Below are 72089 nucleotides of genomic sequence, written 5' to 3' on the forward strand. Positions count from 1 at the left end.
CCTGTGCACACAAGTTCTTTATAGTCTAAACCTGACTTTGACCAAAAATGGGTTATCTGCAACAATCAGTTACCTGTTCGGCACATATGGCTCTGAATGCCTTTCTGCCTTTTCAAAAACAAATTCTTTGTTCCCATTCTCAGCCTTCCTCAAAGAATGATGACCTGCCACTACTAAAGATGTATTTTAAATGTTTTGCAGGTTTTTAAGGACATTTCAAAGGAAGAGGTCCAAAGACTTTTTAAGTAATATCAGCAGCACTGAAATAAGTGAATAATTTCTAATGGTAAGTACTCTTATGGGAGAGAATTAATTTTGGTACTTAATTTTAGTGTTTGTTAAAAAAAATGAGTAAAAAAAATCAGTCAAATTAAATTTTTGTTATGCTTTATACATGATACACACTATGCATGCATATGTATATATATATAATCTTAGAATCTCTTGCGTATTTTTAAAAGAAGAGTTAGGACTGAAAGACAGCAGCAGCAGAAAAGCTAGTGTGTAAAATGCCATGGGAGGGCATACCTGCTGAGAAAATATAAATGTAAAAGACATCTGACAGACTTCCTTCATAATTTTTTTTTTAAAGATTTTATTTATTTATTTGACAGAGAGCGATCACAAGCAGGCAGAGAGGCAGGCGGAGAGAGAGGAGGAAGCAGGCTCCCTGCTGAGCAGAGAGCCCGATGCGGGACTCGATCCCAGGACTCTGAGATCATGACCTGAGCTGAAGGCAGCAGCTTAACCCACTGAGCCACCCAGGCGCCCCAACTTCCTTCATAATTTTATCCAGAAAGCAGTAATAGGAATAAAAAAGCTGTAAAAGAAAAAGCAATAGCACTTCAATATTTTGAACATATTTAAAGGCTCTGGCTCCATAGTCAACCTGTCAGGATTAAAAATCTTTAAGAATCCCTCATTTTTTCAATAATCAATTTCAATATGCATTTATTCTATGATTTGCTAGATTGTTTTAATTACTGAAGTGTTTGGGATAAGTTTTACCTTCATCTACTTTAAATTTTTATGTCTTACTGATATACTTGTAAAGACTGCATTTTCATTTTATCTAGGTGTTCCATTTGTTAGGTACTGCTGAAAATTCGGTCATCATAAATGCAAAACATTTTACTCCTATAGCACACACACAGGGTCTTTTTAATAATTCAAAGAGCTTCCTACACTGATGAAGTCATACTAATGAACTCAATAGGAAAATTCTAATACTATTAAGTATAACTTAAACAATTCACTGTAGAAGCCAGGCATAAGAGAGTAAGAAAAATAAATTATAAGTGCTCAAAATATTTTGCTTTTTCTTATGCCAAGGCATATTTCTTAAATGATAGTGACAATTTTTCCTCTCTTTTGTTGGAGTACATGACAGCTACTCAGATACTGGAGCAGGTGCCAGAGATAAATGCTTCCCTATTAAAGTCAAGAATGTCAGCATCTGTGGGCAGTGATGGGCAGCCCTCTATCATTTTTGCATAAGACATCTCCTGGGAAACCTATCACCAGACCTTATTACTACCCTATCAACTTACTCTCAACTCAAATTGTTATTCTTCCAAGACAGCCAGCTGTTTTGCACTTTACTTTTTTAGATTCCCTGATAGGTGATGAAAGAAAAAAGTCAAACAGAGCACAAGAGAACAAGGTCATTCATAATTTAACACCAAGCAAATCCAAAATCACTAATTCTTTAAATATAGTATTTTGTGATATGTTGATAATTATTCAACCTGATTATATAAAATAAGTGAGTAAGGAAAAAGCAGAAAAAAGTCAGTAAGTAATCTTTTAAAATACAGAATTATAGTAGATTTTAGAATGAATTATTAGGGCCATTAATGAAATTGAAAATTCTACTATAATTACAATAAAATAAATAAAACATGGCTTAATATTTTTTATTTCCTTTGGTGTTTATTTGTAGAAGTCTTTTTTCAGGTGGTTATAAATCAAGAGCCATACTCAAGTTGTGTGATTGAAGGATGATTTTTTTTTTCATAATTTATCAGTGGTGACATGACACACTACAGAAAACAATAGTCCATACTGAATTGTTTTGAACTGAGAAATGAAACCGAAATTTATTATGGTAAAAGGAGAAAAAGATGAAACTCCTCCAAAGACATCAATTAATGAGATTTTGTAGTTTTTAGAAACAGCAATATGTAGAGAATTAACACAAAATGGATATATTTTTAACATTCTGAAAGTTAGTATGCTTTTGGAGATATGAATCTTTCTAATTAAAAAGATATATTTAAACCTGGCAAATGGTAATCTTACAAACAGGAAAACAAGTACTCCTGTTATTCTTCAAAATTTTTCTACACCTTTACCTAGAATTATGAGAATAAAGCTTCAGTCTGTAACAAGTTTAATAAAACTTGAACTTCCTGGGCCCCATCTGTCTGCTCACTATCTTAGAACCAGCACTGTGTTTACAACCAAGGAATGAGGCTGATCAAAACATTACTGAATTTTAATGAGGAAACTACCTGGTATTGAAAGAAGCCCGGCAACATTTTGCTCTAAAAATCCTCTAGTATTTTTCTTAAATTGTTAAGAGTCTTCACCTCTTTATTTTAAAGTATCTATAGTGTTAAAAATGTGTTTTGGTTAAACCACCCAAAGTGTCATCAGCACAGATACTAATGATATCCATCATTATCTCAGATTTGCTATTCTAGGGAAGATTTTAAATAGGGAGGCAGGGTTTTTTTTTTTTTTGGTCACAATAAATTTGAACGAAATTAGAATTCGAGTGTTACTGACTGGTAACACTGATAAGAAAACAACGTCATACATAATCTTGAGTGTAGCCTTCAATCCCTATGCCATATTTAAATTTACATGTTGGATGCTTGAACATTCTATATTTATACCACATTATGTTCCAAAAGAAAGAACATTAATATTGTAAAACTAGCTAGGAAGGAGATTATTCAGAAGTTTTTAAAAAGTTTTTAAATTAACCATAAAATCTTGTCTCAAGAGCTTTTTCAACCCTTATGATCTCAAATTACTGAGCAAGTCATAATGTAAAAGTAATGAAATACTCTACAAAAATGTTCAGTAGAATTTAAAATTTTAACTTAAGGGAATTTGAAAGTTCAATCATTTTCAAAGAGGCTGTAAGGATGATTAAAATCCTGAAGGAAGCCTGGAAGAAAAAGGACACAGTCATTACTGAAAATGTAATACAATGTTAACTCTCAGGTTTCATGTTTAGACTAGAAAGCTTAAATTCAAGGCCTTTGCATCAATTTCTACAGAAATGCAATGTTTTCCAACTCATGGTCCATCCACATCCACTAAAAAGCTGTACATGGTTAATAATGACTATCAACTTGAGTTAGTCACACACACGGGGGTAAATTGGAAATGAAAAGCTTCTTCAATTACCAAAACTAACATAAATGATTTATTTCTTTCTGCTGACATGAAAGGAAAGAGTTGAATGTTGGTGAGGGATAGCATTTATGCACCCTGCCCAAAGGTCAGAGAGCTCACTCAGCATAAATAGCCCCAGAAAAGGTTCAACTTCTCAGAAAAGAAACCATCTATTCCAAAAGGTCACCACGTCAGCTTGACTTTTTGTCTGCTATGAGAAAATCCCGTTTGAGCTGGTTACTGTAAGGCACCCGCTGTGCTATTGCATGACACCCTCCTAAAGTCTTTCGTCTGCACCAGTGCGGCTCCTCCATTTCACACTGTTTCTTGCCTTCCTGGACACCACTCTTAGACACAATCCCATGGCTATGCTCTTCCATCTCAAATCCCTACTCCCCTACATTTAACATAGGTTTATTAAGCCCAGCTGAAAATCACACCCTCTCTGTCAAGTCTAGTGCGACCCAAACTCCTAAAGGCCTACAAATGCCCACATTATCTGATCCTTGCCTCTGCCTCCAGCTCAACCTTGCTCACTCCAGCCACACCGAACTTCAGTTTCTCCAAAGCACCACACTCTAAGCTCTGTCTCATCCCAGTCTCCACCTGGTAATGTCCCTTGCCCCTACCTTGTTCCTGGCTAACTCCCTATCATATTTTAGTCTTTGCTTATTCCCAACTCCCTCAAGGAGGCCCTTCTTCTTTATCTAAAGCAGGTTCCCCACCTTCCCCCACCGTCCAATTTCAGTCTCATTTTTTCTTCCCATCAATATAATGATATTCTTTGGTCCTCACTTTTTTTGGTATCTATGCTGGGATCATTGTCTTTCTTCCTCCCCTCCTTTTTTTTCCAGCTTTACTGAGATACAATTGACATATAACATTGTGTAAATTTAAGGTGTGCAATGTGTTGATTCGATACTTACATATTGCAAAATGATTACCACCAGAGCCTTAGCTAACATCTCCATTAGCTCACGTAATTACCATTTCTTTTTTGTGTGAGAACATTTTTGTTCTACTCTCTTAGCAACTTTCAAGTATATAACACAGTATTATTAGCTATAATCACCATGCCATATATTAGATCCTCAGAACTTTTCATTTCTTTTTTTTTAAGATATTATTTATTTATTTGAGAGAGTGAGAGTGTATGTGAGTGGTGTGGGGGTGGGGCAGAGGGAAAGGGATTCAAAGGGGAAAATCTGGTTGAAGATGACATTAAGGTGAGATTTGAAAAAAAGAGGTTTGACAAATGAATACCAGGAGTCGGTGCAAGAGGCCCTTATCAGAAAGAAAACGGAACAAAGATACAGGGACAAGAGATACTAAGTATGCAGGGAAAATAGAGGTAGTAGAGTTTTTACGTGTTGTCCCATCTCAAAGATAAGTCTTTGCTTATCACTGAGAATGGCTCTCATCAAAAAAGGATGAAAATATAATTAAGATTTTAAGATAATAATTACTTTGGGCCTATTCTCTAAGTTTTTGGTAATCTCCCCAGTTCATTATCTATTTCTGGTGGCTATTCTCTCAGCAACTGGATTTGAAGTTTTTTAAGGGTGGGTACCATGTTTTACACTTTTGTCGGAGGGGTTGAAAATATCAGGGGACATGAGGAAAAGTCAGAGAAGACTAGAGAGCGGTTAGGCACCACACACAAGTGATATCAATGGTTTGGTGATAAAATAGAGCCCTTGCCTTCAAGTGGTCGATATTTTGACACAGAGATGAAATGATTGGTATAAAGTCTTACAACACAGTAAATATGTTAGAAGAAATACAGAAGTATAGAGCTCTAGAATTCTGCAAAGCAGATCATTTAAAAATTAATTCTAGTAGGTATTTAAATTACAATGGCATTTTCCAAGGGTGTTTATGTGCAACCTTTTCAAGACTGAGAACAGTGAATTTTAGGGATGAAAGGCACAGCATAGGGAATAGTCAGTGGTACTATAATAGCTTTGTATGATGACAGATGGAGGCTACCCTTGTGGTGAGCACAGCACAATGAATGAAGTCATCAAATCACTGTGTGGTACGCCTAAAACTAATGTCACATTGCCTGTCAACTATATTTCAATAAAAAATGTTTTAGGGGCACCTGGGTGGCTCTGTTGGTTGGGTGGCTGTCTTCGGTTCAGGTCATGATCTGAGATAGAGCCCTGTACCTGCTCAGCGGGGAGTTTGCTTCTCCCTCTCCCTCGGCTGCTCCCCCTGCTTGTGCTCTCTCACTTGTGTTCTCTCTCTCAAATAAATAAATAAATAAATAAAATCTTTAAAAATTTTAAAAAATGTTTTAATTAAGAAAAAATAAAATGAATCAATCTATTCTGTATTGGGGCTATTAAAAAATAAATACAGTTATCCTAGTGAGTCATTAAAAGACAGCAAATTTCTTCGGTAAGAGAGTACTTATAAAATAGAAGTTTCTCTGCATCAGTTACTTACATAGAACAGTGGAGAGTCTCATCTAAAACTTTATTAATGTGGTTACCATAAATACCCCTCAGCGAATAATTCAACTCCGCATTCGCTCCTTATGTTCCCCGCCTGTGGCTTTCTATAATCAATGTTCTTGACTGGAAAAATTTAAATAACATTTTCTCCTCTTGCAGTAAAAAGCAATCAATTTCAATTCCCTTTACATAGTCCCACTGTCCTCCCATTAGAGCACTTATCTAAAGTCCCGAACAACTGAATACACACAGAGACACACACACATACACTTCACATTTTCACTAGGTAGTTAAAAGCTGAGTTGGAGGGATGCAGTCATTCTCCTTTATATATTAGGTGCTGAATGCATGTAATTTTTTTTTTCTTCATTTCATTTATTCACCCTAGAAAGCCCAAAATCCACCTTCATTTTACACTGGAAAACTGGGCTGCAAAATCATGAAGAGTCATTTGCCTTTTTTTTTTTTTTTAGTTGATGTGTATGATAAATGGGGTTCTGAAAACCATAGATATTCAGTTTTCACAATACCTTAGACAGCATTTAGTCAAGGGAAAACCAACTCAGACACAGTATTCCCTACCTCTTCCAGTGGAGATATTGCTAATAGATCCCAGTGTTCTTTCCCACTGAGCCAGAGCATTCCTCAGATTCCTTCCCTACATGGTGCTCCAGGCAACCTCTATCCTGTCAGATAAACCATTTATTATACTCGACCCTTCCCATAGGATAGAAAATGTATCCTGCAGATGAAGGCACTTTAGAAAGTACTTTAGAAAGCTATAATCTATTTTCCGCTACCATAGTGCCTAGTACTAAGCAAAGTGCTCTTTAGTATCCTGAAACATCTCAATAGTATAAAAACATGACTGCAGTTTATAAAATCGACTATATGTATGGAAAGCTCTTGCTTATGGCATGTGTGTGGGGCTCCTGACCACCCTTTTTCCTTCACCTCAGCATCACTACCTCCTGGTTCACTCACTATGTGAGTTGCTCCTCCATTTTTTTGCCACATCCTAGATAAATGGCCATCCTGGAGGAGCCATCCTTGCCCTTCTGTTCTTCTCTTGACATACTCCACAGTCATTTTCACCCACATCCGTGACCTCATATAGACTATTTCCTCATTTAGGTCTCTAGCTCAAATTTCCCCCATGTCACACCCATGCTCCCAAATCTTTTTTTTTTTTTTTAAGTTTTATTTAAGTAATCTCTACACCCAATGTGGGGCTCGAACTCATGACCCCGAGAGATCAAGAGTCGTGCACTCCTCCGACTGAGCCAGCCAGGCGCTCCCCCTATCCCTGATCATGCTCTCAACTCTGGAGTTTCAACGTGCATGTCTTGCTATTACCACAAATTCAACATAAAAAACGTCATCCTTGTCACCAAAACTTACATATAATCTGTGCTTTTTCACTTTCATGACCTTCATTGCATATTCTGCTTCCTCTTGCAAAAATTCTCTCCTCTAACAGCTCCAATCTCTGCCTATAGATCTGCTGTCCACCCTCAAGCTCAGCTGAGAAGCAGCCATGGCCACCATGTAGCACTACTTGATCCTGCAAACACAGTTTCTCTAAACTTTAACTCAACTCTCAGGCACCTGTGGACCCCTATTATGGAAACCACTATATTCTATACTATGGAAACTTTTACTTATCTCAAGGTCTTACCTTCCTTAAAAGATCTTAAAGTATCTTAAGTTGCCCTCTAAGTTTCCTTTATATGTTCCCAAGTGCCTACAGAACTATAGTGACATTATAGGCTTATAATATACAATAATAGAACCATTTATTGAGTACTTACTATGTGCCAGGTACTATTAAAAAAGTGCTTTACATACAGTATTTAAGTTACTTTTCACACAACTTTTATAGCGTTATTATTTCCCTTTTAGATAGGAAGACTTAGTATTTAAATAATTTGTTTAGTATTAACTAGCTACAGGTAATGGGCAGAGAGTAGAACCCAGGAACTTGCTGGTTTGGGGACTGGACTTTTTTTTTTAAGATTTTATTTATTTATTTGACAGAGAGACAGAGACAGGGAGGGAGGGAATACAAGCAGAAGGAGTGGGAGAGGGAGAAGCAGGCTTCCCACAAAGCAGGGAGACCCATGTGGGGCTCTATCTCAGGACCCTGGGATCATGACCTGAGCCCAAGGCAGATGCTTAACCACTGAGTCACCCAGGTGCCCCAGGGAACTGGACTCTTTCACTTGATGGGGGTATCTTGTCTGGCTCTCTCCCCTGCTCAAGAGCTACCATTTGTTGATTATATTATATTTCAGGAGCTTTTCCCACATTATTCCTAAGCTTCCTCCAAAATGATTATTATTATTCCTATATGCATGAAGAAATCAAAGCTCAAAGATGTTAAGCTATTTACCTTACATCTCACAGCTAATAAATTCCAGATGCAACTTTTAAACCTGACCGCCTAACTCCCCTGCTCCCCCCACCAAAAAAATCACTTGTCATATTTTAGTGTCCCTCAAGAAAAAAAAAATACTACTCCCTTTATAATTATAATAGTAATTATTATTACTTTATTAGTCACAGGGTGTCATTTATGTGGTTCTATTTCATTTAGATATCCTTTTGATAGAACCATCACTGTATACATTTATAGAAAAAAGTGTTACTCCTGCGTTATATTTTGTCAACTTTTTTCTTTACAAATTGACCACACAATCCTACATAATCCTATAAATAACTTGGCTTAAAAAAAAAAAGAAGCTTGTTTTTCCAAGAATTTGATGGAGTTTAACATTAAAATGATCTTTATATCAGAAAGATAAAAGTTATTGATATAAAATGATTGCTTATATAAATATAACTAGGTCAGGAATATGCTGAGGGGTCTATATTTAGTACTTGTCTTTATTCATTTCACCAGATCATTATGTTTTGCCTGATACTTCTATTTTTTTTTAATATTTTATTTATTTATTTGACAGAAATTACAAGTAGGCAGAGAGGCAGGCACAGAGAGACGGGGAGGCAGGCTCCCTGCCGAGCAGAGAGCCCGATGGGATGTGGGGTTCCATCCCAGGACCCTGGGATCATGACCCTTCCAGGCGTCCCACCTGATACTTCTATTGCATTCAGCTTGGAAGGTCAAGATACAATCCTGTACCTAAAGAAATAAGTAGGTACTGATATAAATGCCAAAATGAATCTGAACTAAATGCCATGCACAGAGAGAAACAGGGAAAAGGAAAGATGCAGGATCAGAATTAACATTAGATTTTAAAGGAATACAAGAGTATAATTTTGAAAAGGAAAAGTTAGGGGTTGGTGATTTTACTAGAAATTGCCTGACTTATATATGAGAAAACAATACTCAATACGGAATTGACATGCAGTAACTACCGAGATAATTAAAAAACACTTAAAATACAGATATTATTTAAAGTCACATGACTTGAATGTCATTATTCAATTTTGCCATGCTCACTATTTGGGAAAATCCTATTGGTTTTGATGGGGGAAAATGCAGGTGAATGTTGAAAATTTATAAAAAAAATATATTCCCAAGCAAAGAAATAACTCCAAAAGAGTATCCCTCCATTATAAATAAGTACTAGTTTCTAGAGCTCCTGGAGGATTGTGAGTAAAACTAGACACACTTGCAATGCATTATAAATGTGTAATTACCATTTAAATGGAGGGAGAAAAACTGGTGAGTGAAAGGAGAAAAAGGCATTTTCTTATAGCCAACCAGACGCTGGCATTTCAGGCAAGGATCGTCTAATCTACAGAGTCAGGTTAACAAAGCTATTGTCATTCTGCCACTCACTCTCAGCCTTGTAAATGTTGCTCTCTGCCACCAGAAGGAAACACAGGTTAAATCTTTCTCCTCGATTACCAGTCACAGTTTGCTCATTAGGCTCTGCTATGCCTAATATGTAATTCAACAGTGCATGTTTCCCGAAAGACAGCTAAGAGATATAAAGACTTCTCCTGAGTCTCCCTTTTTAATTACTTGGGCACCCAAATTATAAAAGGGAATGAAATTCTGAAGCAAATTTCTAATGACTATACAATTGTGATTGTTACTCTCTTCTCTCCTACCGTCCAACAAAGGCTTTCCTTAGACACATCCCTGTCTGTGGGTTTGGCTGGGTGGCAAATTGTGAAAAATACTGCCTTATTCCCAAAAGGCACTGAACATCCTTTTCAAATGAGTTTAAAATGTGTCACATAGATTTTAAAACTCTGGAAAAGAACCAAATGTGTTTTTATCAGGTAGCTGTAAAATAAAGTATAGGAGGGTAAAAGATTTGTCAAAAACCACACAAATTATGTAGAAAGATCCCTTCTCTGTCACATGTGTATTCCAGAAGTCTAATCTATTCCTTTGGGTTGCTGCTACATTTCTTATCATGAGATTAGCTACTTCTTAGGATGTGTTTGTTGAAACCCATTTGGATTTATCAGAGCAGCACATGTTGGTTGGATTAATCATTGCTTCTATCTCAAAAAACTGATTATTTCCAAAGTAAGCATATAAATGTGAAGCATGAAGAACTTAGGAAATCATGAAGTGAAAGGCTGTGCATAATCAACCATGTGACAGAAGTGATAGGATTATGAGGTACAAGTGCCTACTTTATTCTAGCTTTTTCTTTGTATCTTCCTCTGGCTATTTTACTTGGTATCTTTAAAAAAATTGTCACAGTGGTGCCTGGGTGCTTCAGTCGGTTAAGAATCTGACTCTTGATTTTGGCTCAGGTCATAATCTCATATCAGGGTAGTGAAATAGAGCCCCCTATTGGGCTCTACATTAAGCATGGAGCCTGCTAAGATTCTCTCTCTCTCCTCCCTCCCCTGCTAGTGCACACACTCTCTCTATCCAAAAAAAAAAAAAAAAAAAAAAAAAAATCACAAATCAGTGTAACAAGTTAGTCAAGCACAGCCATTTAGTGGTCTTTCCTGTCATCTAAACCAGGGGTCCACAAAAAATAACTCAGACCAAGTCTGGCCCTCTGCATATTTTTGTAAATAAAATTTTATTGGGACACAGTGGATGTATATGTGTTCATGTATTGTCTATGGCTAATTTTGCACAATGACAGCAAAGCTGAGTAGAAGATAAGACCCCCAAAGCCTAAAATATTTACTATCCAGCCCTTTATAGAAAATGTTTGCTATTCTGTCTTTTAAACTGTTGTATCTCTCAGTGTTCTAGAAGGAAATTATACTCTCTGGCCACAGTCTACTCGCCCAGTTTCTGTCCTTTTAGATCTGCTTGTTTCTACTTCCTCAAGACATCCTATTTTTCAATTACCTTCTTTTTCGAGTAAACCTATTATCATCAGTTTATATATCTTTCTCTTCCCAGTCACTATCACAACTAATTCCATTCCAAAATTTATTTAATCTGAAAATAAAACTGATCTCATTGACCCAGTCTCTGCACTGGGTCAAATCATTATCATCATCATCAATTCAATGATGATGGAAAGATAGAATTAAAAGAAATGTCAATATTTACTTAGGTTGTATAGAAAGCATTAAAGTGGTAAAGGAGGACTGTGCCCTTAATAAGCAGTAGAAAATGTCAAAATCCTGGCTTCTCAGCATCACTATTCTTAGTATTCCCGCAAATCAGTAACAGCTGCTATGGTAGATGCTCCAGGGCCCTGCCCAGACCACCCCTTCGGGATCATGGCACTCATTCTTCCAGCTGCCACACTCTTTTTAGCAATTGCCTTCAGAGGGAGTCGCCTCACTCAACATTAAGCCTTCTTTTAGAAAGTGTCCCACATCTAAGACGGTTGTTTTGGAGTTGGGGCTCCTATACCTCAATTAGGGAGGCCATTCAGGTTCCAGAGCTCACCATAAGATTGTTCCAGGCCTCAATGGTGACCATATGACAATTCAACTGTTCCGTCTGCCCAAGTCTGTTTCTCTCTCTCACAACTGTTTTTCCTACAAGCATTCCCCAAGGAAGTCCTGCAGGCCAGTCTCTGCCTTGGAGCCTATTTAGCGGGGAACCCAGTTTAATAAGACAGCTGCTTTCTTCAAATGCTTTCTCAACCCCTTCTCATCACCCAAACGAAAACTTCCCCAGTCCCAGTCTTACTCTTTATGTCTCTCTCCTCACAGTCTTATGTCCTAACAAGCCTGGCCAATTCCTTTTCTCTTAGTAGAATTCACTATCTTTTCTTTAAGTTTAGTAATTAGATATGAAAAAGAATCTAAGTATTTCTATAATTTGTGCTAGTATGTTTTTAATGTCATATTCTAAGATTTTAAGGTGTTGCCATATTGAAGTTTGGCAGAATATCAGAAGACTGGAATATCAGGTCTAATTATAATATTTTATAATATTTTAGTTATAATATTTCACTGTTTCATTTTTAACAGAATATCTAACCAAAAAGCATTAAAAAATTGTGTCTTTAACATTATATACTTAAAAGTCTTTATATGATTATTATAGGGTCAACTGTATAGTGCAAGCTCTTCTGCAAATATTTTTCCCCTGCAACAGCATTTTGATTCAAAGTGAAATGCTCTGGTACAAAAGTTAGACAACAACACAGCATGTGAAGGCATTGAACATTTTAAACAATCCTATTATCATCAAGTTCCTCTTTGATGAGTCTGCTTCTGGTAGGAAGGAAGGAAGGAAGGAAGAAAGAAGGGAAGGAAGGAAGGAAAAAGAAAGGAAAGAAAGAAGAAAAAGAAGAAAGGGAAAGAGCAAGAAAGACAAGAGAAAGAAGGGGGAAGGGCAGGGAAAGGGAGAGGAGGGGAAAGCTAAGTTGCAAGAAAATAAAGAGGAAATCATTTAAATTCACGAATTACTTTGCATCACACACACACACACACACACACACACACACACACACCAAGCCAAATTAGCAACTGTTTCCATCCAAGTCACAATCCCAAGCCGTTCATCATCCGACATGCTGGAGATGTTGATAAGAGGGTGCAAGAACTAGATGAGGATTTGGGCAGGATGACTTTTATACACTGAGATATAAGTGCCAAGATTCTGTGACTACACTAGTAACATTGGTGGTAACAGTAGTAACAATGTCAGAGAAAATTCCAAAAATTTTACCTGTAAAACTTATTTTGTCCTCAGAGCTATCCAACGATTTAGTCATTATTATTAGTTAATATTAACAAATGAGTAAACTAAAGCAGAGACAGATTTAGTTAGTTGTCCAATATGACATACTTCGTCAATGAAGCTCAGATTTCCAATAAGGCAGGCTGAATAAGCCGTTATATTTCCTTTTTCTGCTGCCTTCTATTAAATGTTTTCAGGCACTGAAAATCATTTACATTGTACAGATTTGGTTTCCACTTACTTTCTTAATAACTCTGATTATATTTCTTAACAGCTGCTTAATAAGAGGAAGGAAAAGGCATGCAGACAATTCATGCAATACAAATGGGAAGCTTACCGTTGAAGAAACCCTCTTTCTCCCTCTGGAAATCTATCTTTTCCAATTATCTATTCATCATAGTCTATGAAAAAAGAAAATCAATTTACCTTTGCAAAGTCTTTCTGAAAAGTCAACAATGACTTACCTAACTTTTAAAATGCTAAACACAAAATATTTGTAAATAACAATAGGATCTCTACTCTGGGATTTTAATATTACTGTAATTTTAACATTTAGGGCTCCGAGGGACTCCAAGGTCTTAACTGACTTGGGTATGAATTTAACAAAGAGGAAAATGTCAAATATTTTGTGGTGACCGCAAGACTAATTGTCTCCATGACAGAAAATCTGTGGAGGCTCAATGAACCCATAATCTCAGCAAATCATCTTCTGAATTCACTTGCTAGAGAAGCATAGACCAAGGACTGAGAGGGGGGATATCACTACCACTCCTGGAACACAACTGTGGGTGAGGAGCATCAAGGTCAAATAATACAGAGTATATAATGTTTTTCAGGTTCCTTATTTTCCTCTTCCATAAATCAGAGGTCTGCTTATTCTATGTCTCAAATAAATGCTCATCAGACTACCACAAGCAAATAGGTTACCAGTAACTCCCTAATTTGTAAACCCAAAGGACACCCATGAATCTCTCTCCCTCCATATTCAGACCCTCCTTTTTTTTTTTTTTTAATCTCTATGGCACCACTATCTCCCATTTTCCATCTTCAATTTCTTTTGAAGAATCCTGTCTCCTTTAACCAACCCTTTAATACAAGAATTACCACCCCCACCCCCACCGAGTTTGCAGTTTATTCACTTGGGTGGAAAATAATCCTGCCTTGTGAATTTGATTACATTGTATTCCCTACAATGAATCTAGTGTAACTAATTGTTCTCAATCTGTGAATAGATAACTGTTACTACCAAAATAAATAAATACCCAACCTTGTGCTCTTTTCAAAGCGTTTCTCCTAGCCCAGTTTGCTGTGAAGATTTAAATGGAGGGAGAAAAACTGAAACACAGAACTATTCTCTGCAGTGCTCTGGTTTGCTTTCAACCCCGGAAACAGCAATCACCCTGCACTTCAGCTCCCCAACTCAAACAGCTCTTTGGAACAGTTCACAATCCTGTTACCAACAAAACATAGAAGATCTAGGAGTTGGCAATGGAGTGTCTATGTGTTTGACATTTCATCCTTACCCCTACAAGGTTCACCCTGCTTCTTGTTCAGATTTAGTATTATGTCCTAGAGTGCCAGAGCAGCACAAAAACCTGGATGCCCCCCAAAGTTATTTTTAATAGTGATTATGAAGCACTTTGTACTTGCCGTATTTCAATTATAGAGCACTTTCCTCAGCCATACTCTGATCTAAAATTTTTTATGGCTCAATTACCCAGGTGAAAGGAGGTGGGGAGGGCACAGTTCTGACTCCAGTTGGGATTCTAGGATCCAGGCCTGGGTAGCAGGGGAGTGGGAGGACCTGCCCAGGAGCTATGCATGATGAGCTGAAGGAAGCCAAGATTTGAATTTTGTAAGTAAGGGAAACTTTAAATAGTCAAGTTGAGAAGAGTGGATAGAGGGTCAGCCGACTAGGTAAGATGAAGTACATTAATTCTTCAAGGCAAAGGTCCTCTTTTGTTGAATTGCTTTTGTGGAGTGGGAGTTGGGGGAACTGGGAAATCTATTAATATTCCATTTGGATTGGGATTTTTTACCTCTTCTCTATCAACATGGTGGTTTTACCCATCTTAGACTAACTATTGAGATCATAGGAATGTGTCTTAGAAATTAGAACAAAAAAAATCTGCTGTTGTGTTTCCTACCCATACTTTAATTTTGATGCCTGGAAAAAAGTAAGGGCAAGAAAGACTATCATCTTTGGGTTACTGAGGGTCTGGGACATCCCATCAAGTAAATGAAAACACTTGCCAGCAGTAGGGCCACGGTGAATATAAAATGTGGCTGGTCTTCCAGGAACACAGACTTGAGTTCTGTTCAAAATGATGATGAACTTAGAATTAATGAGGTTTATATTCAGAATAGTTAAGGTCATCATTGAAATTACAGTTGACCCTTGAACATCATGGGAATTAGGGGTACCAACCACGTGTTTGAAAATTCATGTATAACTTTTGACTCCCCCCAAACTTAACTACTAAGAGCCTACTATTGAGCCTCACTGATAACATACATAGTTGATTGACACATATTTTGCACGTTATATGCAATATACACTGTACTCTAACAATAAAGCAAACTAAAGAAAACATTATTAAGAGAATAAGGAGTACATTTACTGTAGGGCACTGTATTGATTGAAAAAAACCGGCATAAAACTGGACTTACCTATCTCCAACTTTTGTTCAAGGGTCAACTGTATTTCATTACATTAGGCTGCATTTATGCAACTTTTTATGACCATTGCTTTATTAAATTAAATTCTCCTTTTATTTATCCACCAGGAGAATTTTAGTGTTTGATTAAGAAAAACTCAATTAAAATAAGTGGAATATCAACGAAAATATCAGTAAGTTAGCAATAGAATTAATAATTGCTTGTTGACTTGTCTGTGTCCCCTTAGTATGGTATAAGTTCCACGAAGGTGACGATGTGACCTTTTTTTTAAGTGACAACAACATTGCTTAGGGCATAATAAATACTCAATAGATATTTGCTGAAACAGATGAGAGTCAAGGAAGCACTAAGTATATTAGCAGTTAAGCATTTATATTCTTTAACATTTGGAACTTTTAAAAGTGCTTTAACTTTTAAGCCGTATCTGCTGAATAACAAGAATATTAGATCAAATGTAGTCACCGATATTTTGATGCCCCATTAGTCATTCAAAGGTAATTTTTTAAAGACTTTATTTATTTGACAGAGAGAGAGATCACAAGGAGGCAGAGAGGCAGGCGGGATGGAGGGGAGGTGGGGGAGGGGTGGGGGAGGAAGCAGGTTCCCTGCTGAGCAGAGATCCGGATGCAGGGCTCCATCCCAGGACCCTGGGATCACAACCGGAGCCAAAGGCAGAGGCTTTAACGCACTGAGCCACCCAGGTGCCCCTCAAAGGTATTTTTTAAATGAAAGCTGGATATTTATAGAATCCAACCAGGATTTTTGGATTATTAAGTGCAATAAGTCCTTAATATGACAAATTCCTCTAATAGTACACAGTGCTCATTGAATTAACAAGATCTAGAAGATCTCTCTAAAAGAAACTGAAAGGGAAGAGATGGGATGAATAGCAGAGCTAGCAGGAGGTGAGCACAGTTGTTGTACCATATTTGCTGAGAGACTTCAGGGTTTCCCTTTGAAACTGCATACAAAAGATGCTTCAGTGATGTATATTTGCTCAGATCCCTACTCTCTTATGGGCATAATTTGCCACTTTACTCAGCACTATACAAAAAAAGGGATGACACTTTAAAGATGCCAGAATCCTGGGAAGAAAATATAAAAAAGAAAAGAACAATGTATTTGCCACAACCTCCTACCACACATGTAATATACACCCTATTGGTTCTTCCTTCTGGATATATTTTGTTCTAGAGGTAAAGAATAAGAAATGATCTTCCATCTTACCTCTTCTCTTATTCTTGTTTGTTAATAAGGAAAAGATATAAAGTCTCAAAGCCAAAAAAAAAAAAAAATATGAAGTCCTAGACAAAGTGGATGCCTCAGGTAAAGAAACAGAACATTTGGCTAATCTTTATCTTTTTATAGGCACATTTTCCTTACAGATGAGCCTGTTACCTACCTTATTTATGGATCTTTCTATCTTGTCTATGGGTATTTCTCAGAAAAGGTGTACAATATAAGGAAAGCAAATAATGCCATGCTGGCTAAAGGAAAATGGAGGACATTTTCTCAACATGTATGGACTATGGAAACACTTTACATATCTTCTGTGAACTCCTTTTGAAAAAGGATGCCTGGAAAGAAACTCATTTTTAAAAATTAGAACAAAAACTCAGAAGACTTTTAGAAGAGTGTCTATAAGATGAAAATGAGAATATTTTTCCAAATACTAAGATGAATGATCACAGTGATGAGAATAAATATACATGACTAATAAAGTAATATAAAACCCTAGAAAATGCAAAAGCTGTATAAGAAAGTCACAATGTAAACATGAAACAAGATGAAATGTAGCATGATTTTGAGAAATGGAGAGAAAGAGAATCTATTTGATCAGACACTAAATAATTCTCTTTCAAGTAATACTGCTTATGACACAGAATTACATTTTTTATTTTCAGTTTGGTCTTTACTGAGCAATATTTATAAAATCATGATTTTTAAAATTATTTTTATTATTTGAAAAATTTTAGATTCAAACTATAGAGTAAGCATTTCAAGACATAAAGATATATTTACAGGACAAAACGTAAACATTATATACTTGAGGAGATCAAATGAGTGAGAATGCTTACAGAGTTTAGGAGCTAGAGGGAGAAAAGGATAAACAGAAGTACAGGGTCCCAAATTTTCTTATTTAAGTAATGGGAGAAGAATTTATTATATAGAGACAGAGCACTAAACCAATTACTCAAAGTAATCAAGTCAAGTTGAACCAATAACCGATAGAAAAAATATTAAACATCTTAAGAGCTAAGAAAGAAAAACCATAGTTAAAATTCAAAAATAACAAGATAATACTCACTAAGAACAAAATAACAGAAGAATATGGATAGTGCAAGATATATTTTCAGCTTTCACGCTGGGGACTCAAGAAATAACATCCGAAGTTAATAAATCATGAGGAATAGCCATAACCAGATTGCTCAAATATAGGAAGTAATCAAAAGAAGAACTACATTAATATCACATTAGAAGGATTGCTTCTAGGGAAGAGGTATCAGAGGTAGAGGGTGGGCAAGTTAAATTTTCCTTTTCATTTTATAATCTTCTGTTACCTTCTGAATGTTTCCCGCCTATAATATAGATATGCAATTTTTATTACATAAAAAAGGTAAAATACTTCCTGATAATTAGCTTAACATTCTCTTCAGTGATAATATCCCCAAGTGCATTCTTACTAAGGAGAAAATGAACATACTGACAGATGCAGAAATACCAAACGAATGCTGTAATTAATATTATGATGAGTAGAATCATCAGGAATCCAAACATGTCAACTGAAATGCATGAAAAGACATATATTTTAAGTTAATAGAAAAGCAATAATTTCTTATATTTTTATCTTTTCTAGTATCATGTAATTTGATTCTTAAATACAAATTAACAAATTATGGAAAATGGTATAACATACATCATTGTATATTCCAAGAAAACTACCACTAATACAATAATCACCAACATTAGAAAAGAATCTGAGCTGCTACAAGGAGGTAGCATTTAATGTCCTTCATCTTCAGATTGGTAAACTATTAGGCCACTGGCTTATTTTTTTTTTTTCCTGTATTTCTCTCTAAACTCGTTCCAGGCAGTATCTCAGCAGAAAAGAGCAGAATCCTCCGTCTGCCGTTTCTGAAAAGATGCATGCAGATAGCCGGGAGGGGTTTGTTGTTTGAGTTCAGAAGCTCCTTATCAAAGAGACAACAAATGCATGCTGGGAGAGAGATTTCCAGCACTTGCAGATTCCATCGTCCCCACCTCCAATGTACATCCATCAAATGAAGCTACAAGGGCAGAACACGAAATGGAAATCGGGCTTCCCATTCATACTGAATATATGAACCGTTACTTGTTTATAAGCTCTTTGCTATAATCAGTTATGATTTAAATATACCTGATAGTACCTGAAAAAACAGGGAAATGAGGGCAAAATTCATGTGTGTGTGTTTTTTTTTCTTCCACTTCAATTAAGAAATAAACATAGATTCTAGATTGGGTTTTCTCATAGTTAGGGTTTACTAGGAAAGCTTTTCATTTCTCCTGTTCTGGAAATGCCTTATAAAGTTCTAGAGCATTTCCCTGCTTTGGTAAGTACCATATAACATACCCAAAACACATTACAGATATAAAGATGATTAACTTTTGTTCATTCCTAGGGAGTCACTGTTCTGAATGGCAATTATCAGTATAGAATATATTAATTGAAGAAATGTTAAATTATTGTAATGTTACTGGGCTCAATATGTCCTCACCCCAGGACTAGTGTATAAGAACCTCCTGGAGTTCCTAAAACAGCATAAAATAGAAACCTCCCTTCACTAGGTGATGGTTCTCATACATTAGAGTACATTAGAGCTGAAATTTAAAGTATTCAACAACTGGTATGGTAAGCTACTCACTAATCAGAATGAATGTTGACCTAGCTTGAACCAACACTGGCTGGAAACAACCAGTATCAGCCTGTATCCAGGGCAACACCAATGAACAGATCTGCTATATTTTTAATAAAGCAAATATAATAATTTACAATCCTCCAAATACAGTGAAATACAGTATTTGCAAGTTAACTGGAAAAAAAAGTACATACAAATTCAAATAAGGACAACTCACCTCTACAGTTTGCCCAATATACAGAACTGAATTGACACCCGAAAGATGGAAAACACATTTTTTTGCAAGTGCTTTCTTCACTGCACCAAAAACACTGTATTTGGAAAGAAAAATAAATAAATAAAAGCAACCTCTTCATGACCTGAGCCAAAGGCAGACACTTAACCAACTGAGCCACCCAGGTGTCCCAAGACCATATTTTTTGACTCTAGTCCCTTTCTTGCCCTGAGTCCCTTATTCCATAAAATTTTGCTAAAGAGCAATCATTCAAGAAATCACATATACATGAATCCCTTTTGCAGGCTCTATGTTTAGAGAAATAAACTGGAGACATTATTCATAAAGTAGCAATAACAACTTCAGTAGATAGGGTTTTTCTCTGTGTGTGTGTGTGTGTGTGTGTGTGTGTGTGTCTCTCTCTCTCTCCCTGCCCTCACCGCTATATTCATTCCCATTCCTCTTTTCTATGGCACTCACACCTTCCTCTGGGGATTCCTCCTCTGTAACATGTGGGCTTGATGGGGCTGTCAATCAGGCATGCCTCGTGCCCTTCTCCCTTCTGCTCATTGGTGTTCAGATAATCATGTGGAAAACAGGGGCGCCTGGGTGGCTCAGTGGGTTAAAGCCTCTGCCTTCAGCTCAGGTCATGATCTCAGGGTCCTGGGATCGAGTCCCACATCGGGCTCTCTGCTCAGCAGGGAGCCTGCTTCCTCCTCTCTCTGCCTTCCTCTCTGCCTACGTCTGATCTGTCTCTGTCAAAGAAATAAATAAAATCTTAAAAAAAAAAATCATGTGGAAAACAGGAAAAGTGAATTCTAAGTCCCTTGTTGTTGAAGTAAACAAAAGGAAGATACAAAGGTGGAAACCATCACAGGAAATAAGACTAGAATCCAGAAGAGTAAAAATAATAATAATAAGGACAGAGTGGGAAAAACGTCACTCAGATAGGGCCTACCATGGGACAGGTACCATTCTTTTTTTTTTTTTTTTTTAAGATTTTCTTTATTTATTTGACAGACAGAGATCACAAGTAGGCAGAGAGGCAGGCAGAGAGAGAGGAGGAAGCAGACACCCCGCTGAGCAGAGAACCTGATGCAGGGCTAGATCCCAGGACCCTAGGATCATGACCTGAGCCGAAGGCAGAGGCCTTAACCCACTGAGCCACCCATGTACCCCAGGACAGGTACCATTCTAAGCCCTTTTACGTATTAACTAATTTCATCCTTATGATAACCCTGTGAGTTAAGAAAACTTATGTCCACTTTATAGATGGGGCCAATAAGGCACAGAACAGTCAAATTACTTACATAAGGTCACAAACCTAGGGAACGGAGGAGCTTGGATTCTAACCTAATCAGTCTGGTTCTGTGCTGGTAACCAATCTTATAAAACTGATCCCAGACCCCTCCAAATCACTTCTTGCTGAACATCCTGAGACCAACAGAGATAATGACTCATTCCTAGTAAAGAACCACCCCTTAGTCACTGCCTGAGAGCAAGAGGTATATCAAAGGCCAGCTTTTCTCTCATGTTAACCAAAACCGGAAGTCAAATGGAGTCACTTAGGTTGAATGGGTCCTACACTCTTGGACTGTTGCTTAAAGACTAGAACTGCAAAGTCAAAGCCTAGATTCAGATTATAGCCCAGAGGCTTCTAACCTTGGTTAAGAGTTCTCAAGAGTTTCTAGGAATCAAGTCCATGCTATCTAGCAGGTTTTCATGGGAGATGAATTGCCAGAAAAACCTGAACCTGTCAGAAAGAACCTTGTGGTTACTCAGTGCTAAGCTGATCCCCAGTCCCCAGTAACCAAGTCCACATCAGCTGAGCTCCTAAAGCAGTGCAGTCCCCAAAAGGGAGATTCTCCCCTGTACCTCTCTCTGATAGAGGGTCTGAGGACAATGGAACCAGGAGTTCCTTCACAGGTTGAGCCTAAGGCAGCCAGGTGGGTGACCAATACCTCACTGTTTGGCCAGGGAAATTCAACAGAACATCCGCACATCATGCACACCACTCTGAGATTCCAGATGGAGCTGGAGGGCCTAACAGTGACTTTGGGTAAGGACAATTTTAGTTGAGAGTTATTTGCATTATTTGCCTGGAGAATTTTTTAAAATGTAGAGATGGGGAAAATAGGACTTTCACATCCTGAAAAGTCAAAGGGTGAAATACAGTAGGCTATCATAGTTTTTTTTTTGTTTGTTTTTTGTTTTTCCTCTTTTGCTCAGCTTGTATCACCAGCCTTCTCCTTCTGGTAATTGCACCGTCTCTCGTTCGTTGGTGGCTCTTGTCCTTCAGTTCTATGTGGTTCTGCCACTGTTAATGAGCTTTGCTCCATCACTTCTTTCTTACTGGAATCATCCAACCCAGTCAGTGGTACTCAAGGTAGCCCATCCCTCTGCCCCAGTAACTAGTGCTGGACTGGAGAGAAGACCCGAATAAAGCCAATTAGAATTTTTCTTTAAGTTGTATACGCATTAGAAGATATCTGTGGGGAGCCAGGCTCTTTCAAGCTATATGGAAAATGTCCACATTTGCTACAGAAGAAAAGGAGGTCACTACACAGAGGCAGGCAGAGCTGAGAGATGAAAAGAGAGGAAATGGGAAAAACATCCTTGGAGATTCAGCTGTGTATGATGCCAAGGCCACTCCTGGACTTCCTACTTTTATGAGTCAATAAAAATCAGTTTGAATTGGATTTCTGTTTATTAAATTAGTTGGACTTGGGCTTCTATAACGTACTGCAAAAGGATTTGACTAACACCTTAACTAAGTCTAAGAAGTCTTCAAAGAGCAGAACTTCACATTATCCAGAGGAACAGCAAAATATAGTCAAATCCTTAAATTGGTAACACACAATTTAAAACAAATTACATGGATTTTTTTTTCTTTGTAGCTAAGGAAAACGACCTACATAAATATGAAGCTATGCCAACCTGACTCTCCAGAGAGTGACAACCGAGAAGTCAGCTAAGAGACTTTAAAATGATGGTTAATATTGCCCCATGGGAAAGCTAGGGGATTCATTTTAGGGTAGAACTCTGTTCTAATAAGCACATATGGACATAAAAATTGACATTTTTATAAGCAAGTATCATTAAAATGAAAATAAACGCAGGAAGGGGAAGATACATAATAATGTTAAGCAGTTTGTTAACATTTATAAACCAAACAATATTATACTTACCAAAAATATTAACCGTTATTGTGCAAAGGGAGATTTTAAAGTCATGGACATTGGGGAGATCAAAAGAGCATTTACTCATTATTTATGGGCAAATATCAAGCAAAGCAGAGGTTACACAGATATATAAAGCACTGTGTTTTTAGAAAGTGAAAATTTAATCAGCAGGTGCAATATGTACACTTTACAAAAAAACAAAATCTCTAAGTGAAAGAATATTATAGTTTCAAAAAGAGTGGAACAGATACAAAATGTAATAGGAGTTCAGAAGAGAAAGTATTCATGTGTAGTTTCAATGACTAGATGAGGTGTCTTCCAGGGAGGAAGCAGAACTTGGTCTGAGCCTTAAGGAGAAGGTAAAAACTGCACACGAAGGAACAGAGTCTTTTCTTTTTCTTTTTTTTTTTTTTTTTAAGATTTTATTTATTTATTTGACAGACAGAGATCACAAGTAGGCAGAGAGGCAGGCAGAGAGAGAGGAAGGGAAGCAGGCTCCCTGCTGAGCAGAGAGCCCGATGCGGGACTCGATCCCAGGACCCTGAGATCATGACCTGAGCCGAAGGCAGCGGCTTCACCCACTGAGCCATCCAGGCGCCCCGAAGGAACAGAGTCTTAGGCACAGCAGCTATCACAGGGTGAATGAACAGGTGGCAGGAGTAACAATCTGTCATGGTGGAAGTTTGTGGAATTACTTGGAAAAGTAAACTTATCTCAGATTGTGATGGGATTTGAATGCCAGACTAAGGAGCTTGCGCTTTATCCTAACAGGGATTCAGTGGAATTATTATCTTTTTATTTTTAAAAAGATTTTATTTATTTATTTGACAGAGAGACAGAGATCACAAGTAGGCAGAGAGGCAGGCAGAGAGAGAGGGGGGAAGCAGGCTCCCCGTCAAACAGAGAGCCTGATGCAGGGCTCGATCCCATGACCTGGGCGGAAGGCAGAGACTTAACCCACTGAGCCACCCAGGTGCCCCATCAGTGGAATTATTTTGAGCTAAAAGGTGATAGGATGAAAACAGTAATCAACGATCATGATTAAGGTATCAGGAGGGACTGTGGGGTAGGAAATCTAGGATTGTTCCAGTCGAAAGCAAAGAATGAGGACTGATAGGGCTTTATGAACTGTAGATAGAGAAAAAGTCAGAGAAAGGAGCCAAAGTCTTCTAAAATTATGGGTCTGGGAGAATGTCACCAGTAATAAAGAAAGAAAGAAAAGAAAGAAAGAAAGAAAGAAAGAAAGAAAGAAAGAAAGAAAGAAAGAAAGAAAGAAAGAGAAAGAAAGAAAGAAGTAAATAAAACAAAGTTCTTTGGGGAAGGTAAGTGATAAATTTAGTTATATGAGATTTGAGCTTGAGATGATGAAAAATTCCAGGAAAAAATGTCAGTCAAGTAATTTCGAATGTGACCCCAAGGCCTAGGGAGTCATTAGGTCTAAGGATATGAATTTGGGATTTATATGCAGCTACAAGCAGAGGCCATAAGACAGCACAAGAGTAAAAGTACGGTATTTAAAAATGCATAGGGGTATGAGAACAGAAAGAGAGAACTGGTAAAAGAAACAGAGAGGTGAGAAAGAAACAAGAGAAGGTTTGCTTTTTCTTTATCCATTTTGTCTGAACTGAGAAAGGAAGAAACCAGTGCAAAGTAATAGATGGAATTTGTCACAGAGGAAACACAGGAATGAGAAAGGTTCTGAGTTTGTGAATGTGCATGTTTCTAAGCCTAATGCATGAATGGTCTTAAAGACCAAGAAGTTAGCCTTGGAACTGAGAACTGACTTCTTTATTTGACAGACAGAGATCACAAGTAGGCAGAGAGGCAGGCAGAGAGAGAGGAGGAAGCAGGCTCCCTGCTGAGTAGAGAGCCCAATGCAGGGCTGGCTCCCAGGACCCTGAGATCATGACCTGAGCCAAAGGCAGATGTTTAACCCACTGAGCTGCCCAGGTGCCCCGAGAACTGACTTCTTAATGGAAAAGAGCTTAACAGAAAAGACACTGAATTAGTTCAGAAAATGAGAGAACTTAAGCCTGACAGAGAGCCTTAAACTTCTCAAGAAAAAAAAAAAAAAATCATCTACCTCTAGATAGATGGTCATGCTAAGTCCAGGTAAGAGGAATAGTTGCCTTGGAGAATAATCCATGAAACCAGTTCTCTATATTTTGTTTTTCAGCTGAGAAACTCACAGGTGATATCCACGTGTTCATTGGCATATCCAGATTTGGATGCATGACCCTATCTATCTCTCCTACTCCAGGCCTTAATATATACACATACACATCACACACCACGCACCACACACAATTTTTCAGAAAAAATAATATCAAGGTGGGCATCTTTGTAGGATGTAAGGAATGGGATTTACAAGTACATATTACAAGCATATAAGTAATGATCATTTCTTATGAATTTGTAGTAAATAAGGTAGTCTGTGGAAGATTCCAAAAAACCCATTGGGTTTGCCATTACTTTGTTCCTTTCTATTCCTAGCGATAATCCATATCAAGATGCAATAAATGAGAAAGATGTGATTATGGGGAAAACCTAGAATCTACTCAATTGCAAAACTCAGTCTTCTAATTAGCATTAGCAAAAAAAAATTACTTATGACATGGTTTGACATTGTGACACCATGATTGAAAACCATCACTTCAAAGAGTTAACAGTGATTCATAATGATTCTCAACAGCAATGAAGGCCCAGGTGAGAGTTAGCACTGTTTCTTAGCATGGTTTTTGAAATTTTATTTCTTATGAAGAGAAGATAGCAATAAAGAAATAATGTTTTTCCTATGCTGTGTTTATGAGCTATGTATTGGGTGGTAGTACTGTAATGAGTTTCTTTTTATGGACTTGTTTTTGGTAAGAATGTTTTTTAACTCTTAAAAAGGTGAGTCATATACTATTAACTCACAAGGAAATGTTCCCAATAGAATCTGAGGAAGATTCCCTTATAATTAAGAAAAATAAGCATATACTATATAATTCAAACTGGAATATTTGGGGGATGAAAAGGAGTCAGTATAATAATCTCACCAAGTCAATGGTGGTGAATACTATCATAAAATAGGACAGTCCTAGGCATACCAGGCCATCTGTTCCAATCATAATAGTGTAAGAAGAGCTCAAATGTTCTTGGTTGCTTCATGAATTGACACTTATAAATTCTGGCATTCCCTCTGGGAGGTGGCAGACACTGTAACTGAAAGTCTGGGAGGAGAGAGGATCTTTTTCCAAAAGATGACACCCTAATTCTGTGTTAGCCATGTGGAATTATCCCTTAGTTCTCTTCTGAGAGATACTGGGAATATATTAAAAATGACACTCAAATAGTCATAAGCCCAGAATTCTCATAATGGCTATGTCTGTAAATATTTTAAGATAAAATTCTCTATTTCTTATATTAGAGAGTATATTAAATGTAATTTAATGACTTCTAATTCCTTCTAATGGCTCAAGTGTTAATTCAAATCAATAGTTATCAAAAACTGTCATGTGCTGGGAATTGTGTGAGGCTGTTAGAGATGCAAAGATGAATAAAACATATACTCTGTCCTCAGGGAACTGAAAACAGAAGGAAGGTAAATAAGCAAACAATCTGTATGATATAAGATACAGTCCAAAATGTACATGTTCAAGATCTGAAACAGAAATAGAGGGGAATTGAAGGCAGTATTCTTCTTCTTTTAAAAGGAAGGGAAGAATGCATAACGATGAGGAAGAATGACAGAAATTTTATCAGCATGGGGAATAAAGTTTGCCCTGGGAGCCTCTATTTTTGTCTATAAAATTAGACAAAAACCCATAGTTGAGAATGAGTGAATGTGAGATAACATTGGGACATTAAGGATGGCAACAAAGTTTGGAATTGCTGCTGTGGGAAATTTGACGGAATATTGCTAACCAAAGGAAAGAAATGGGTAGTCTTGGGGCTTAGGTGAGAAGAGAAACTATGAATTTGTAGTTGCACTAAAGTAGATTTTGATGCAATATGCTCCAGAAAAAACGGGCTAATAATGTGTTGCAAATCAGAGGACAGATCAAAGGACCAATGAGGCCCAGGGAATGTAGATCCAACATAGCTAAAGATGAGAAGGCAAGGACATTAAAGTAGTGGTGATTTTTGCAACCTCTAGTGAAATACAAAACTGTGTATAGGCAAGGATCACCAAGGGCTGCTGACAACACAAAATATTCAACAAACTTACTTGCTTACTAATGAAAGTCCTCAGCATGAGATATTCCTGCCAAAAAATTAAACTGAAGCTGATCAAGCCTCCATATCTAATTACCAGTTTACAAGAACAAAAAACAAGGGAAAGAGGAACATGACAGAGCACATTATGGAGCATGGGGTAGAGCAAAATCCAGACTGTGGGAAAAGCAATAGAACAAATAGTTCAGTTTCTATAACAAGTAAGTTACAGTAAAGAAAAAGAGGGAGAAGGGAGCATATAGATAAAAAGAGATTTGTTTGTTTTTAAAGATTTGATTTATTTATTTGACGAAGAGAGATCACAAGTAGGCAGAGAGAGAGGAGGAGGCAGGCTCCCTGCTGAGCAGGGAGCCCAATGGGGGGCTTGATCCCAGGACCCTGGGATCATAACCCGAGCTGAAGGCAAAGGCTTAACCCACTGAGCCACTGAGCCACCCAGGCATCCCAGATAAAAAGAGATTTAAAGGGCATATTATCCAATTGCAGTGTATGGACTTTGTTCAAATGAACTTTAAAACATTATGAAACAAGAGAAATGTGATTATTTCCTGGATGCTTGATGATATTAAGAAGTTGTTAATTTTTAGGTGTAATGATGGACTTTTAATATTTTAAAGCAGAGTATCTATTGTATATATACATATACAACTGGAATGAGAGAGAGAAGGAGAGAGATAGAGAGAGGGAGAGAGTGGTAAATATTTACAAGTAAAATGATACAGTATCAAAACCCTTATTTGTTTCAAAACAATCCATTTTGGCAGACAGAGGGCATATATGAAATAAGATCATTCAAGTGAACAGCCATGAGAATTCACAGGAAGGATACTTGAAGGAGTCCATAGGAGACGACCAATATGCTGAAGGAAAACTGAGAGATTAAAGGACTAGAGGGCAGTCTTACTGATGCCAAAAAGTATGTGTAAGGGGAATGAGAATTTAGGAGCCGCTGTAAATTGGGAAGGGTTCAGGGTGTGGCCACAGAAGTGACTTCTTAATGCGGAGCTGAGGAAGTCAGGAGCCTGAGGGACCAAGTGTGTCTGGGCCTTCGCCGAGTTTGAAAAGCACGTAGGTAATAGCATGAATTGGGTCGAGATGTCCATGAGCCAGGAAGCCAGGTGCCCATCACATGAAGGAGTGGCCTTGATGAAGATAAGAAGGTGCACAGAATTGTGTGTCCACATCACTATGACAGATACCAGTTGCTAGAGTATGGTCTTTTCTAATTTGTGATTCCATGTCTCCTTGTCTTCGGTTAATTTTCAGCTCTCCAATACCAGTTATGATTGAATGGTTTGGTTTTTTAAAAATATTTAATTTATTTATTTGACAGAGAGAGAGATCACAAGTAGGCAGAGAGGCAGGCAGAGAGAGAGAGGGAGAAGCAGGCTCTCTGCTGAGCTGAGAGCCTGATGTGGGGCTCCATCCCAGGACCCTGAGATTATGACCTGAGCTGAAGGCAGAGGTTTAACCCACTGACCCACCCAGGTGCCCCAGTTGAATGGTTTTCTGTAAGGGTTGCTGCAAAGCTCTCTGTAACATCATTTCCCTCATTTCTTATGGCATTTCTGCCTCCTTCCAAATCTGAAGTGAACAATGTTGTCAGCTACCTAATCATCAGAGAAGGGAACCTAGCTACAGTTAAGGAGCAAGGGGTCATAGTGTTGGGGTAACAGAATAGTAAGGAAATTTTCACTGCATCTCAAAGGGATTGACTTTCCTTGACTTACAAAAAAATTCTTCCCAAAGTATAATTCTTTTCAAGCAAAATTTTTTGTTTTTGTTTTTGAGGCATAATTTTCTAGAAGTACATTTACAAATGTAAATTATGTGACTTTATAACATTCCCAAGACAATTTTCTCATATAAAAGTTAACTTACTTTCTTATCTTCTGTGCATAATTGACAATTTTTCTTTATAGTACATGCTATAAAAAAAAGTGCAAAGATGTAAATGCAAAGACCATTTACTGCTTAATTTTATATAAAAGTACATTTCATTTAGTCATTCCTGTTTAATGGCACACAATCCATACCCCAGTGTTTTATTTCATTATTTTTATATATCTAGACACTTTCCCCTTTGGTACTATTTAAATCCTAACTCTCTTATTTTCTACTATTGCTTGGAAAAATATGAAATGGCATTATCCAACTTTGATTAGCCAAGTACGTTCTTAAAAATAACTTCCAGGGGTGTCTGGGTGGCTCAGTTGTTAAGCGTCTGCCTTCTGCTTAGGTCATGATCCCGGGGTCCTGGGATTGAGCCCATCAGGCTCCCCGCTTCCTCTCCCACTCCCCCTGCTTGTGTTCCTTCTCCATCAAATAAAAAACAAAACAAAACAAAACAAAACAAAGCAAAACAGAAACTTCCAAAAAAAATTAAGGAAAAACAAATCAGCAATATCACTGTATATTTATAGTATTATACTTTAAAAACCTTTTTAGTAATTCCTTTGTTATTCAAGATGGTTTTGTCAAGATATTCTTGGCTAATTAGTCCTTAGAGGCAGAGGGAGAGGGACAAGCAGGCTCCCCACTGAGTAGGGAGCCTGACAAGCCTCCATCCTGGGACACTGGGATCACCTGAGCCAAAGGCAGATGCTTAACAGACTGAGCCACCCAGGTGCCCCGGTCCTTTAAATATTAAAAAAATTAATTCTCTATCTTGTTGTGCCACAAGCTTTAAAAACTTCTCCCAGGTGAGGATTTTCATTCTTCCTATTTCATAAAAAAATAAGTAATATTCAAAAGTTCTAGAATAAAAACTTTAAGTCTGGAAAAAAGGATTTTGATGGCTCTTTTTCTTACTCTAACATCTCTGTAAAGTAAGTAGGGTCTGACATTAATACCCTAGCTTTCATGTGATGCAATAACAATAAAGACACTCTATTATTTGGGGGGCCAGAGTTCATAAGCTGTGTGGGAAAGGTCAGACCTTTCTATTTAATTTCAAATTGTTTGACTGGATACAGATCTGATTTGGCTGGGAGAAGACTTAGAGGAGTTTTTCAAATTAAGCCCTATTGAATATTACTTCTCCCTACCCAAAAGTATCATACTGGAACCTCCAAAGGGAAGTTGAGTAGAACACAAGGTAAATGGGAAAGATGCTACTGCTCAGCTATGTTGGGGACAGTGGCTTTAGGCTTACTTCAGGAGGCAGGAGCAGGAGAAAAAAAGGCATGTGACTTAGGCACCATTCTCCAAATTCTACTTGTTTCCCACAGCTTTTTTTTTTTTTTTTTTTTTTTTTTTTTGCACAGCTAAAATTTTACATTGGAATAATGTTAGATTTATAGAAAAATTTCATAGCTTATACAGAAAGTTCCTATATACCTCTCGCCTGTTTTCCCCATGGCTAACATCTTAGATTATCATGGTACATTTATCAAAACTAAGGAACCAACACCAATATACTGCTTTTAACTAAACTCCAGATTTTACTAGGATTTCATTGGTTTTTATACTAATGTACTTTTTTCTGTTCCAAGATCCAGGATCCCACATTGCATCTGGTCACCATGTCTCCTTTAGTCTGTGACAGCGTCTCAGTCTTTCCTTGTTTTTCATAACCTTGATGGTTTTAAAGAGTATTGGCCAAATACTTTGTAGGATATCCTTCAATTTGAATTTGTCTGTTTCTCTCATGATTAGACCGAAGATATGAGTTTGGGGGAAGAATACTGCAGAGGTGAAGTAGCTACATCATACCAGCAAGTACATGGTATCAACATGGTTTTCATTTACCTTTTTTATATTATACACATTAGAGAAAGTTGAAGACATAGGGTTGCTGCTAAATAGGGCATTTTTGTGTAAACTAGGAAAACGTGAATCTCTGAAAGAACAAACTAGAAAAGTGCAAATCCTTTCTGAGCAGCAACAACCAGGAATCAATCCACCTTCGTGGGAAATATAAACCGGCCTTCACTCTCAGATTATGTGGAATCCTTACTCAGCAATTTCTAAACAAGTGCTTATTGAAAACAATTAGACCCAATCTTCACAATCCTGAAAGGTGGTTATTATTATCCCCACTTTACTGATGAAGAAACTGACCTCAGAAAAGTCAATAACACACTGAAGTTCACTTGCCAGTAACAAGAGTGTGGATTTGAGCTGTTTTGACCACCAGCACCTCTCCCTTCTCCTGGGAAATATAACCCATCCTTCCTTGGCAGGATTCTCCTTCCCCAGCATTAGACACATGGTACAATTGGTAACTGCCCTCTCCTACAACAAACTCCCTGGTCCCAGGCAGGCATGTAACACCACACACTTGAACCAAATGGAGCTAATCCCGGACCACACTCACTGGTCTAGGGAGGGGGAATATGAGCAAGTCAGGCAAATGAAAGTCTTCCTCTGACAATTTACAAATCAAAAAGTGAGGGTTAAGAGGTGGCAGGGAGCCACTTTCTCTTTGGAAAATTGAGAAGATGGAGCTGCCAATGACTATAGAAGAAGTCCTGAGGAGGAAGCTAATAGGAGTGAATGAAGTTGATAAGTAGAGAAAAGGAGAGAAAATGAAGGAGAAATATAGAGATGATGGTGATTCACTCATTTCTGAGGTCCCATGCATTTTTTCTGCTTCATTTAAGTGAGACAAATTATATTTTTCTTATATATAAAATCTTGGTTTCTCACACTGCATCTAAAAACATTGCAGTTAGTATAAAGTCCATAACTTTGTTTCTTTTCACTAAGTCCTGACAAATTTTCTTGGTGTGTTCAACATTAGCAGAAATAAATTGGTACTTAAAGAAATAAGGAGAAAACCTGGAAGCCTTGCCTCATATTCAAATTATTTAGCCTTCAGTGAATTTCCTTAGAGAAATCTGCCTTTTTATCTCATTCTGTTATCTTTACTTTGAGACTAGTTTCATTCATTCTATTTTTTTTTTTAAGATTTTATTTATTTGAGAGTAAGAAAGACAATACAAGAGCACAAGAGCAAGAGCGTAAGAGCAGGGAGAAGCTGACTTCCCACTGAGCAGGGAGGCCAGATGTGGAGGCTCCATCCCATGATGGAGGATGGAGGATCATGACCTGAGCTGAAGGCAGATACTTAACTGACTGAGCCACACAGGTGCCCCTCAGTGAATCTATTTCTTATTTGGTGGTTCTCTAGCTCAGAGCACTTATGGGGGAAATTTGCATTTGTTCCTTGAGTTATGTTTTATTCTAGGATACATTGTTTCTTTTCTGCATGCTATCAAGTTCCTTAATTTCATTATTTAGTTAGCTATGCAGTGTTTGCATAGTTGTTCTGTTGTCTATTCTCATCTTACTCATGTTTGGATTGCTGGGTTCAGAACTTCTATTGGTGCTGACAGGATGAAGGTGACACTTTGACCACCTTACAACCATCCCTGATATGTTTTTCTGAGAACCTACAGTTTTATGGTATTTTATGTTCTATCCATTCAGTTGTTCTCAGCAAGAACAACTTGGGAAGAACTCAAGTGAGTCTATGACAGACTTGATTAGAATATCTGGGCTCGGGTCCCCTGGGTGGCTCAGAGGGTTAAAGCCTCTGCCTTTGGCTTAGGTCATGATCCCGGGGTCCTGGGATGGAGCCCCACATCAGGTTCTCTCCTTGGCTGGGAGCCTGCTTCCTCCTCTCTCTCTCTGCCTGCCTCTCTGCCTACTTGTGATCTCTCTCTGTCGAAAAAATAAATAAAATATTAAAAAAAAAAAAAGAATATCTGGGCTCTACACTCTCTTCTGAGATTTTTGTCATTTTCCTCTTCCAGGATTCTAGCTAATTGGAGGCATTACCCATGTCCATAAAATGAACTATAGATCTGCCCCTAAATGGAGTTTGCAGCCCAGGAACCAACCTTTCCATCAGAGACAGATCCATTGTTCAGTTTTTCTTTTTCTCTTATTTCTCCTCTGTAACCATTTCCTCTGTTATTCTTCAGAATGGTAAAGAATAGGATACCTACTCAATGGGCATCTCTCTAGTTCCAGGAGAATTAATGAAAATTCTTGGAATTTAGTCATTCACCAGTTACTTCTAAAGGATGATGGTGGTATTTGGAGCATTCTCATGTTATAGTATTCTTTTCTGATGCAGAATCTTTCCTTCATTTTTTCCCCTTGGCTGTCACTTGCTTTTTTTTTTTTTTTTAATTTTTTTTTTTTTTTTTTTGACCTTCTGTTGTTTGGTTGCTCCTGGTGAAAGAACATCTCTACATTGGGGGGAAGTTTCCTAACCCAAAGTTCCAAGTGCAACCTTAACTTCATAGAAAATTTCTTACTGAGCTCTGAGATGTAAGTGAATATCAGGGTTAAAAACTCTGGGGATCAAAGCAACCCCCTTTGTGGTAGGTCTCACTTGTTGTGGGATCATTCAGAAAGTCCTGTGGCAAAGGTCTATCAATCTGAGTGCTAGGAAGGATGGAGGTGGGGATCATAGTAGGGATTGGAATCATTTTCTCAGATTTGGAGCTGAAGGAATGATGTCTAAGAAACCATGTTCCTGTTAGATGGGAAGGTTGAATGCAAGCACAAAGGGGAAATGCCTCGGCTAGGAAGCAAACATTGGAGGGTGGGGGGAGGTCCAGGACTGGCTGAACCAGGCTTTCCTTCACAAAGGGACACTGTTTCCACAGAAACATTCAACAGGGTTGGTCAGCCCTAGAACTGAGCTAACTATAATCAGAACCTTCAGTCTTTGGAGACCAGACTATGTTACCTATAATTTTTTATTTGTTTTTGTCTTTGTTAACTCCTTTCTACATCTTCATCAGCATTTTAATAAAGTCTTTAGAAAAATCCCAATATGACTCCAATTTGCTAAGGAATAAAAGGAAGCATTTGTTTCTATGCTTGGCCTATGGTTTTAGGCACTGTTTGTGTGGAGAACATGGTGGAGATGGCACTAGAACACTGTTCCTCTTGAAGTATGTATGGGGATGACCAAAGGGTCAAAAGAGAGTTATCTATGGGAAAGATGAAACCAAAGGAAACAAGCTAGGCCTTTTGATTCAACCTCTCCCTACTCCTCATCCTCTCAAAGAGGAATCTTATTTCAGGACAAAGTGGAAACCTTTGGGTTTGATTTTAGCAAGGAAGACAAATTTCCTTACAGATATTAACATTCTTTCAGACTCTAGAAACCAGACAGCCATAATTCTTACAGTCTTCATACAAATAGCAATCTTGCCTTTACAGGGCATTTTCCCAGTAATTCAAATCCTGTCCTAATTCTATCCATACAATTTCAATCTAGGATACTACAAAGCTTATTTCCAGGTTCAAGAATTGAACTCAGCATGAATTTTAACTTTCCAAAATTTCTTCAGTTGGGGAGGAAAGCTAAGGGAAGTCTCCAGATCAAACCAATTCTTCCTTAAGACACAAATCAAGCAATTTATTAATTAAAACCTTAAAACACTAAGACTAGCTATGATTATTGGGCAGAATCTGATTAGCTAATTTACAGCTTATTCAGAGCACAAATGCACTATATAGGTCATACAAAAAGTGAGGGGGGAGAGAGACACATGCTTTTCCAAATTTTTAAACTGTTTTAACTCACTCTTCACATTTCTGATAAATTAATTCAAGTCCAATTAAACTGGATTTCACCAAACACATCAAGAGCCCTTAAAAATATCTTCCCACTGATGCTAAACAGCAACTTTAGAGATGACAATTTCAGCTTGCCAGAGCGGCACAACCAAAAGGAAATATGGTGGCAGTGGTGTGTGTAGGGCATCAGCCTCTGGGCTTGGAATGACTCACCATCATCCAAAGACTTTGATCTCTGTTTTCCCCTCTGTCTGGAGACGTGGGAAAAATGATCCTCAGAGAAGCTGATAAGCAGTTGAATGAAAAAGAGGGAGAGGAAAACTGGCAAAAAGATTTGGCCCCATGCCCGCAGCCAGCACATCGTTCCTCCAGCCTGGGTTTTGCCAGTTCCAGGCCAGTTGGATGGCAGTGGGCAGCAGGTACGAGGTTGGAAAGGCGTGACCGGGCCAAATCACAGCACCTTCTGAGGCAGCCCTTTCTGAGCCCTGGACCCTAGCATAATTCACAGAACCTTAGAACTTATAGTGTTCCAGCCAGAACACGGAATGTTGGTAATGCAATCCCGGCCTGCCCCGGGCTCAGACTTCCTAGAGCCCTGACCACTAGGTAAGGTTCGCCCACTGGACTTAATAGATCCTTGCTACAGAATTGTTTTTGGAGCAAGGCCTAGATTCTAATGTTCACCGTTCAATAGTATGGAAAGCAATTGTACCTTTCTGTGCTGTTTTCCTCAGATATAAATGAAGCTATTACCACCCACCCCATCCCAGGGGGGTTGCTGTGCTATAGACAGTGAAACTGACAGCTCTGTAAATCCTTGATCTTCTCCTTGACTAGTTCATGGGCCTGTGACAAGCTTTGATGTAGTTTCCCAAAGTATGGTGCATTTTAAGTGGTATGCAGATGGATATCTTTTACTTTCATAGTTGTTAATTTATTTATTAAAAGATTTATTTATTTTAGAGAAAGTGAAAGGGGGAGAGGCAGAGGGAGAGGGAGAGAGAAACTTAAGCAGAATCTGAGCTGATTGTGGAGCAAGACATGGGTCTCCATCTCAACGCTGAGATCACTACTTGAGCAGAGACCTGAGCCCAAACCAATAGTGGGCAGCTTAACCAAATGCTGTACCCAGGCACTCCTGTGAATTTATTTTTAATGAGTACTGGAAAACTGTAACTAGTGGGTATAGTGATACAATGGCAACAACATAAATTTTAAAAATAAATCTATGTTAAAATGCTGAGTTTCAGAAATATAAATAATGGCACAAAATTTAAAGTATATGATAAAATTGTTAAGGTGGTTCCAGAATGACTGGAATTTGAGCAATATTATCCCTGTGAGGGGAAAGTTTGGGGCATGGAAACTTGTGTTTCACTGGGTCCTATCTTGCTTTGTTTTTTGAACAAGAATGATAGAGTTGTCCCAAGGCCTGGCATATTGATCTAAACTGCACCCTAAGGACTCTGAGCTAGTACTGGTTATAAAGATGGAGATGGGCAACATGTGAGCTTCAGGCTTTTTCCTTCCCTATCTGGAATGCAGAGGACAGACAGACTGAGGGTTATTAGCTATATATGAAAAATGCTCTTATAAACTGACAAGAAAAGGACAAAAAAGAAGAAAAACAATGGGAAAATGGACAAAAGATAAAGACACTATTATAGGAAGGCAAATCCAAGCAGTCAATGAATGTGTGAAAAAATATTTCAAAATATGCTAGTACCAGGAAATTGTAAACTGAAGTAATAATGAGCTAGCACTTTGTATCCATCAGGTTGGCAAAAATATTAAAACAAAGCTAATACATATTTCTGGTGAAGATATGGAGAAGAGTACCATTTTTGACTTTTTGGTGGAACAGTGAGTGTTATCATGCCTATGGAAAGCAACCTGGCAACAGCAATTAAAAGTAAAAAAAATATATATTCTTTATGTACATGTTTTTGTTTGGGAATCTGCCCTTCACCACTGCTCAGTTCTCATGGTATGAATGGGACCCCAAAATCTATCCTGGAAGTGGACCATGAAAATTAGACCTGAAAAAATCAGAACATGGTACTTCCCTGGCCATCATGAGGTAGATGGGTGGGTACATGACCTATGCTGGTCCAATCCAAGTTAATCTCAGAGCTTTTGCTAGAAATGTTAGGACAAAGATATTTATCTTTCTCTAGATTCAAACTTGAAAGGATTTGAGCCCTGTAGCTGCAAAAAGCCATCTTGAAACTATGTAGTGTGTGGCTATGAAAATGACCAGTTAAGAGCACAAGTGACTGATGGCCTCAGCTGCTGTCCCTCAGATGTTCCATCATATTCATGCCAAAATCCATGCTTCCTACAGGCTGCTCTCAGCCAAGACTAAACATGGTAAGAGCACTAGTCCAGAATGCCTCTAATGGAAGATTTTGACTTGAGGACTCCCCATCAATCTGGTTGAAACTTTCTTAGAATTAGGCTGTACTCTGAAATCCTTCCAAACAAATTTTCATTCCTTCTCCTTGCCTTTACAGGTGTCATCCCTATATCACTGTTTGAAGGTTCTCTTCACCTTCACTGTCTCCCTTTCTGTTATCTTTCCTCAACTGTTTCCCAATAAACCTCTTCTACTTCTAATCGCATCTTGGCAGCTGATCCGTGAAGGATACACATTAACACAAATACTATAAGAAGTGTTCGGAGAAAGCAAATGGTAAGGTAAAGCTTTGAAACTGATTCAGTTACTACCCAATGGGTAAAAATGATACCATCTTGAGCAGTATATGGAGTATGAATAGTCCATGGAAAGAGATGACGGCTGAATTGCTAAAAAATCACTGGTGGTAAAATATTTTCCATCTAGGAAAAGGATCTGATGGAGAAGAATGTCCTGGCAGATATAATGATTCAGCCATTTGAAAGATATAGGGGAGTGGGTGCCTACAAAGACAGCAGAATGGGTTGGTTATAGAGTTGAATTGATGCCATACAAAGGGATAATGAGAAACCAAAGGCTACTGACTAGCAGGAAAAGACTAAGTGTAAAAGCCAAAGGATCTCTTTGGTAGCCTTTATCCCCTGTAGTGGGAATGGACACGCTAAGCAGCAGACTGATGGCCTGATACTGACAGTGTTCCAAAGATATTTATGTGTTGAGCCAGGCAGGTTTCATTCAAAGGCCAGAATTCTGGCTGGGAAAGCTTGGCTGAAACATGGCTTCTGTGTTTAAGTACCACCACCTAGCTTCTTTTACTCTGGGAACCTCATTAATTCCATGGATATCAATAAGCCCGGTTCTGTGACTGTTTCTGTTGTCAGTTTTGGTTTATGGAGCAAACATATTGAACATCTTAATAATGAAGTTCTCTTTTTACCACCATATTCCTGATGGCCTTGGTAAATGGACAGATCCTCCTGAGGATGTGATGTTGACTCTGCAGGTCCCCCTAAAATGTCAGAACTTGTGGAGGTGGACTCCCCATATGCTGGGAGTCCCTACTACCCCTTCTCCTGTCTGATAGGCCAATAGCTAGAGTTAAACTCAGTAGAATCCAGATGAGACACAGTGTGTCTGAAAAGAGAGGAAAAAAAGTGTATTTCATAGTATCATTAGCTTATATTGGCAGGAGTCAGTGAGTACCACTGACACTGAAATTTGAAAATGCTTATCAAGGTACTGAAATGTTGAACTGGATAAGTAAGATTTCATTGACTTGTGGGTACTTTTCATAGGACATGGGATTTAATAGCCTAGCAAGATCCCAGGGGATGGGGCAAATTCATTGTTTGGATGACTTTTAGAAGCCTAAAGAAAGTGAGAGTCAACCTGGAGGAAAGTCATAACACATAAGTTGTCTACACAGAAGGAAGAGGAAGGAATAGAAAGGTTGAGAGTATTGGGTTTACTCCAGTAGATGCATTATGTGAGGTCAGAAAAACTACCAGATGATTATGTTCCAGAAGAGGGTCCAGAGAAAATATCAAGGCCATCAGAAACATGCTGCTTGGGTGCCTGGGTGGCTCAGTCATTAGGTATCTGCCTTCGGCTTGGGTTGTGATCCTGGGGTCCTGGGATCAAGCCCCACATCAGGCTCCCTGCTCTGCGGAAAGCCTGCTTCTCTCTATCCCACTCCCCCTGCTTGTGTTCCTGCTCTTGCTATCTCTCTCTCTGTGTCAAATAAATAAATAAAATCTTAAAAAAAAAAAAAAGAAAAGAAAGAAAGAAACATGCTGCTAAGAGGGCACTAGTGTTTAGTGATGGCTCTCCAATGCAGGTCAAGACGGATAGTAGAAGCAGTAAAATAAGGGAGCTGGGCTTGCTTATAGCCAAGGGGAATGATAGAGCTCCCAAAGTAAGAATGGCCAAATGGTGGTTCTTAAACACAAGAATTCAGAAGGCCACAATAATCAAAAGAACAGCCAAAGTCAGAGGGTCAGCAAGTGGGGGCTTGAATCATAGGAGATGGTTAAAAGAACATGGCATTCCTTGGGGTAGAATAGAGGGCCATCAAGCAAGGGTGTTGCTTAATCCACAGTCAGAAAAAGGTAGGAACGGAAGAGCAGGAGGTTGAGGGCATAGCTCCAGTAAAAAGTTTCAATCCCTTGCTCAGCTTCCAAACTTGAGCCAATTTTCAAATCCAGAATTCATTGACTGAAGAAGCGTCTGGGTTCTAGAAGGGACTCCACAAACAACTGCATCAAAAATATACTATAATGATTCTCCCAGTCCATCCCCATTCACTGCAATTATTTACCAGAGTTACTGTAACATGGAAAAAGAGGAATACCTCATATTTTGAGGACTTTTATATGCAGGGCCTGAGCTGACATTGATTCATGAAGACCCAAATCATCACTGTGTCTAATTCCATCTTGGCATCTGCTTCTCAAAGGACTCTACTTCATAAGGGAACTCTACTTCATAAGGGAACGGCCAGCATGAGAATGGAGTAATTTCAGAAGAAACAGGATTCTGCTGATCCATTTGGACATCAGATTGGACAGACCTTGGAGTCAATTTGTTCTGTTATCTGAGTCAGAAATTCCCCTTTTGCTTAAGACAGTTTGACTTGTGTTTTCTTTTTCTTTTTTTTTTTAAAGATTTTATTTTTATTTATTTATTTGACAGAGAGAGATCACAAGTAGACAGAGAGGCAGGCAGAGAGAGAGAGAGAGAGAGAGAGAGAGTGGGAAGTAGGCTCCCTGCCGAGCAGAGAACCCGATACGGGACTCGATCCCAGGACCCTGAGATCATGACCCGAGCCGAAGGCAGCGGCTTAACCCACTGAGCCACCCAGGCGCCCTGACTTGTGTTTTCTTATGTCTCTTGAGCATTCCTTGCTTGAAAGCAACATATTAAGATCCCTCAGAGGAAGGAAAAATGATGATAATAGATGTGACTATCATTCTTAAGCAAGGTCCCTGTGTTCCTTCCTAGAGTTGATCTGAATATCTGCAAAGGGAAATATGCAAGTCTACAAATGCCATGTATAATGCTCTTTTGTTCATAAATCAAGCTTGCTATCTTGCTCTTTCTATTCATATGCACATTTCCATATAGGTATGTATACACATATACACATACTACAAAATGAACAAAAATTATCTGTTTTTCCAAATAAATAAAAGATAAGGGGAAACCTTTTTTGATATTGTCCCAAATTAAGAACAGAAGATTGTGATTTTTGTCTGTTACAGAAAACCCGTAATTTTCAGGGCAGAATAGCAGAAAGGATCAGAATGCTACCTCTCTCAGAGCTTCACTCTGTTGTCCCTAACTATAAGCTTCCCCTTGCCCAAATGTACACCTCACCAGCTCTGAGTTCCTGAACCTGTTCAGATAATTGCAACATCCCACCTCAGAAAGAGAGCTGAGAAACTGATGTTACCACCCATCATTCCTGAAAACCTTGCACTGACCTCAGTATCTGTATACTTTATGAATGAGGTTTCATTGCTTCATCTTGCCCAGAGAGTACCATTTGCCCAGACATGTAGCCCTAACTCTGGCTGACTTGGAATCAGCAATCTCACATACTCCAGACATAACAGTTGTCCCTTATTCATCACCCTCCCAAACTGATCTTAGCTGATGACTTTGATTACTATTTCACACAAAATGGAACCAGTCAAGAGGAAATCTAGACTCCACCTCCACATTTATCCCAGTGCCTCCACTCTTATTTTCTGTTTTTCTGCCTGTTGCTATAGAGGAATTATTCATGCTCCTATTCAAAACCAAACCTGCCCCAAGGGTACTAGATCTCACCTTCTACATCACTTCAGCAGCACTGCTCCAACAATTCACCTCTTCTTCTCCTCTTCATCCGTGTGCTGCTGACTCCTAAGTTTATATCTCCAACTTGGACCTCTTCCCTTAACTCCAGTCAAATATATCAAAATACCTATTCAACATCTTCAAACAATGGCGAACAAACATTTCATCTCTATATGTTCAAAACTTATGATCTTTCTCCTAACAAAATCAACCCAAGGAGGTCCACATCAAGACACATAGTAGGGGCGCCTGGGTAATTCATTTGGTTTGGTGTCCGCCTTCAGCTCAAGTGATAATCTCAGGGTCCTGGGGTCAGGGCCCAAATCAGGCTCCCTGCTCAGCAGGGAGTCGACTTCTCCTTCTGCCCCTCCCACTTTTCATCCTCTCTCTCTCTCTCTTTCTCTCTCTCTAGCTTGCTCTCTCTCAAACAAATGGATAAAATCTTAAAAAATAAAAAAAGACACATGGTAGTTAAGATGACAAAAAGTAGTGATAAAGAAAATAATTTTAAAAGAAGCAAGAGAAAATAAAGCAGTCACATACAAAGGAAACTCCATAAGGCTATCTGCCAATTTTTCAGTAGAAATTTTGCAGGCCAGAAGAGAATGGCATGACATATTCAAAGTCCTGAAGGGAAAAAAAAATCTGCAGCTAAGAAAACTATCTAGCAAGTCTCTCATTCAGAACTGAGGAGATAAAGAGTTTCCCAGACAAACAAAAAATAAAGGAATTCATGACAACTAAACCAGCCTTACATGACTCCTGGAGTAGAAAGCAAAGACCATAAGCAAGAGTAATAAAAAGTAGGAAACCCAAAAGCAGTAAAAATTAGTGTATCTATAAAAATTAGTCATGGGACTCACAAAACAAAAGGATATAAAGTATGACATCATATAACTAAAACGTGAGGAGGAGAGAAGTAAAAAATAGGTTCAAACTTTAGCAACCATCAACCTAATATAGACTGTTACATACAGAAGATGTTATATACAAACCAAATGGTAATCACAAAACCAGTAATAGATATGCAAAAAAATAAAGAGAAAGGAATCCAAGTATATCACTAAAGAAAGCTAACTAATCATGAGAGAAAAGAGCAAGATAAGAAAGGAGAGAGAAAAACTACAAAAACAACCACAAAACAAGTAACAAAATGGCAATAAATACCTACCTATCAATAATTACTCAAAGTAAGTGGACTAAACACTCCAATCATAGGATATAGGCTGACAGAACAAACAAGATCCATCCATAAGCTGCCTATAAAAAACTCCCTTCAGACCTAAAGACACATGTGAATTGAAAGGATAGATTGAAGGGATAGAAAAGCATTTATCATGCAAATGGCTATGAAAAGAAACCCAGGACAGCAAAAGTTATACAGGGCAAAACAGATTTTAAAACAGACTATAACAAGAGACAAAGAAGGATACTATATAGTCATTAAGGGGATAATCCAACAAGAAGATATAATGATTATAATTTTTTTTTTAAATTCAATTAGCCAACATATAGTACATTATTTTTTTTTAAGTTTTTTTTTTTTTTTTTTTTATTTGACAGACATATCACAAGTAGGCAGAGAGGCAGGCAGAGAGAGACAGGAGGAGGAGGCAGGCTCCCCGCTGAGCAGAGAGCCTGATGCGGGACTTGATCCCAGGACCCTGAGATCATGACCCGAGCCGAAGGCAGAGGCTTTAACCACTGAGCCACCCAGGCGCCCCCATTATTAGTTTTTTATATGATTCAATTTTAAGTATTTATGCACCCAAAGTGGGAGCACCCAAATACTCAAAGTAGTTAATAACAATTATAAAGGAAGTAATCAATAGTAATATAATAGCAGGGGGCTTTAACAGCCCACTTACATCAATGGACAGATCATCCAAACAGAAAATCAACAAGGAAGAGTGGCTTTGAATGATACACTGGACCAGCCTGATTTAACAGATATATTCAGAACATCCCATCTTTTTTTTTTTTTTTTTAAGATTTTATTTATTTACTTGGTGGGGGTCGGAGGCATGAGCAGGTGGGATGGGCAGAGGGAGAGGGAGAAGCACACATCCTCTGAGCAGGAAGCCCAGTGCAGGGCTCGATTCCAGGACCCTGAGATCATGACCTGAGCTGAAGACAGATATTTAACCAACGTATCCACCTCGGTGCCCTTAGAACATCCTAAGTCAGCAGAAAACACATTATTTTTAAGTGCACAGGGAACATTCTCCAGAATATATCATCTATCGGGCCATAAAACAAATCTCAAAAATTAAAAAAGATCGAAGTCATGCCATGAATGTTTTCTTGTTATGAAACTAGAAATCAACCACAAGAAAAATCTGAAAAGAGCAAAAATACATGGAGGTTAAATAACATGCTACTAAACAACAAATGGGTCAACCAAGAAATCAAAGAGGAAATAAAAAAAAATACAAGGAAACTGGGGTGCCTGGGTGGCTCAGTGGGTTAAGGCCTCTGCCTTCGGCTCAGGTTGTGGTCCCAAGGTCCTGGAATCGAGCCCCACATCAGGCTCTCTGCTCCGTGGGGAGCCTGATTTCTCCTCTCTGCCTCTCTGCCTACTTGTGATCTCTGTCAAATAAATAAATAAAATCTTTAAAAAAAAATACAAGGAAACAAATGAAAATGAAAATACAATGGTCCAAAGTCTTTGGGATGTGTCAAAGGGTGTTTTAAGAGGGAAGTTTAGAACAATACAGGCCTACCACAAGAAGCAAGAAAAATCTCAAATAAACAACCTAACCTTACACCTAAAGGAGCTAGTAAAAGAAAAAACATACAAAACCCCAAACCAGCTGAAGGAAAAAAAATAATAATAAAGATCAAAACAGAATAAATGAAATAAAAACTAAAAAAAACAAAACAAAACAGGTCAATGAAACCAGGAGCTGGTTTTTTGAAGAAATCAATAAAATTGATAAACCTTTAGCCAGACTCATTAAGAAAGAAAGAGAGAGAGAGAGAGAAAACTCAAACAAATTCAGAAATGAAAGAGGAAAAATAACAACAGACACCCCAGAAATATGAGGCGTTACAAGAGAATATTATGAAAAATTATATGCCAACAATTGGACAACCTAGAAGAAATGGATAAATTCCTAGAAACATATAACCTCCCAAAATTAAATCAGGGAGAAATAGAAAATATGAACAGATCTACCAGCAATGAAATTGAATCAGTAATAAATAAAACTCCCAACAAACAAAAGCCCAGGGCCAGGTGGCTTCACGGGTGAATTCCACATTTAAAGAAGAGTTAATACCTATTCTTCTCAATTATTTCAAAAAAATAGAAAAGGAAGGGAAGCTTCCAAATTCATTCTATAAGGCATGCAGATACCAAAACCAGACAAGACACAACAAAAAATGAGAACTAGAGGCCAATATCTCCAATGAACATGGATGTAAAAATCCTCAACAAAATATTAGCAAACCAAATCCAACAATATATTTTTAAAAAAATCATGTGCCATGATCAACTGGAATTGATTCCCAGGGTGCAAAGGTGGTTCAGCATTTGCAAATCAATCAACGTGATATGTCACATCAATAAGAAAAAGGATTAAAAAATGATCATTTCATATGATGCAGAAAAAACAAAAAGCTGACACCTATGTGATCTGACACTTCCCCACCTTGTCTCTCTGGCATCATCTACTATTACTGTCCTCTTGTGTGATTAGGCTACAGCCATGGTGGCATCTTTGTTGTTCCTCAAATACATCAGACATGCTGTCATCTCAGAGCCTTTATGGTGGCTGGAACATACTTCCTTCAGATAGCCCATTCATTGGTTAACTCCCTCAAGTCCTCCAAGTCTTTGCTTAAAAGGCATCTTCTCAATGAGGCTTAATCTGAACCATCTCAGAGAATATTGGAACCACACCCGTTCATATCAGCAATCTCAATCCTCTTACTATGCTTTATTGTTCCCAGGTAGCATATTACCTAAAACACTGAATAATTTACTTATTATGTTATTGCTTTTTTCCTTTATCCTATCCACAAGAATATAAGCTCCAGTAGGGATTTTTTTTCTCCTTTGTTTACTGATATAACCCAAACATTACAAAATAATGCCTAGCACATAGTAGGTGCTCAATAAATACTTTTAAAAATTAAAGCTATATCCCAAAATCATTTATCACCTTAGTTCTGGTCTTATACTGCAAGTTCCTTCTAGAAATCTCTACCTGAATGTCCTTCAGACACCTTAAACTCAAGATGCCCAAAGTCAGAGTCATCTTCCAGTAAGGATAAGGACAGGCCACCCCAGGATGGGCCACTTTGGCATGAAGATTATTCTGAACTGAAGGCAATCAGCAATCGAGACCCTTCAGGCTCAAGAGAAATTTTGCCTCTCCCTTAACTACATAGAAGAATCTAAACTGAGTAGTGTCTCCCAGAATAAGGGTTAATAGCAGGGATAAATATTATCTGAGCCACCCATTTGTGTGGCAGAGCAAACATATAATTATGAAACATCTGCTCTTCTTATCACTCTGTGAAGTGCATCCCTTTCCTCTGAAGTCCCAGACCCCTACCCACTTCTCCTTAGTTAAGGATGACATCTATACCTCATTTTGCCTGACTGTCTTTGCAACTTCCATGTCTGTGTGGATTCCTTGGGCATAAACAATTACATTTTATTTTCTCCTGTTAATCTTTTTCACGTCAGTTTGATTCCTAGTCCAGCTAGAACAACCCTTGAAGGGGGACAGGAATACTTGTTCCCTGCAATTCTCTTATCAAATTCGTTCTTCCTCCTGTTTTCTGAATTTGATTTATAGCATTAATATCCATCAGTTTTGGAACAAATTCCTAGCCCTTTTCTAATGCTAACAGGCATTAATTATATTACTTATGATCCTTTAGTCACACATACCCTTTTTTTTCATTGCCTCAACCTCTTGCATTAGTCTTTTGTGGATTATTGTCTATTTGTCAGTACAAAAGAATTTCATTCCTTGTGTACAGGCAAAATTTGTTTTCTTTCTCCTTTGCATTTTTTCCAAATCACCTTTACTCTTGCCTTTATCAAAAGCAAATGTGTGCCTATTAAAATCGTTTTTTCAACTCTTTCACAGCTTTTGCATTTATCAGGTAGATAGAATTAATGTTTGTATAACATTTTAAAAATAGAGAAAAATAGCTCTTTTGGGTTTTGGTCATCAGTTTCAGCATATAGGCAGTTGGGGGGGGGGGGAGGATAGTCCCCTAACACCAACAAACAATGCCCTGGACACCAGCTAGGTTTCTACAATTCAGCTTGATTCTGACACTATCTGCCCAGAGACAGCATCAGATTCCACAGGTTAGGGTTTAGTCCTACAAGTCCTACAGTCCTACAAACTTCTGATATCAATCACAAACTCAGATTATCACCTGTGCCTCTGACCAACCAGCTATAAATTGGAGGTTCCCATGACCTCCCTCTTGAGTTTGATTAATTTGCCAGAGCAGCTCAGAGATCCCAGAGAAACACGACTTCCTAGGCCCCTCAGGATGTAAGTCAGGAATAGCCAGAAGGAGGAGATGCACAGAGCATGGTATGGAGAAAGAACACAGAGCTTCCATGCCCTCTCCAGGCAGCATGCCTCCCTCCCCAAATTTCCATAGGTTCACTAACCTGGGAGCTCTTCGAACACATCCAGTCCTTTTGAGTTTTTACTGTAAGGGCCTGTTTAGCCAGAGCAGCTCCACCTCAGTTGAACAGCCATTTTGTTGTTTATGCGGAAGAAATAATTCCTAGGTTCAGGCTGCCTCTCGCGATCTGGTCAGACAACGGCCCTGCATTTGTGAGTTCAGTCTCACAGGCATTGGCCAAGGCCGCGGGCACTAATTGGAAACTGCATTGTGCCTGCCAGCCCCAGAGTTCTGGGCAAGTAGAGAAAATGAACCGGACTCTTAAAGAGACCTTGACAAGGCTAATTCTGGAGACTGGCGGTGGATGGGTGGATCTCCTTCCTTTCACCCTCCTCAGGGCACAATGTACACCCTACTTAAACAAGGTGACCCCATTTGAAATAATGTTTGGGAGACCCCCCCCACCCCGCTCTGCCCTCGGCTACAAGAGGTTGCCCTGGCAGAAATGACTGACCAGTCTGTACTCCAGTCACTGCAGGCATTACAGTCTGTCTTAAAAAGAACCCACGCAGGGTTCTGAACTGCCCACACTGGGATGGAGACGGAGGTGGAACCACATCCTTACCAACCCAGGGACTTGGTTTGGATATGCCACCACCAAGTGGGAAACTTGGATCCTCGCTGGAAGGGAGCATTTACTATCATCTTGACGACCCCCATGGCAATAAAAGTAGAAGGCATCAGGGCCTGGATTCACGCAGGTCACATCAAACTAGCCGAGGACGAGGACGCCTCCCAGAGATGGATGCCGCTGCTGATGGACCCCGCCAATTGTGGACTAAAGCTAAGACTCAAAAAACAATGAGTTCATTGAGTTCATTGTTGCTCCTATTATTAAAGTATAGGTGGGAAATATAGACAATTAGGGCTTGACATACTATTTCTAGAAAAAGGGGGGCTCTGCGTAGCCCTCGGAGAGGAATGCTGTTTCTGGGTAAATCACACTGGAGTCATTAAAAACAGTCTGGCAGCCGTAATAGGAGACTAGAAGAGTCAAGTATTCGACTAATCTCCAAAGAAAAGGGGGGAATGTAAGGGCCTATTTAGCCAAAGCGGTTCCACCTCAGTTGAACAGCCATTTTGTTGTTTATGCAGTAAAGCTTAAACTGATCCTGCCCCCCTCCCCAAGGGAACTTACTTAAAAGCAAGTCAGGGAAACCAGTAAAATATGGTCGACCAGCCCCTGATAACAGAGCCCAAATACAAGGGCGGCTCAGGTCAGATGGAGATAACAGAGCAGGCACGAAGGGGTGAGTTGGGTCAGATGGAGACATCCAATCAGTGGAGTACGCATACTGTCTCCCTAGCTACCAAGGAGTGTGGGCCCCGCCTTTTGGGCACATTTTGGGCGCCAGTTCTCACCAAGGAGATAGACTAGTTCAAATAGCTACTATGGGGTGAATTGTAATTCAATTGGTCACCTGTGTGTGACCTAGCATGACTGTGCAGCTTTCTCTGTGTTGCAATCTCATTGGCCACCTATGTGTGGCCACACTCAGCCACATGGCCTTTGCTCTATAAAAGTTAGTCTGTGAGGCTGGGGTGGTTGCCCTCTCTGTAAGAGGCGGCCCTGACTGGTCGGTTTGATTCTTGATGCTTGGCGCGAAATAAAGCTTTGCTTGACCTTCGCTTTGTATCAGTCTCACTCCTTTGATTACGGACCTAACATCTACAAAGGCTTCTTTGACATAGGCACGACACATTAAACTTTGGCCATTGGCAATTGATTCAAACCTCCAGCCCATTTCCCTTCCGTAGAGGTGGGGTAGGGGGAAACAGAAGGGAAATATCCAACCAACCCTCCACAGGGTCAGTTCTCCTGGCTACCAGCCCCCAGCCCTAGGTGCACTCTTAAAGTCACTCATTAACATAACAAAAGATAACTTTACTGCTCTCCTCACTTAGGAAATTCCAAGGGTTTTAGGGAGCTCTGAACAAAAAATATGAAGACCAAATATATATTTCTTATTATAAATCACAGTATCACAATAGCCAACAGACTAAAAACAAAACAAAACAATACAAAACAACAATGCACAGCCCTAAATGACTAATATGATTGCTAATGCCACCTACTGGTGGCAACAGAAACATGTTTTTAGCTGGGATAATAACTTCGCTCAGATTTACCAAAGTATGTATGTGAAACATTTAAAGGTAAAGGAACCTCCATATTAACTTTCTTGACTTTCTGTATTCCTTCTTTCTGTGTCAGTCAAGACTCCAGCAAGAGGGTTAAATGAAGAGAAGTCAAGTAGGGGACTGAATAGTGAGTCATGGGCAGGAATAACAAGAACAAAGGATGGTAGTGCACCCAGGATGACCACCAGAGGGAACCTCTTACGGGTCCTGGAACTGAAGGGGCAAAGTGGGGCCAGAAAAGCCACAATCTGGAGAGAGCTGGAGAGGTACTGGCTGATAAGAGCTGCAATCATAAAGCTGGGGAAACAGTTTGGCTGAGGGAGCAGAAGGAATAAATACCCCCACCTCTCTCTTCTACTACCTATCTTTCCAAAGCCAGAAGGACAAAGAAACTCGGTAAGGCAATCTGTAGAGGTCACAGCAGGGGAAGAGACGGGTGGAGAATGGATCTGGAAGGTGAGCTGGTAAATAACCAGCATACCTTTCCCTCACAAAATGAAATGACCTCTCCTTTGATTTATAAATCTGTGTGCGCATGTGTATGTGTCTGTGTCTATGTATATATATAAAATCACCTTGTATCATGGATACTTATTTTATGTTTTTTGGTCTCTATATTCATCCCAGATTGAGTTCTTACATATCATTCATGGTGGTATGTAGAGCAGTACACACATATATATAGGAGGAACTCAGAAATAAACATTTTTAAAAATGAATAAATGAATGAAGGAATACTTATTATCTGTCTGCTGGCTTAAAAATCTTGCTGTGTGTAAAAATGGCAACGTATACTCTTTTTTATCTTATGTCTTAGTGCCCAGTGAATTTCCTCTGGTTCCTGAATACAATAAGGCAAACACTATAGTTTTTCTTGATCCCCAGCTATAAGTTTATGTGAGCAATAAATTTAAATAGCAGATCCTAAGAGAGTTTCTCCCATGGATTGGCTTTTAAAAAAATAAAATTTGTAGCATATTTTAAAATAAGACTAGCTCCCTTGTCTTTGCTTCTAGATTTAAAAATCCACACTTTTAAATGGAAGTGATGAATTGAGTTTATTTCCAAAAAAAGCACTGAAGTCAGGCCTTAAAGCTTTCAAATGAATTCTCAAAGCTGAACTTTAATAACTAAACAGCCTGTTGAAGGCCAGCAGATGAAAAGTCTCCAGGATACTACGGATTAATTAGTAAGCACTCTGAAAGCCAACCCCAACACACAGAAATTATGTTTATGGTGATTGATATTCCTTTGCTCTGACCATTATATCTGTCAATCTCTGAGCTGTGGAAATTGTCTGCAATGACCTTTGAGACAAATATGCATGTGTACTCATCACTGGCTATCTAATTACGACAGTTGGCTTAATGACTGGGTCGCATCAATTTTTCAGTAGTACTGCAATAGTAGAGCATAGTTCAAATGTCATATTCCCTTTTACATGGCCAACCAGGGGAAAGACAGCATGGTGGAGATTGCTTTCTTATATCCTGTTGTTATAGAAAAGAAATGTTTGTAAGCTATTAGACATTTTTGAGGGCACATATAACATGAGAGGGACTTTTGTCCCCCAAATTTTACTTATTTATTTGACAGAGAGGGCGAGAGAGCACAAGCAGTGGGAGTCAGACTTGGGGCTCGATCCCTGAACCCCGGGAGCATGACCTGAGTCAAAGGTAGATGCTTAACTGACTGAGCGACAAAGGTGCTTTGAAAGGGACGTTTTGAAGGAAAACGTACACTCTAGTTAGTTATTGTGGTTAAGTGCATTGTTCAGCAAATGTTCCACTATATTGAGTTTCAGGCATCAGTTGAATTATATTATGGTGAAATTTGTGATCAAGGTAAGCTAACTCAAAATGACAAGCCAAGGGCTTTTAAAACCCACATTTCAATGAAATCTGGCAGCTCAAAAACAGCTGCTCTAAGTCTGCTCCTCTAATATTTCAAAGGAAGAATAGCAACGGATTTCTGATACCACATGTGCCAACTGCAGAAATTCTAGAACAGCCTGAGAGACCTGGGTGAAAGGTCACACTCTACCTTATACAGATGGTACGTTTAATTATTAAAAAGCAATTTTAATCATTTAGTCATTCCAGACCCTGAAGTGAAAGGTCTTCTTAGATAACATGAAGCTTGTTGCAACCTAAACTCTGCTGTCAAACTTCTATAGACCCAGTAAATAGCATATGTGATTTCATATTCTAACTTGATTTACATTTTCATGCGAGTTAATTTTGTTTTGCAGGCTCTGAAAGGCATTTTGTGGGAAAAAAAAATTGAAGGTCATGTCTTTGGCAGAGAATTTGTCTACCCCTTGCAGGAAAATTAAATCTAAATCCTTTGCTTCAGACTGAAATCAGACTCAAACTCCTCAGGAGGATGGCTAAGTGGTCCCTTTTTTCAGCAGAACTGTTTGCAGCTCTGCTGGAAAATTGTGCATCTAGCTTCAAAAAGTTTTTAATGAAAATCCCCTTAGCTTTTGTTCATTACAAAAAATAAACAACCCCAGCAAAGTATCTGGTATGTAATGTTCAGTAAATGTTAGGCCCTCCTTTCATCCTTTCAGCAAATGCATGCATGCACACATTCGCACACATACACTGGAATTCAAATTTATGTAATTTGGCAAGAATCACGGAATAAAATCAAGGATAATTCCACCAATCAAAGGACAAAATCAAATGCAAATCAAAGGACAAAATCAAATGCAAATCTTGGAATTAGTATGTCTGTTAAAGTAAGAAAATTCCACTATGGATGTGCCAATAATAATAGCAACTATTTATTGATAACTTATATGTCAGGCACTGTGCTAAGATCTTTACTTGTTAATACTCATGACAGTTCAGATGGGAAAGTGTTATAATTAATTATAATCAATTGTCATTATTTGTTATATTAATTATAATTAATTAGACCTGTGAGTTCATACAGACGGTTAATGTAGCCAGAATGCTAAACCAGGTCACTGAAATTTCAAAACCCATGACTGTGTCAATACCCTTCAGCTAAAGACCACCAGAAACACACCTGAAGTTAAACATAGTGGGTGTATTTCTTAGAACAGAGCAGGAAGATGCACAACATGGGAGAATGTGTGCTATCTCAGAAGAGGGTATTTGAAAGGAGTTATTAAAGGATTTGGCCTTGTGCTTGGGGAAGGGCTTAAGGAAGCAAGACTTTCCTCTGAATTGGATGTTCCCAGGAAAAGGGTAATACTATGATTGGGTATGTTAATAAATCTTACAAAGAGGGAGGAAAGACTAGAGAGCTGTTAGCAACAACAGTCACTCAGATTAGCCAGGATAGGGATATAGAGGGTCACTGGAAAGTAGGTAGAAGGTTCAGGATTTGAACTGTGGTGGTCCACTTTGGAGTCTGCACATTTACCTTCTTTATAGGGAAAGGCAAGGGGAGCAGTAACAGAAGTAAAACAAGGACAATGGGAGAGATGTTTTAGGGAGACACCTCCTTGGTTATGTAATGGAGCCAAGGCATCAAAGGAGACTGACTCCACAGAACTCCCTTGTGGGAGCTAGCTAACTGCTCTAACAATAGTCTGAAGTTTAAAAAAAAAAAAAAAAAAAAAAAAAAAAGTCCCTTTAAAGGACCTTTTTGCTTTCCTGGAAGCCATCTAGATGAGCCTACCCATAAGTGTCCACCAAGTAGACTCTTCTCAGTTTTAAAAGACTTAGCCCTGGGACCCGTGGGTGGCTCAATCTTTTAAGCATCTGACTCTTGATTTGGGCTCAGGTCATGATCTTGGGGATTGAGCCCCTGAGTTGGGCTCTCCCTCTGCTCCTCTACCTGTTGGTGCCCCACTCTCTTGCTCTCTTTAAAATAAAGAAAGAAAAATCTTTAAAAAGCTTAGGCCTGTTTTTCATGTGTGTGATAAGGCTACTTTCTTCAAGAGGACTCAGGTCCATGCTGGTAGCCTGCTGTCCTCTGTGTACTTGATGGAGGCTCCCCTCCATACATTCTCAGGACCACTTTCAGAGGTGATATCTCCTTCTCGGGTCTGAGACCCCTTTAATGCCACTACCAACAGGGTGTGCCAGGAAATTACTGCACTGGGCTTTGATAAAAGCATGTCGGGGGAGGAATGAAATGACTATCTATTGTGTCATCCTATACAGCAATTCTCCCCTTTACCTGTGTAAGCAAACCCTGATTTCCTTTGGAAAGTCCCCTTCCCTAGCACATACAATCCTGGAACGACATGGAAATGAAGATGCCCTCCCTGCCACCCTTCTTCAGTCCACCAAAAACACACACCAAGGAGGGGCCACACAGCATGAGTCAGGCAAGCAGTCTCTTCCAGAAGTCTGAATCTTGAGTGGGGAATCTGTGTAGAGATGATAAATGGCAGTTCTCTGCAGAGACTATCCACTCATTCCTAGTTGCCTAGATTCCCAGAACTGCCTTTAACCCTTTGCATTCCCTTTGACTCTCTAAGCTACCTAGAATATTTCCAATAACTTTTTGCTTAAGTTAGTTCCTACTGTTTGCATCCAAAGAGGCCTAATTTACATATGGAATTTATTTGATAATGTCTTCTCTTGAGCAGAGTTTTGGAAAAAGGTCCTTTAATGATGTCGGTTCAAAATAATGAGAAAAGACACAGAGTTAAAGCTCTGGCTCCCAGTTCACATGGAAACCAGAGTATGCTTTCCCAAGAGACTTGTTTTATTAAGACTACTGGGTCTTTTTTGCCCAGTACTGATAGGTGGTCAGAATAAATGACCACAAAGATAATGGGTCTTTGACCTTGATTTTCATTACCTGACTCTAACTTTTCTTCTCAATGGGAACAGATAATGTTGCATTCACATCTCATCTCCAACTTGTTTTATTAAAAAACAAAAAGACAATACCTTTGTTTCAATTTACAGAGAAATCTGATTAAGAGCTTCTTAAATCTAAACACTGTATCTCCAAAAGTCCACTGTTCTATAAAATCACAGATAATGTTAAATGGGATAATATGCTCTTCTTGAAATAAAAGTGACCCATTTGCTTCCAGTTCTTGAAACTTCTGGTATTCCATCTGAAATCACACCAAACAATCCTCTGAGAATAAAGTCTTAGGGTAACAGAGCAAGGAAAGAATATAGTTATAACTACACCTTTTGAAAAACATGCAGGATGGGGGAAAGAAGGCATTTCTTGAATACCTACATTTGAACATATGCTTGTAGATACTGGAGAATGATTTTATTTTAGAAATCAGATATCCTGTGAGCTTTTTATTCTGTAAAGTAGCAGGTCACACTGAGAAATGGGATCATTTAAAAATGCTTGCCTGTGCTTATTTTCAGATGATTGCCCACATGGAAAATCCAAGAGAATCTACAAGCTATTAAAACTAATAAACGAGTTCACAAAGTTTCCTTGATCCCAAAGCAACAGTGTTCTCATGTACCAGTTATGACCACTTAGAAAATGTAACTGAAATGAAGATCCCATCCACAATATCACAAAAACTAAAGGCATGAAACTATTAGTTTTCAAACCAACATAAATCCCAAAACAACACTGAGCATAAAACAACAAATTGCAGAATGGTAGGTATTTATATAAATGATAAAGTTTACATTTTTATATAAATACCCAAAAATCTTGTATTTAGAACATGTAAATGCAAAAGTACTATATAAATATTTATGGATTAATATACAAAATTTTGTTTTTTGGTTTTACCTCCAGGTAAAAATGGGACTGGGAAAACACTGGGTCTTTATTACTTGAAAAAATATCCAAAGCAAACGTGGCAAAATGTTAAGGTATATTTTAGGTGGGTTATTCCCCTCTTTAAAAGATTATTATTATTCTCTATAACTTTATATTTCATAACAAAATGTTTAAAATACTATTGTAACTGTGAGGAACAGAATATTTTCCTTATTGTTCTCTTACACCAAGTAGACAATTTGAGAACAAAATAAAAATCATTCTGAATGTGTGGGGTTTGTTTCTCTTAGAAATGTGAAGTTAGCAATTAGCCAGTAGAAGAAGTTATGCATGAGATAACTCGGAACCTCTATGACCAGAGCTGATGTTCTTAAAATAAACATCCTTCCACATTTCCCCTTACGGAGAAACTTCTCCCTCAAGCTTTTATAAAACAGAGGTGGTATGCACAAGGGGGAGGTAAGATTGGTGCCAATTCTACCACTACTTGGTGACCTTGGAGAAGTTACTTTCTCTTGGGTTCATTTGTAAAATAAGGGTATTCAGTTTCCCTTTCTTGTTGGCTTATTATACAGAGAAATGAGGTTATATATATACACGTGTATATATATATATATATATATAACTGTTTACTGTTATAGAAATGTTAGAGGATTCTATGTACACACTTTTCACTGATTTCTGGATTGAATTTCATGAAAAGTCAAATATAGCTGTTGGGAAGTACAAACACAATCACACTTTGGAGAAAAGGAGTAGAGTCTGCCTAACATTAAAGGCTCACTATCAGGAAAACGATAATTTGCAAACAGGACATAATCCAGTGGATTATTTTTGGAAGAAAATGTACCAAAATGTTTGTTATTATAGTGCTTTTTTCCTAAGTTACTAGAGAACTTTATTTGAAAAACTTCATTTTTATCTTATCAGACTAAGACATTTGATAGAAATTAAGAATGCCTTAGGTTATTTTTGTTGGGACAAAGGCTAGCTTCTGAAATTTAAATGGAAAAAGAATGTCAGCTATTTTCTTATATTTATCCATATATGTAGAAAGGCAAATGTTAAAACCAATAACTCAGTATTTCCACAGGGTTTGAATCCAGATTTTGCCATTTACAATTGGATGCCAAATAATTTAACCTCTCTGCTTCAGTCTCTTTCCTAGTAAAATGGGGATGATAATGATACCTACCTTTAGGCTACTGGGCTTTTAGGGAAGACAATCATATCTCTCTCCACAGGTGAACCTAGGTTTTGTGGGACCTAAAGCTTATATTTTTGAAGAGTCTCTTTAAGTGCAAGAATTTGACATTATAAATACAAAGTAAGTTATGAGGTCACAGAAGGAGTCCTGAAGCTTTATTAACTTCTTGGGATACCTACCTCTGCTTTTCTCCACTCTCCAGGCCAGGAACCAACTGAGAAAGTAGACACAAACGTCATAGTGGGATATCGAAACACAGTCAAGCAATCTCTTATTTACAATTCAAAATCCAAAAAGTTCTAAAAGCCAAAAGTGTTTTCATAACTCATTTGGCAGAAAAATCCAATTTCATCTGAACTCATTTGACAGTAAAATCTAATCTGAACTGATGTGATATGGTCTTATTTTATTCCACTCAATGTGAATATTCATACATTTTAGTGCAGAAATAATAATGTTTGATAATGGAGAGTTGTCCCAGAAACCAAAAATGAGCCATACAACCTTTCTAAAATCTGAAAATTTCTGAAGTTTGAAACCCACCCACCTGGTCCCAGGAGTTTCAGATAAGGGGTTGTGGACAGTGTCGTATTTATTACCGACAAAGCTGAACTGACAAATACATCGGAACCCCAGAAATACAAAGGCAGAGCTCTCCAGAGCAAACTTGGTGCACAGAGGGTCAGAGAAACCCCACACCTTCCCAGTCAGGCGAACAAGCTTTCCTTCTCTCAAACTCACCAATTCTCCCAAACTTGTCCAGAGAAGGAACAAGTTACTAAAGGGGCAAGTTTGAGAAGCCCAAAGAACTACTTCCAGATGTTTCCCTCAGAGGGAGTCAAGTGGAAACAGGGGAAGTAGGAATAAATGTTCCCCACTAACAATGGGGTTATTGTGAAGATTAATCAGAACAAGGACTTAAAGAGCTTAGCTTTGTTCTTGATCCACAGGAAGCCCTAGTATATGCTATTGTCACAGGTAAACCTCCTGCACCTGAGTCATTTCCCTCTGGCCTCAATCTCAGGACACTGTGACCTTTCCAAACTCTGGTCTCTTTCTTGCTGGTGGTAAGGGAGCTGTTTACAAAGGTTAATTTCCCCTCAAGAAGAGTACTGATCCTTAAGGTCTGGATTGCCTCTTATCACTCTTCATCTCTTATTTTCTTTGTTCTGATTTCTTTGCTTGTTTATTTTACATTTTATGTTATCTGGCTATGTTTTATTTATCTTTAAACTTTGTGAGATGTTACTACTTTAAATTATTTCTGGAACAGGGTGACTATACTCACATAAATAACTTCTAAGTAATGCAAAGAACAACAGAAGTGTTTGCTACTTATCAACCACATAAGATATAGATGAAATCAGTCAAGTATGGAGGAGAAATCCAAGGATTAAGGGTCTTGCATGACTGAAATTTGGTGGAAGAAATAACCTTCTTGTCAGATACTTTTGTATCCAATTATCTTCTGGCTCCATGAACCAGAAATTTCTCCTTTTAAAGGTATTAATGGGGTATATCATCTTATTTTACAAGAAATGTCTGGCGAATCAAACTTTTTAAGAATGAAATAGGTCGGGGGAAAAAAAGAATGAAATAGGTCAGGGGAGTGGGAAATAGAGCGAAGGGCAGTGCTAGGCCTTTGGGTGAATAAAACATAAGCTATATGAAATCGTATTAAAGTACTGTACAAAGATCTATACACATGAATTAATTCTGATTTTTTTTTACTTTTTGTAATCATAAAGTAATATATGTGCATTGTAGAGTGATTAAAAAATAGAAATTAATACAAAAGAAAACAATAAAATCTAACCAAATCCTCAACTCTAAGATCATTAACATTTAGGTGCATTTCCATCCAGTCTTTTTTGTTTGCACAGATATTCTTTTATTTTCTAAAGTGGAACTATATTTTACTTATTATTTTACAATTTGTTTTTTCAGCTACTTATAGATCCTAATTATTTTCCCATGGTAATAAATAGTTCCTTAAAATAATTTTTATAACATAATTCACAATCATAGAAATATGTTCAAGTAGTATAGAATTGAATAGAGATAAAAGCAAAATTCTGCTTATCTTGCCTATATCCCATTTAAATATGATATAAAATTAAAATTATAAAAGGAAAAATTATTATATCTGACTACACAAAATTTTAGTGCCGCAAAGTAGAAAACAATCACAAAGTATAAACAATAAATGACAAAATGGAAAAACGTTTTCAATGCAAATGACAGATAAAGACTAATTTCCTCCATAGGCAAAAGCTTTTACATGCATGCACAAAAAGAACCAGAACATTTCTAAAAATGGGATAAAGATGTGGGTTGGCACCTCACTGATAAAGAAATGCAAGTGGCCAAACAAGATAAAAAAAAAAAAAAACAGAAGAAAGAAAAAGATAAAAAAAAAGCCATAAGAGGATGAACTGCCCCACTTATATATAAGTTAAAAAAAAATGGACATGTTTGGTAATATACATGGTTGGGATGATGTGAAGAACTATTCTTAGTCATAGTGGAAGTGTAAATTGGGGCAAACTTCCTTGAATGGTGAATTAACAATATTAACATTCTAAATATATACTTCCTTTCACTCAGGAATTCCACTACTTGGTCTTTGTCCCTTATGATTAATATGCAAAGATATTGGTACAGTATTGTGTGAATGGCAAGATCCCATATTAAATGAGTTGAAGGAAAACAGCATGTGAAACCATTTGGTGGAATTACTTAGTTTAACCACTAGATGTCAGAATTGTTGCACAAAAATTAAACTATAGCCAGGTAGATCAAGAGAATTTGAAGGTTGGAAAAAATTTTCCATATATAGCCTTTCACTTTAAAATAATTGGTACTTATACATGCTTCCCAGTGCAACTCTAAAATAAGAAACATTTTGCATATCACAAAGTACTTTGCAAAATAGAGCATTTCATAAAGTGATCTTCAAATTCTCTTTTAAAACATACTTTTCCATAAAGAAGTCTCAACAAATTTTCATGTTTTGACTAGGCTTTAGCCTAAAATGCACTAAAATTGAGTAGGTTCACATGGTCTGATTTGCAAATTTCCAGGAGAAACTCAGACTTCAAAGAATATTACTTCTAACATGAATAATACCCAAAATTCCACTGTTGCAAATTAATTTTGAAGAACTTAAGAGTTTTCAATCTTGGGGTGCCTGGGTGGCTCATTCGGTTAAACCTCTGCCTCTGGCTCAGGGCCTGATCCCAGGGCCCTAGGAAAGAGCCCCGCATCGGGCTCCCCGCTCAGCAGGGAGCTTACTTTTCCTTCTCCCACTCTCCCTGCCTGTGTTCTCCCTCTGTCAAAAAAGTAAATAATTTTTTTTTTAATTTCCAATCTTTAGGAGTAGAATATTAACTGTAAAAAATATCTCTAGATGGAGTGACGCTTCATTGGGTTCGCCTAGGAGATGGGTGGGATGACAGCACACTAGGAAGAGGTGCCTCTTCATCTGGGCTTTGTGTGTCCCCTGTATTGTCCTTCAAGCTAATGACCACACAATTCAGTGCACTCTTACTACTGAGAAGTATGAATACACAGGGAAACCTAAGATCTTAGACAATATTCAGCTTATCGAATTCCATGTTGCCACAAGTATTTCCTAATGTTCTTCTATCAAGTTGCATATTTTATATTATCTAAAATAAATAAGCACAAATATATTAGGCAATAGATGTCACTTACTTATTTATGTTCTCATAAACTAATTACTAAGGCAAATATTGAAACCAAATCCATATTTAGTTTCTGATTAAGGAGCTCCAAATATAAAAATTTCATGTAGACACAGGGCTACATAAATGTCTGAGAATTTCTTCAACAAAGAAAGAAGCAGGAGATGCAAATTGGACAGGAAAGTGAATCAACAGTATTAGGTGATTACTTTCAGAAATAGCTGTTCATTTATTTAGGTTTATATCAAGAATAAAATAAAATCATAATAATGAAAAGGGCTGAGACAATCTCATTTTGGCAAAGTATAATGTGTTTGGCATTGCTAGGCATACCAAACCTGAAGATGCAACTATTTTTTAAACATCTTTCATTTGAAAGGAATTACGTTAGTAAAGTGATATTTGTAAGCATATTCAGCTATACATACCAGTCAATTCCTAATGCTTTCTGGTCATGGTACATTCTACAATTTTCAAAGCAGGTTTACATGCCTTATTTGATTTTCTCCTGAAGAATTACTTTTTTTGGCATTCATATAAAAAATACTAACAGCTTATTATCAACTTTCTCTAGCCTATCTCTAAGTTCAACTAAATTAAATATCTTTAACCTTAGGCAATTCAAAAGAAAAAAATAAATCTATCTATTAAGTTTGTGGATAAGCTGTAAAAGGTAAAAATGACATCGGTGCCCAGTCCCCTGTTCCCCTTCCCCTGGACTCAGAGTGGAACCCACTCACAGCTCTGGCATGCATCTCCTGTGGATAGACAGAGATTATTGCTGATGAAATAGGAATGACTTTTCATGGACCATGGCATGTTCCATATGTCCTGCCCTAGAATTCAAGGGTTAGGGCTGCATCTTTTTCCTAATGTGATGGAAGAACAGTGCAGTAGCTCTGGGCTGGGTCCTTTTCCTTTTTAAAAATTTTCTTCTACATCACCTTATTGGAGAACTATGCAAATATAAACCCTTCTCTCTTACAGACCAGGAGTCTCCTAAGTGGAATGTACCCATGATGAACTACTAGGCAGGGGCTGGCCAAGTCCAGCCCACCCCTGGTTCTTCACTTTTTATTCTTTCTAATTTTTTTATTATAGTAAAGTACACATACTATAAAGTTTACCACTTTAGCCATTTTTAAGTGGTTCGGTAGTACTGAATATATTCTTAATGTTGTGCAACTATCATCAAGGGTTCAGTCCTTTGTAGTGTCGCCTACAACCAACCCAACTCCTGCACACCAGAGCAGAGTCAATTTTTCACTGCCCATATCACAACACTGTTACATCACAAGTATTCTCATTCCCATATTTGCCCCTAAAATCCTAGAGGGAAGGATCAATTGGATCAATTACTTTATCTTACTTAGAAAGGCCAGTTTATATATTTATAGTTAGATTGTGTCCCCTTGGATTCATAATGCATTTTGAATGGAAACACACTTATCATACAAATCCAAACAATTAAAACTATTGGATCAATTACTTTATCTTACTTAGAAAGGCCAGTTTATATATTTATAGTTAGATTGTGTCCCCTTGGATTCATAATGCATTTTGAATGGAAACACACTTATCATACAAATCCAAACATTAGCATAGACTTGGCTCTTGTTTTTTCTGGGAAGATAAACCATCTACAAAGGAAGATTCTGATGCATAATATGAAACCTTATGATTTATGGTAATAGTAAGCCAGAACTTAGAGAAAAATCCACTGGACCCTCTCAACCACCCTTTGAAGGAAGACAGATGTTATTGGTCTCAACATACAGATGTGGAAACTGAAAAATAATAACATGGAGTTTCAGAATCCTACCCAAGGCTGCCCAGCTGGTAAGACAAAGATGCAGAATTGTAGAGATCTCAGTTTTCCTGACACCATGTCCAGGATGCTCTCTGCTGCATCTTACTGGAAAAGGAGATAAGAGAGATGGCTGGATCTTCTGTCCGTATGCATCTCTTAACCAACCTACTGGATTTTTTTATCTTCAAGTCCACTAAGGTAGTAAGATCACTCCCTCTCAGTTGCCATATACCCATGGATTCCATATTTGTAAATTTGCCTACTTACTAAAATTTGTTTGTAACCCCCAAATCAATACTCATAAGCTTCCATGGTCATTCCCAGACCCACATAGAGCAGCAAAAAATTCAAATGGCCCATCTTGCATGTTCCTAACTCTCAAAAAGCAATCTATTTTGTGCCACATTTTTCACATTTTTAAAAAAATTTATATTGGTGATTTTACTGCTTAAAAGTGCCCTCAAACATTGTGTTAAAGTGCTGGCTAGTATGTCAAAGTGCAAGAAAGCTGATCTTGCTTTATGGTGAAAACACATGTGTTAGATAACCTTTGCTCAGGCATGAGTAAGTGTTATTGTCCTTGAGTTCAATGTTAATGAATCAACAATATACATTAAATAAGATGTTTTTAAACAGACATAAACATAAAACAAGGTTATGTAGTCATCGACTGATGAAAATGTTATGACCAGAAGTTTCCAGGAACCTAAGTCTGTATTTCTCCCAGGAACAATGGTTCAGTTCTAATTCAGGGTTCACAGTGATCTGATAAGACTATAACTACCATCAATAATGAGAGTTTACTGTATTTAGACACAATCTCATATGTGTTGGTTTGAAGTACATTATCTCAGTCCTGTGTAATGTCAGGACCTATCCTGGCTCCCTGTCCTTTCCTCACAGTAAGGACAACCTAAATTAAGTATGTTTCCCTGATTGCAGTAATTTGGGGGCTGGCTTAAAAGATGAGCAATTTGTTTGATCACTTTATATGTTTTCAAATTTATATTCCCTTCAACTAGAGAGTGGCCTGCTCCTTTGATAGTGGAGAGAGTAGAAAAATCCTTTGTCCCAGACAGAAAGGACAGACACCATAATAGTACGGTATATACAGTCACCTTCATGGTTTCCTAGAGAATAGGGAATCACTGAATTCCTGGTTTCTCAGTGGAATCATGAAAAACATAACTACCCTACAGGAAGTAGTTAATGCTTAAGAAAATTATTTTTTTCAGGCACCTGGGTGGCTCAGTGGGTTAAAGCCTCTGCCTTCGGCTCAGGTCATGATCCCAGGGTCCTGGGATGAAGTCCCACATCGGGCCCTCTGCTTAGCAGGGAGCCTGCTTCTCTGTCTCTCTCTGCCTGCCTCTCTGCCTACTTGTGATCTCTGTCTGTCAAACAAATAAATAAAATCTTTAAAAAAAAAGAAAATTATTTTTTCTTAGTCTCTACTAAAGAATCCAAGTAATGTAATAAGAAGACATGAGGATTCTAGCAAAAGTGGCAGCAGTGGCAATGTAAATCCATAACCATCTATAAAATATAAAGCAAAAAGACAATTCTGTTTTTATAAAGATACTTATTTTTGTGATCAGCACAAACATCAATTAGGATCTGAAATCTAGACTTGGTTTCCATGCATAATACTCATGGTAAAGCCAGACATACTGTGCTAGGTGCTTGTTCTGCATTCTTTCACAATGATGTCTAATCCTCATAGTAATAACCCTGGGGAGCATTGTCTTTGCTGCAGATGGAAATCAGAGGTTTAGAGGATAAGTAAGTTTCCCACTGCATAGCAAGTACAAGTCAGTTCGGAGAGAATCCCAAAGCTGTGTGACTTCAAACTGGTGTATTGCCTTTCTCACAGTGACCTCATGGAGGACTAGCTAGATAATTTTTGGGACCCAACACAAAGTAAAAATGCAGTGCCCCTCGTTCAAAAATTATGGAAAACTATGGACTATTAAACCAGGGACAGAGCCCTTCTAAGCAAAGGTCATTACACAGGTCTCATGCCCATGAGCCTGTCCTGCCCTTATGTCACGATGCCTTCCAAAAGCACAGATCTAGTGGGAATTGGGGAAAGAGGTATTCTTTTTTTTTTTTTTTAAGATTTTATTTATTTATTTGACAGACCGAAATCACAAGTAGGCAGAGAGGCAGGCAGAGAGAGAGGAGGAAGCAGTCTTCCCGCTGAGCAGAGAGCCCGATGTGGGGCTTGATCCCAGGACCCTGAGATCACGATCTGAGCCGAAGGCAGAGGCTTAACCCACTGAGCCACCCAGGCGCCCCAAGGAAAGAGGTATTCTTATTTTTCTTTGTTGGTATGATTCATGTCTATGCCACCATGGAAGCATTGCTAATTTCTCTTGGCTGCCTTAGTGACTTCGCTTCTAACAAAAAATTCAGAGGCATCTGTAGAAACAAAAGCAAATACATAAATACAGAAAGACAGGCTGCTGGTTGCTTGATATGCGACTGACAATAGCTGGGTTTTTTAAGTAAAACATAAGAGTAAGATGATTTTCTTTTTATTTGCCATTATTCTCTTTTGGAGAATCTTAAAAGTCTGATTCCTTTACTTCCTTAACACTCATATACTTTTGTTTTCTGAACAAACCAAATTTTTGTTCATCATTCTCTTGCAGTATCATTTCTAAGGACACAGAAATTTGACTTGAGCTGAACTACAGATAAGAGAGTTGCAACACCCTTAATTCCTGCTGTGTTCTCTGTCAAAACTCTCTAAAGTCCACAGGCATTATGGTTCTATTGGGCGAAAGTTTACCAGTTTCCCCCAATCCACTTTAGCATTTATGATTTTTCTGCCTGACAAGCTCGGTGGGGAGAGAAGCAACCTAAAAAGGGTAGGAAAGTTAGCTTTTGATGCTTTTGCATTGCTGAGCCATGGGTCCACTCAGGTCACATTTACTCCTTTGATTCTCTTTAACTCCCTAACCAAGGAGCTCAGTGTCCTTAGGCTGATTGCCCTTTTCAGGGCAAGTGTTAAGAGAGCAATCAGATTAAATTCACTGTAATGAAATGTCATTACAATTCAGTTTCCCTCTCCCAACCCTTCTTGCAGGACTCCTGCCACAGGCTTTTTGTCTTGCTATTTGTTTTTACTAGATGGAGGTATTACTTGTCAACTCAACTGCCTGATGAGTTTTAGAATCAGCTATTTCCTCTTCTACATGGGTAACTATCCCTTTTATTTTCTTCCCGTAGGGCTGGATGTAATTGGATGGTTAGATAAAAACAAGTTATGTATTTTTCATAAGTATGGCTTATTTATTCCTGGTAATCATAAAACAACATAACCACTACATGCATCAGATTAATTTGACTGTAAATGTATTTAACTTCTATTCCAAACTCTATTTTGTTTATTCTTCAGTTTATTTCTATGGTAACAAATGTAGCCACTCCCAACCTAACCAAAATTAGAAGGAACTCTGCTCCCAGTCTAAGCTCAGATCTTTCTCACCTCCCACTCCCAATATACACACTTCAGATTAGACTGTTTTGCCACACTTGGGCAATACTCAGCACTTTTCAAGGGAATCTGGGGTCATGACAGAGATTTTTTTCTAATATGGAGCAAGGAAAGTTCACGATGTCTTTCATGGCATAAAAACAAATACTCTCAAAAACTAGTCCTCTGTATTTGCTCTATGCTTTTTTAAATAGTCATCTATCGCTGTATAATAGGCCCAAAACTTAATATCTTAAAACAATAATAAGTATTATTTCAGTTTGTGTGGGTCAGGAGGTTGGGAGCAGCTTAGCTATGTGATTCTGGCTTGGGGTCTCTCAATCAGGTTGCAATCAAGATGTTAGCCAGGAATGCAGTCATCTGAAGGCTTGGCTGGGGTTAAGGCAATCTGCTTTCAACACAGCTCTTACGTGGCTGTCAAGTTGGTACTGGCTATTGGTATCCTCCTATAGAAACCATAGGGTTGTCCACATCTTCCTAACACGGCATCTGTCTTTCCCTAGAGAAAGTAATTCAAGGGGGACAGCCAGAAGCTACAATATCTTTTATGACTTTAACCCCAGAAATCACACACTATCGTTTCTGCAAAATATTATTAGAAATATTTAATTTCTAATTAGTCCTGCTCAGTGGCATGGGACCACAAAAAGGTATGAATACTGGGAAATAAGGATCATTAGGGTCCATCTTAAAGGCTAGCTATCATCATGCTACTCTTTCTATCACATACAAAATATAAGTTCCTTGAATAAAGCATGTGACCAATCTAGTCACTGAAAAGGGATATTTCCCATTATTTATTATTGAATTTGTATTCTTTGTTACACATTAGACTTAGGAGATGTTGTTAGTGTCAATAATCACTAAAAGTCTGTTCAGCTATGGGCGTGGGGATAAAATCCCCTTCTAGATGACTCTTGTGTTATTGTGTTATGCCAGGGAGTTCACTTGGGTTGGCTCTATAGTCTTTGGTGTACCCTATATTACTGTATGAGACCTTCCATTCAGACTTAAGGCAAGAGCTTAGAATCTGTTCTGAAGGGTGGCTGCTGAATTATTTTAAGTAGGGGAAAGGCTAGGTCATATTTGCATGTTATTAGGTTCATTGTTACCTGTGTACAGAATGGATTGGTGGTGCAAAGGAAGACAGAGCAATACTGGAGACAGACCTGTTAAGAGTCTCTTTCAGAGAGTCCTTTAATCACAGGTGAAGTTTTACAGCTCTCAGCCCTCACTGTCATTACAAAGTTCTTCATCAACTAGACTGAAATTCAATGAATTGAAAGAAAGGAAAAAAAGAAAAGCCCTAATCTGTAGCATTTGCTAATTTCTGTGGCATACATACATACATACATACATACCAACATGGCCAATGTCAAGCCACCAACATGCTGTCATGGCACAGAGAGCTGGGAAGAGATGTGCACAACTGGCCAGTACGACCTGGCTCCAGCATCCACTGGGACCATTTTCTTAAAACAGTAGTCAGGAGCAGGTTAGCAGCTCTAGAAATGAGGGACCAGTTAAGCCAAAGCCCTTGTCCACATGGCCAACAGCGGGGAAGGCAGGCTTCCTAGGCACCTGCTTACCCTAGAGGGGGCTGCTGGGGGTTCCCACTACCTGCAGCAGCCTTCTGTTGCTAAAATTCCCCCCTGGGCCTTCCAGATCATAGGATTAAGCTCTGAGAGTGAAGGCAAGAAAAGGAACATGGGGGTAGAGGCAAAAATTATTTTTAAATTTAAGTGAATTATTTGATTTATTTACTATAAGTAGCCTTTCAAACTGTTGAATAACATAATGCCTTTTCTCTAATGAGCAGCAGCTGTTACCTCTTTCCATAAAGTAAAACTCTGGAGACATGAATATATATTCTTTCTAAAGAGGATTTTAATGAACAAGGACCACTCAAAATTCCAATTACCAGATTCCTGCTAACAGTACCCAGTCACGTTGGGTTTTTCAAAGGAAATTTTTCTCGTTTTTACATTCACCATCTCATGTTCTTCCTCAGTATTTGCTTAAGAATTTGTTTTATAGAACAGTCTGAAACTTGGCACATTTCCAAACAAAATATAACAAACCAACCCAAATTCCCCATGAACAGCAGATTTGTGTATGAACACTAGGCAGGCTACAGTTGTGCTTTTTCTACCCAAATTCCATAGCCCTTCAGATTTAGAACCTTCCTGAACTAGAGGGTGGGGAGACATCCAGCAGGGAAAGGGGGAATGACCTTCTCCTAGAAAGATTCCTCCAATGTGGGGGAGGGAGAGTAAGAGGAGAGAGCCCTTAAGCTAACAGGTCAGCATGTTTTAGGACTGAAGATATTTTCCTAATCGATGGAAATCGGACGGTTAATTAAGACCTGAGTTCTGTAGTGCTGTGACTTTGATTTACATGTCTTCTGCAAAGAATCTTCCCTTTTTAGTTTTTCAGAAGACCTAACACAAGCTCTTCAAAATCCCTCCTGAAAGAGTTACTGTATACAATATTTTGGAGATAACTTAAGACTGTAAGTTTCTATGTTTTTTATAAAACTGAAGAGTGAGAGCAAGAGAAGAAAGCAAAAAGCAAAAATGGAACTGACAAGCTGCACATCTTTCCTCAAGATTAATCTAAAGCTTTTTTTTTTTTTTTTTTTTTTTTTTTTTTTTTTTTTTTTTTTTTTTTTTTAAGATTTTACTTATTTGGGAAAGAGCAAGTGCATGCCCACAAAGGGGGAAGGACAGAGGTATAAGAGGGACAGATTCTCTGCTGAGCAGGGAGCCTGACCTGGAGCTAGATCCCAGGAACCTAAGCTCATGACCTGAGCCAATGTCAGATACCTAATGGACTGAGTCAGCCAGGCGCCCCTCAAACCATGTATTTTTTAATGGAAACACCACAAAAGCAATGGTGCGGCCTTACTGCACCCTATCAGGAGATGCATGGTGTTGGTCTTATTACTGGTGATTAAATTTGATCAGTTGGTTAAGGCTGTGTCTGGCAAGTTTACCCACTATAAAGTTACTATTCTTCCCTTTGAAATTAACAAGTCATTTGTGGAGCAGAATTTTGAGACTAAGTATTTACAGGATATTTATACCATTTTTCATCAAACTTTCACCAACCACCTTTAGTTCTATTGATGTTTTCCTAACTCCATTTTTTTCCTATATTTATTTCTTGTTATTTTACTGTAACAAACAGCTTTTCTTTCTTTCCATTTCTATCAGTATAGACACACAGAGTTTTGCTTTATTCAATAGCTTATAACACATTACTGTTTCTTTTGATGCTCAGATTGTCAGATTTGGACAGTGGGAACCTCAAGCTGGCTCCTATGTAATTTGGTAACTCCCCATCATTCTTTGAATGTGTCCTTGCTTTCCAGAAGAACAAGATATGCTGGGTTTGTCTTGTACTTCCCTATCCCAGGACTGGAATCAGTTTTTTTCTTCAAGGAGATCTGTTTTATGCTATCTATTTTTAAAAGCAGTTCTTGGATAGTGGTTGTAAGTAATCTGTATTTATCATTTCTGGTTGGTAAATTTGTCTCTGGTGAATTTGATTAGCATGAAAGGATTCTCTAGCACATAGTCACCCTCAATGAACCAGTCCAACTGAGAAGCAGACTCAGAATGGTGGTGTTAGTGTATTCAGCTGGGTTTGCTCAACCTGAAGCAGCTTCAGATTTCTAGTGCAGTGAATGGCTCTTCCATCTAAGGTGCTACCATAGAGCAGGGCTCAGTGAGGAGTACACACGAGAACTAGCCCAGAAGGCTGCAATCCAAAAAACTAAAAGCTCATTCCAGGCTTCAAAAATTTTAAGGTGACTTACCTATCAGGACCACTTCTCCTGGAAACCTCAAGTTATAAAGAGTAAGGAAAGGTCCTCCTACCTAACCATTTGAGAACTCTCAATTTTCAAGAACACAGACCATTAGAAAATTCCACTGATGAGGCAAGAAGCAAATCTGGCACACTAACTTCACTCAGTGGTTTTTTTTTGGTGGAATGTTGAAACAGTCCAGTGAATTCCTGGGGACTACTCTTAGAAATGGATGAAGGGTCTTGATGCTTCTGGAATAATAGATCCATGTTTTCTAATTCCTTTCCAATTCTATTCTATAAGGCTTTAAATGGGGCTATATCTTTTTCAATGTACATACATTTGAGAAACATTTCTCAAAATAGTTTATTTATTGATTTATTTAATTTGAGAGAGTGCACGTGTGAGCGGGGGTGGGGGAAGGGGAGAGACTCTTAAGTAGGCTCCATGCTCAGCGCAGGGCTCAACCTCATGACCCTGAAATCATGACCTGAGCCAAAATCTAAAGTCACTGAACCAACTAAGTCTCCCAGATGCCCCTCAAAATATTTTCCCTTAAAGCATTGAGGAAAAGGATAGAAACAAAAACTTGTAAAAATACATCTTTTAATAAACACCAAGAAATACAGTGCAGTTTCACTGAGGTTTTACATTGCAGTTTACAACAAACATTATCTGTTATAGTGTATAATTACAAGTAAAGGAAACTCAGAGGTTTGTTTTTTTTTTTTCTCCCATCGCTGGATAAACCAAATCTGGTGCATGATACCACATTTAAGGTTTGTTTCAAGCTGGCTTCCATAAAAGGCCCTTAACATTAATAGCTTGCAGCAACTACAACAAAAAACATATCCCCATCACAATGATAGCCTGATGAGTGCTCAAAAATTACTAAAAAGGACTGTAAATACTTGCTTTCCTTTGATGGCTTTGAAGAATTAGCTACTGAGAGCAAATCTGAAATATTAAAGACAATAAGGGAAACATCTGTTTCTTTTGCCTAGTGTATCCATAGTAAATAGTAATTTAGACTACAGATTATGAAAGACTGCAAAAGATGCTTATAGAAAAAGCTTCACATTTATATTTATGATCCCATGGACTAAAACCTGTCTAGTGTATTAATGGCTGAGTCTACTTTTCTTTAACATTGTTGATACTAAGAACAGGAAGATGGTAGAATTCTTGACACTTCTGGGCAAATTTAGTGAGAGAGAGGGCTGATATTAAATAGCAAAGGAGGAAACTAATATTAATCTTAAAATTAAACCTGCCATTGTCTTGGAGTGATCAAGATTCAGCTATGTCTGAGTAGAGTAAAAAGGAATGGAACTGAAGGTAATCATAAGCTATAACTAAAAAAACCATAGTTTTGCATGCTTTATACTAATGGCATTTAAAAATTATACAATGGAATTATTTGCTATATACATAAACTAGTGTTGTAATTAGGAAAAAAAGAAAAGTAGCACTTATATCCACAGAAGTACCAGAATCATACCCAGATTTGCAAAGAGGCATAATAATCTGTTTACCATGCAACTAGTGGTTTGTGGAATTTTTAATGGTTAATATAAAAAAATCTTTATGAACATAATGCTAATGTGTAGCAAAGTATACCAATTAAGTCAGCAGCTCAAATTTTCATAAGGGTAAAGACCCAATATCCCTGAATTTCTAAGAATTCATTTCAGTGTTAACACAGATGCATCTAAATGTTACCCCATTAGAAGAGATTTTAAATACTCCTTCCTCTTCAATACATCATCATACTTTCAGAGGTGAAAAGGGAACAATTTAATTTCTTTACCACTTTTGCCCATTCCCATGAATCTGATATGGTGTTATTATAGTGTCTAGGCTAATGTAGGTGCTCTAAAGGATCCAATGAACTGAATTTCTAAGCTCCAGAATATTGTTGATATTGTACAATAAGCCTGTCAGAAAGTCATGTCTCTAGTTGAAATATATTCCTTGATCAATGACTGAGAAATTAAGACCAGCTGCCAATAAAGTGAGACTGTTTCCTAACTGTTAGATAACAGTTTGATTTTCTTTGTTATATTAAAATTTCTTAGTGGATGGGACCGGATTTCAAACTTTTCATGTATCCTCTATAGCACCCACTAAAGTGTGGAGCAAAGATATATGCTCAAGGAAATAATCAGTGACGAAGGCAGAAACTGAATCAAGAGTGAATGTGGTCAAGGTGAAGCCATAACTTACTTCACTCATCATTCAAAAGGCAGTCCACCAGAATGAATCTCTGATGTTTTCAGTGAGGAATAGATGCTTGTCCCCTACCACTGTCTAAAAGAGAACAAACCACTTGGGCCTCTTTCTTTGTCACTAAGAGATTATACAAGGCCATGAGTACTACTTGGTGGATGCTATCTGGAAAAAAAAAAAAAGGCTTTTCTGCCACAGAGGGGAAGCACCGATTCATCACATGGCCCATTTTAACTCTAATAATACAATTTATAAAATCATTAACTTTTGAAATTATGTTAAATGTTATCCATACTAGTAGATATTTAAAATGTTATGCTTATTCTCTCTGACATCATTTAAAATGCATTTTTTAAAACACTGCCATGAGGTAGAAGGAATGCACAAAAGAAAGTATCTTCAAAATATGAAACTCTGTTTTATATAATTAGCCCCGAGAGAGAAGTAAGAAAAGTTACAGCCTTAAGCTGGCAGACTGACTACTGTTAAAATATTACGCTTACCTGAAAGAAATTTCTTATATTTGAAATTGCCCTTTTTTCCCAGTTTAAGGTATTATATAAAAAGGACAATATACTTTCTAAAATACTCATAAAGATCACGTACAATAGCCTCTCTTAGTCTTCGTATTTTACTTTACCATGTTGCTCTAAATTACCTCAACTGAGACACAGGTCCTTTCCACTTGAATAACTGATTAGATATCAATATAGAGGTTAAAAATCTTTCTAGCATAAGAAGCAAGATAAAATGATTCACATTTTAAAATAATGTACTTTTCATAAAACTAGCAGCACTTCATTCTACCAGGATATACAAATTTGGCTTCATTGACTGGTCAGAAACAAAGGAAAATGTATGTGGGTCCTTGTACAAGGGAAATGTGAGGCTACAAGTTTTCTCTGAGAACTAACTATTTCGACATTAGGTGGTGTGTGAAACTACTGGAATGTCAATTTCGATGGCAGAGAGGCGGGAGCGTGCTGAATAGGGCTGCGAGTAGGTATGCATACTGGGAGGATGGGAGTACAGTGGCTGCCAGAACGGAGAAGGCAAAGATTTGCATGCACAGTACCAAATAAACAGTAGAAGGGAAGTCATATACAGGCCCCCAGCACTAGCCATAGTGACATACACTGCGTAGTCAAATGTAAAGACTGGCTCAAACTTCTTGTTCAGATGAATGTTATAAAAGATGACCCAGATGGAAGGGGAGAGGCTCACAGTACCTGCCAGGAAAAACAGCAGCCCGGCCACCAGGTGGCAGCCTGCACTATTGACCAGGCACTTGGCCAGTTTGATGTTGGGCACTGAGGACCTGAAGGCCGTGTTGCACATTCCAATCAGGCAGAGCAGCAGGGCACCCATCGCAA

At 38.2% G+C, this 72089-nt stretch overlaps 2 protein-coding genes across 2 annotated transcripts in view; both read right to left on the bottom strand.

Moving 5' to 3' along the window:
* Window positions 1-2779: 2779 nt before the first annotated feature.
* LOC116878258 lies at window positions 2780-35125 on the bottom strand. Its single transcript, XM_032875589.1, has 7 exons — window positions 34908-35125; window positions 29031-29077; window positions 19753-19846; window positions 18344-18422; window positions 15214-15275; window positions 13298-13361; window positions 2780-3178 (listed from the first exon to the last, which is right to left on the bottom strand). Exons 1-6 carry the CDS (start codon window positions 35053-35055, stop codon window positions 13348-13350), a joined length of 444 nt encoding a protein of 147 aa, XP_032731480.1. The 5' UTR covers window positions 35056-35125; the 3' UTR covers window positions 2780-3178; window positions 13298-13347.
* A 33951-nt stretch (window positions 35126-69076) lies between these two features.
* The window catches only part of CLDN12 (claudin 12), a 10409-nt gene continuing 7396 nt past the window's right edge, over window positions 69077-72089 (bottom strand). Inside the window, exon 3 of the mRNA XM_032875577.1 lies at window positions 69077-72089. This exon is cut by the window's right edge and continues 319 nt beyond it. Within this exon, the coding sequence (XP_032731468.1) occupies window positions 71641-72089 (449 nt within the window). The 3' untranslated portion in view covers window positions 69077-71640.

The sequence above is a fragment of the Lontra canadensis genome, unplaced genomic scaffold (genome assembly GCF_010015895.1).
Source record: "Lontra canadensis isolate GAN:19392208 unplaced genomic scaffold, GSC_riverotter_1.0 scaffold2, whole genome shotgun sequence".
NCBI classification, from domain to species: Eukaryota; Metazoa; Chordata; class Mammalia; order Carnivora; family Mustelidae; genus Lontra; species Lontra canadensis.

Coding starts and splice junctions, on each gene's coding strand:
- LOC116878258 (XM_032875589.1), bottom strand. CDS start 35,055: ATGTGCTGGCTGCGGGCATGGGGCCAAATCTTTTTGCCAGTTTTCCTC. Junction 19,847..29,030: donor TATGCACAGAAGATAAGAAA/GTAAGTTAACTT, acceptor TTCCAAATACAG/TGTTTTTGGTGCAGTGAAGA. Junction 15,276..18,343: donor TGGTATTTCTGCATCTGTCA/GTATGTTCATTT, acceptor CATTTTGAACAG/AACTCAAGTCTGTGTTCCTG.